The sequence below is a fragment of the Sebastes umbrosus genome, chromosome 8 (genome assembly GCF_015220745.1).
Source record: "Sebastes umbrosus isolate fSebUmb1 chromosome 8, fSebUmb1.pri, whole genome shotgun sequence".
Lineage (NCBI taxonomy): Eukaryota > Metazoa > Chordata > Actinopteri > Perciformes > Sebastidae > Sebastes > Sebastes umbrosus.
In genome coordinates, this window is record NC_051276.1 from 20,301,082 (window position 1) to 20,373,170 (window position 72,089).

General features: G+C 39.8%; 4 protein-coding genes across 6 annotated transcripts; 2 read left to right on the forward strand and 2 right to left on the reverse strand.

Annotated features, from left to right (window-relative positions):
* Positions 1–12,141: 12,141 nt before the first annotated feature.
* On the forward strand, positions 12,142–17,290 carry tmem127 (transmembrane protein 127). The gene is made up of 3 exons (XM_037778605.1): positions 12,142–12,733; positions 15,336–15,500; positions 15,783–17,290. Exons 1-3 carry the CDS (start codon positions 12,490–12,492, stop codon positions 16,091–16,093), a joined length of 720 nt encoding a protein of 239 aa, XP_037634533.1. The 5' UTR covers positions 12,142–12,489; the 3' UTR covers positions 16,094–17,290.
* A 645-nt stretch (positions 17,291–17,935) lies between these two features.
* On the forward strand, positions 17,936–22,977 carry es1 (ES1 protein, mitochondrial). Its single transcript, XM_037777004.1, has 7 exons — positions 17,936–18,160; positions 18,261–18,313; positions 18,392–18,505; positions 18,654–18,785; positions 18,901–18,993; positions 21,894–22,059; positions 22,189–22,977. Exons 1-7 carry the CDS (start codon positions 18,044–18,046, stop codon positions 22,321–22,323), a joined length of 810 nt encoding a protein of 269 aa, XP_037632932.1. The 5' UTR covers positions 17,936–18,043; the 3' UTR covers positions 22,324–22,977.
* Positions 22,978–24,271: 1,294 nt separating this feature from the next.
* Positions 24,272–55,850, reverse strand: igsf9b (immunoglobulin superfamily, member 9b). 3 transcript variants are annotated; one of them, XM_037778607.1, is made up of 22 exons: positions 55,745–55,850; positions 45,338–45,433; positions 43,397–43,603; positions 36,439–36,585; positions 35,045–35,196; positions 34,725–34,842; positions 34,196–34,337; positions 33,621–33,766; positions 33,326–33,468; positions 33,071–33,211; positions 32,850–32,966; positions 32,606–32,756; positions 32,386–32,497; positions 32,102–32,277; positions 31,759–31,997; positions 31,442–31,526; positions 31,117–31,287; positions 30,976–31,012; positions 26,891–30,241; positions 26,560–26,729; positions 26,166–26,377; positions 24,272–25,953 (listed from the first exon to the last, which is right to left on the reverse strand). In XM_037778607.1, the coding sequence occupies exons 2-21, from the start codon at positions 45,396–45,398 to the stop codon at positions 26,178–26,180; spliced, it is 6,066 nt and encodes a 2,021-aa protein (XP_037634535.1). In that variant the 5' UTR covers positions 45,399–45,433; positions 55,745–55,850; the 3' UTR covers positions 24,272–25,953; positions 26,166–26,177. The 3 variants fall into 3 exon arrangements, with proteins under 3 accessions (XP_037634535.1, XP_037634534.1, XP_037634536.1); XM_037778606.1 differs by lacking the exon at positions 55,745–55,850 and adding an exon at positions 51,300–51,853; XM_037778608.1 differs by lacking the exons at positions 26,166–26,377; positions 55,745–55,850 and adding an exon at positions 51,300–51,853.
* A 1,692-nt stretch (positions 55,851–57,542) lies between these two features.
* Positions 57,543–60,577, reverse strand: tmem230b (transmembrane protein 230b). Its single transcript, XM_037779108.1, has 3 exons — positions 60,222–60,577; positions 58,061–58,183; positions 57,543–57,973 (listed from the first exon to the last, which is right to left on the reverse strand). Exons 1-3 carry the CDS (start codon positions 60,315–60,317, stop codon positions 57,833–57,835), a joined length of 360 nt encoding a protein of 119 aa, XP_037635036.1. The 5' UTR covers positions 60,318–60,577; the 3' UTR covers positions 57,543–57,832.
* Positions 60,578–72,089: the final 11,512 nt, after the last annotated feature.

Consider the following 72,089-nt stretch of genomic DNA (forward strand, 5'->3'; position numbering starts at 1 on the left):
TTGTTACCTCCGGCTTTAAGTGTGTGGTGTATAAAAAATAAAATAAAAAAATATTTATATATATTTAACCAGAATGTCTGGTTATTCTGGTCCTGTAAATTTACATGTCAATTGTGGAAAGATGTCAATAATTTTATACTTGTTAAGATTTTCTCAGATTTTGCACTGTACTATAGAAATATTATATTTGGCTGCTATGATTACAGTGACAAAGATAGTAATGCATTTTTTCTTATTACTTTAATTTTTAATTTAATTTAAAAAGTGTGAATTTACAAAAAAAAGCCTAATTTCTTTGTATTTATGAAAGAAATGGAAATATATCTGTCAACAATTTCTTCCTCACATAACAAAAGAGCAATGAAAACAATGAATGTATGCAATATCTTTAAAGTTTTTAGGTGAAATTATTGTCATACTCTCGCATATTCTTTTTTATTATTATTATCTACTTATTTATTTATTTTTATTTTTATTGTGTTTTTTTATGTGTTGAATGTTTGTTTTGTTTCATTTCTGTTGTCCTTTTATGTTTGACACCGCTCTTTGTTTATGTTTTCGCTATGCTTCTTTTGTATGTAAATGTGTTTAATGTTTTCTGCTGTTACTATGTATACTGTAATTTTGAAATAAAAAAAATAAAAAATTCTTATGTTCCTTGATGTCATGTACGACGTCACAGAGGAGGTTGGCAGTACTACAAGTTATTGGGCGGGGCTTATGTTTCGCGTCATGTGTGACGTCATATGTGACGTCATGTGTGAGCAAAACGTCATATGTGACGTCGTGGCCACCCAAAACCGAGTTTACTTATAGGACCCGTTTCTCTCATTCCTCTAAGCTCCAGGTCTCCCATTGTGGAGACCTGGAGAGCTCTGAACATCTCTGTCAGACGCCAGAGACAAGGCTGTGAGTCTCGGCAGAGGAGGCTGTACCTCGCCACGGGCTAAATCGTCTGATCGCAACCCGAGGTTGAACAGAGGATCCGTGGCGGAAGTGCCAGGCATGGGCGTGCTGCGGTGCACGAAGTGTCCTGAGAGCAGGGTGGTAGTGGAGCAGCATGCACACGCATGCTGCTCCACTGGCACGTAGGCGCCAGGCCTCAGCCTTGTTTCAGAGTCTAGCTGCCAGGCATGGACGTGCGTGTGCACGGAGGATATGCTCCACTGGCAGGTAGACTCCAGGTGAGATTCAGGGTTCAGAGCATTTTTTTTTTTTTTGGGGGGGGGGGTTCTGTCTCAAATCAAATAATCTGACACACAGATTATATCTGAACAGTCTACTGTGTGTCACAGCTTCATAACTGTCACCAGTGGTGGAATGTAACTAAGTACATTTACTCAAGTACTAATCAATTCTGAGATGTTAAATATACTTTAATTTAAGCACCAAAAGTACAAATATACTTGTAATAGCTTTAATATACTTAAACTATATTTACAGTATACTACCTTTTGACCTGGGTAAGCCATTCACAAACCTTACTCCTCTTTCTGCCAGAGGGACTTTTCACACCATCAGATAGTTACTCAGTATCAGTAATATGCCTGTATTGAATGAATGGTGTCAATACAAAAAAAGATCACAAATAATATATATTTGAGATCCTAATGAATTTGTGCAACTTTGAATGCTGTTTTCCTCATCACACTTTTCTATTTCTTTTAAAAATCTTTTTTATTTCAGCTTGCCAGCAGATCTTTACTAGTTTCATTCATTCATTCATTCTCACTGTGCAATATCATTTTCCACTTGTGCAATTTTGTTAATATACTGTTTATTGTCAATACTGTATATACTGCTCCTATTTTTATACTTCCTTCTATTTAAATGGTTCATATTTTGTTACACTTTGTTTAGCTCTTTTTTTACTGTGTTAGCTGATGCATCTTGTTTTTTGCACTATCCCCTTTGGTGCTTTACACTGCAAATTTTATATTTCAGGAGTTAACAGCCAAATTATATAAAAGGCTTTATAAATGGCCACATAGTGGTGCTATCCCATCAAAAAATAATTGTTCCATCCACATTTAAGTGTGTGGCTTATAAAAAAAAAAGTATAATCGCAATACAAATCATGTAGAATAAGGTGGAATAGCATATTTACTGCGGTTGTTTAGCTGTGTCACCAGTAGACGCCAGCAGTGATCGCCAATTGTGAAAATCTCACTTTTTTATAATATGGGATCATTGAAGCAGCCCTGATTGTTGCAAGGCCAATGCTGACTATAGAGTCGACTGGTTGGGACTTATATATGTCTTGTTAACACCCTCTAATCAGAGGCCAGGGGATGTCACTGATCAACTCCTGCCTCACACATCCACAACCTGGCATCTCATTAAAAAAAGACCTCATATTTCAGTAGTTAACAGCCAAAATATAAGGGGCTTTATAAATGGCCACATGGTGATGCTATCCAATCAAAAATCACTTGTTACCTCTCCATTTAAGTGTGTGGTGTATAAAAAATAAAATTAAAAAATATTTATATATATATAACCAGAATGTCTGGTTATTCTGGTCCTGTAAATTTACATGTGAATTGTGGAAAGATGTCAATAATTTTTTCTACTTGTTAAAATTTTCTCAGATTTTGCACTGTACTATAGAAATATTATATTTGGCGGCTATGATTACAGTGACAAAGATAGTAATGCATTTTTTCTTATTAATTTAATTTTTAATTTAATTTAAAAAGTGTGAATTTACAAAAAAAATGCCTAATTTCTTTGTATTTATGAAAGAAATGGAAATATATATGTCAACAATTTCTTCCTCACATAACAAAAAAGCAATGAAAACAATGAATGTATGCAATATCTTTAAAGTTTTTAGGTGAAATTATTGTCATACTCTCGCATAGTCTTTTTTTATTATTATTATCTACTTATTTATTTATTTTTATTGTGTGTTTTTTTTATGTGTTGAATGTTTGTTTTGTTTCATTTCTGTTGTCCTTTTATGTTTGACACCGCTCTTTGTTTATGTTTTCGCTATGCTTCTTTTGTATGTAAATGTGTTTAATGTTTTCTGCTGTTACTACGTATACTGTAATTTTGAAATAAAAAAAATAAAAAATTCTTATCTTCCTTGATGTCATGTACGACGTCACAGAGGAGGTTAGCAGTACTACAAGTTATTGGGCGGGGCTTATGTTTCGCGTCATGTGTGACGTCATATGTGACGTCATGTGTGAGCAAAACGTCATATGTGATGTCATGTGTGAGCAAAACGTCATATGTGACGTCATGTGCGCCCAAAACCGAGTTTACCTATAGGACCCGTTTCTCTCGTTCCTCTAAGCTCCAGGTCTCCCATTGTGGAGACCTGGAGAGCTCTGAACATCTCTGTCAGACGCCAGAGACAAGGCTGTGAGTCTCGGCAGAGGCGGGTCTACCTCGCCACGGGCTAAATCGTCTGATCGCAACCCGAGGTTGAACAGAGGATCCGTGGCGGAACTGCCAGGCATGGGCGTGCTGCGGTGCACGAAGTGTCCTGAGAGCAGGGTGGTAGTGGAGCAGCATGCACACGCATGGTGCTCCACTGGCACGTAGGCGCCAGGCCTCAGCCTTGTTTCAGAGTCTAGCTGCCAGGCATGGACGTGCGTGTGCACGGAGGATATGCTCCACTGGCAGGTAGACTCCAGGTGAGATTCAGGGTTCAGAGCATTTTTTTTTTTTTGGGGGGGGGGGTTCTGTCTCAAATCAAATAATCTGACACACAGATTATATCTGAACAGTCTACTGTGTGTCACAGCTTCATAACTGTCACCAGTGGTGGAATGTAACTAAGTACATTTACTCAAGTACTAATCAATTCTGAGATGTTAAATATACTTTAATTTAAGCACCAAAAGTACAAATATACTTGTAATAGCTTTAATCTACTTTAACTATATTTACAGTATACTACCTTTTGACCTGGGTAAGCCATTCACAAAGCCTTACTCCTCTTTCTGCCAGAGGGACTTTTCACACCATCAGATAGTTACTCAGTATCAGTAATATGCCTGTATTGAATGAATGGTGTCAATACAAAAAAAGATCACAAATAATATATATTTGAGATCCTAAGGAATTTGTGCAACTTTAAATGCTGTTTTCCTCATCACACTCTTCTATTTCTTTTAAAAATCTTTTTTATTTCAGCTTGCCAGCAGATCTTTACTAGTTTCATTCATTCATTCATTCTCACTGTGCAATATCATTTCCCACTTGTGCAATTTTGTTAATATACTGTTTATTGTCAATACTGTATATACTGCTCCTATTTTTATACTTCCATATATTTAAATGGTTCATATTTTGTTACACTTTGTTTAGCTCTTTTTTTACTGTGTTAGCTGATGCATCTTGTTTTTTGCACTATCCCCTTTGGTGCTTTACGCTGCAAATTTTATATTTAAGGAGTTAACAGCCAAAATATATAAAGGGCTTTATAAATGGCCACATGGTGATGCTATCCAATCAAAAATCACTTGTTACCTCTGCATTTAAGTGTGTGGTTTATAAAAAATAAAATAAAAAAATATTTATATATATATAACCAGAATGTCTGGTTATTCTGGTCCTGTAAATTTACATGTCAATTGTGGAAAGATGTCAATAATTTTATACTTGTTAACATTTTCTCAGATTTTGCACTGTACTATAGAAATATTATATTTGGCTGCTATGATTACAGTGACAAAGATAGTAATGCATTTTTTCTTATTAATTTAATTTTTAATTTAATTTAAAAAGTGTGAATTTACAAAAAAAAGCCTAATTTCTTTGTATTTATGAAAGAAATGGAAATATATCTGTCAACAATTTCTTCCTCACATAACAAAAGAGCAATGAAAACAATGAATGTATGCAATATCTTTAAAGATTTTAGGTGAAACTATTGTCATACTCTTGCATATTCTTTTTTATTATTATTATCTACTTATTTATTTATTTTTATTGTGTGTTTTTTTATGTGTTGAATGTTTGTTTTGTTTCATTTCTGTTGTCCTTTTATGTTTGACACCGCTCTTTGTTTATGTTTTCGCTATGCTTCTTTTGTATGTAAATGTGTTTAATGTTTTCTGCTGTTACTACGTATACTGTAATTTTGAAATAAAAAAAATAAACAATTCTTATCTTCCTTGATGTCATGTACGACGTCACAGAGGAGGTTAGCAGTACTACAAGTTATTGGGCGGGGCTTATGTTTCGCGTCATGTGTGACGTCATATGTGACGTCATGTGTGACCAAAACGTCATATGTGATGTCATGTGTGAGCAAAACGTCATATGTGACGTCATGTGCGCCCAAAACCGAGTTTACCTATAGGACCCGTTTCTCTCCTTCCTCTAAGCTCCAGGTCTCCCTTTGTGGAGACCTGGAGAGCTCTGAACATCTCTGTCAGACGCCAGAGACAAGGCTGTGAGTCTCGGCAGAGGAGGCTGTACCTCGCCACGGGCTAAATCGTCTGATCGCAACCCGAGGTTGAACAGAGGATCCGTGGCGGAACTGCCAGGCATGGGCGTGCTGCGGTGCACGAAGTGTCCTGAGAGCAGGGTGGTAGTGGAGCAGCATGCACACGCATGGTGCTCCACTGGCACGTAGGCGCCAGGCCTCAGCCTTGTTTCAGAGTCTAGCTGCCAGGCATGGACGTGCGTGTGCACGGAGGATATGCTCCACTGGCAGGTAGACTCCAGGTGAGATTCAGGGTTCAGAGCATTTTTTTTTTTTTTTGGGGGGGGGGGTTCTGTCTCAAATCAAATAATCTGACACACAGATTATATCTGAACAGTCTACTGTGTGTCACAGCTTCATAACTGTCACCGGTGGTGGAATGTAACTAAGTACATTTACTCAAGTACTAATCAATTCTGAGATGTTAAATATACTTTAATTAAGCACAAAAAGTACAAGTATACTTGTAATAGCTTTAATATACTTAAACTATATTTACAGTACACTACCTTTTGACCTGGGTAAAGCCATTCACAAACCTTACTCCTCTTTCTGCCAGAGGGACTTTTCACACCATCAGATAGTTACTCAGTATCAGTAATATGCCTGTATTGAATGAATGCTGTCAATAAAAAAAAAATGATCACAAATAATATATTTTGGAGGTCTTAATGAATTTGTGCAACTTTGAATGCTGTTTTTCTCATCACACTTTTCTATTTCTTTTAAAAATCTTTTTTATTTCAGCTTGCCAGCAGATCTTTACTAGTTTCATTCATTCATTCATTCTCACTGTGCAATATCATTTCCCACTTGTGCAATTTTGTTAATATACTGTTTATTGTCAATACTGTATATACTGCTCCTATTTTTATACTTCCTTCTATTTAAATGGTTCATATTTTGTTACACTTTGTTTAGCTCTTTTTTTACTGTGTTAGCTGATGCATCTTGTTTTTTGCACTATCCCCTTTGGTGCTTTACACTGCAAATTTTATATTTCAGGAGTTAACAGCCAAAATATATAAAGGGCTTTATAAATGGCCACATAGTGGTGCTATCCCATCAAAAAATACTTGTTCCATCCACATGTGTGTGGCTTATAAAAAAAAAGTATAATCGCAATACAAATCATGTAGAATAAGGTGCAATAGCATATTTACTGCGGTTGTTTAGTTGTGTCACCAGTAGGCACCAGCAGTGATCTCCAATTGTGAAAAAATCACTTTTTTATAATATGGGATCATTGAAGCAGCCCTGATTGTTGCAAGGCCAATGCTGACTATAGAGTCGACTGGTTGGGACTTATATATGTCTTGTTAACACCCTCTAATCAGAGGCCAGGGGATGTCACTGATCAACTCCTGCCTCACACATCCACAACCTGGCATCTCATTAAAAAAAGACCTCATATTTCAGGAGTTAACAGCCAAAATATAAGGGGCTTTATAAATGGCCACATGGTGATGCTATCCAATCAAAAATCACTTGTTACCTCCGCCTTTAAGTGTGTGGTGTATAAAAAATAAAATAAAAAAATATTTATATAATATATATATATATATATATATATATATATATATATATTATAATAATAATCGCAATACAAATCATGTAGTATAAGGTGGAATAGCATATTTACTGCGGTTGTTACCAGCAGCTGTCACCGATAGGTGGCAGCACTGACCTCCACTCCTCACATCTAGACTGCAGTTTATTGAAGCCACGAAGAAGAATGTCTGGTTATTCTGGTCCTGTAAATTTACATGTGAATTGTGGAAAGATGTCAATAATTTTATACTTGTTAACATTTTCTCAGATTTTGCACTGTGCTATAGAAATATTATATTTGGCTGCTATGATTACAGTGACAAAGATAATAATGCATTTTTTCTTATTAATTTAATTTTTAATTTAATTTAAAAAGTGTGAATTTACAAAAAAAAAGCCTAATTTCTTTGTATTTATGAAAGAAATGGAAATATATCTGTCAACAATTTCTTCCTCACATAACAAAAGAGCAATGAAAACAATGAATGTATGCAATATCTTTAAAGTTTTTAGGTGAAATTATTGTCATACTCTCGCATATTCTTTTTTATCATTATTATCTACTTATTTATTTATTTTTATTTTTATTGTGTGTTTTTTTATGTGTTGAATGTTTGTTTTGTTTCATTTCTGTTGTCCTTTTATGTTTGATACCACTCTTTGTTTATGTTTTCGCTATGCTTCTTTTGTATGTAAATGTGTTTAATGTTTTCTGCTGTTACTATGTATACTGTAATTTTGAAATAAAAAAAATAAAAAAATCTTATGTTCCTTGATGTCATGTACGACGTCACAGAGGAGGTTAGCAGTACTACAAGTTATTGGGCGGGGCTTATGTTTCGCGTCATGTGTGACGTCATATGTGACGTCATGTGTGAGCAAAACGTCATATGTGACGTCCTGGCCACCCAAAACCGAGTTTACTTATAGGACCCGTTTCTCTCCTTCCTCTAAGCTCCAGGTCTCCCATTGTGGAGACCTGGAGAGCTCTGAACATCTCTGTCAGACGCCGGAGACAAGGCTGTGAGTCTCGGCAGAGGCGGGTCTACCTCGCCACGGGCTAAATCGTCTGATCGCAACCCGAGGTTGAACAGAGGATCCGTGGCGGAACTGCCAGGCATGGGCGTGCTGCGGTGCACGAAGTGTCCTGAGAGCAGGGTGGTAGTGGAGCAGCATGCACACGCATGCTGCTCCACTGGCACGTAGGCGCCAGGCCTCAGCCTTGTTTCAGAGTCTAGCTGCCAGGCATGGACGTGCGTGTGCACGGAGGATATGCTCCACTGGCAGGTAGACTCCAGGTGAGATTCAGGGTTCAGAGCATTTTTTTTTTTTTTGGGGGGGGGGGGTTCTGTCTCAAATCAAATAATCTGACACACAGATTATATCTGAACAGTCTACTGTGTGTCACAGCTTCATAACTGTCACCAGTGGTGGAATGTAACTAAGTACATTTACTCAAGTACTAATCAATTCTGAGATGTTAAATATACTTTAATTTAAGCACCAAAAGTACAAATATACTTGTAATAGCTTTAATCTACTTAAACTATATTTACAGTATACTACCTTTTGACCTGGGTAAGCCATTCACAAAGCCTTACTCCTCTTTCTGCCAGAGGGACTTTTCACACCATCAGATAGTTACTCAGTATCAGTAATATGCCTGTATTGAATGAATGATGTTAATACAAAAAAAGATCACAAATAATATATATTTGAGATCCTAAGGAATTTGTGCAACTTTGAATGCTGTTTTCCTCATCACACTCTTCTATTTCTTTTAAAAATCTTTTTTATTTCAGCTTGCCAGCAGATCTTTACTAGTTTCATTCATTCATTCATTCTCACTGTGCAATATCATTTCCCACTTGTGCAATTTTGTTAATATACTGTTTAATGTCAATACTGTATATACTGCTCCTATTTTTATACTTCCATATATTTAAATGGTTCATATTTTGTTACACTTTGTTTAGCTCTTTTTTTACTGTGTTAGCTGATGCATCTTGTTTTTTGCACTATCCCCTTTGGTGCTTTACGCTGCAAATTTTATATTTAAGGAGTTAACAGCCAAAATATATAAAGGGCTTTATAAATGGCCACATAGTGATGCTATCCAATCAAAAATCACTTGTTACCTCTGCATTTAAGTGTGTGGTTTATAAAAAATAAAATAAAAAAATATTTATATATATATAACCAGAATGTCTGGTTATTCTGGTCCTGTAAATTTACATGTCAATTGTGGAAAGATGTCAATAATTTTATACTTGTTAACATTTTCTCCGATTTTGCACTGTACTATAGAAATATTATATTTGGCTGCTATGATTACAGTGACAAAGATAGTAATGCATTTTTTCTTATTAATTTAATTTTTAATTTAATTTAAAAAGTGTGAATTTACAAAAAAAAGCCTAATTTCTTTGTATTTATGAAAGAAATGGAAATATATCTGTCAACAATTTCTTCCTCACATAACAAAAGAGCAATGAAAACAATGAATGTATGCAATATCTTTAAAGTTTTTAGGTGAAATTATTGTCATACTCTCGCATATTCTTTTTTATTATTATTATCTACTTATTTATTTATTTTTATTGTGTGTTTTTTTTATGTGTTGAATGTTTGTTTTGTTTCATTTCTGTTGTCCTTTTATGTTTGACACCGCTCTTTGTTTATGTTTTCGCTATGCTTCTTTTGTATGTAAATGTGTTTAATGTTTTCTGCTGTTACTATGTATACTGTAATTTTGAAATAAAAAAAAAATAAAAAAATCTTATGTTCCTTGATGTCATGTACGACGTCACAGAGGAGGTTAGCAGTACTACAAGTTATTGGGCGGGGCTTATGTTTCGCGTCATGTGTGACGTCATATGTGACGTCATGTGTGACCAAAACGTCATATGTGATGTCATGTGTGAGCAAAACGTCATATGTGACGTCATGTGCGCCCAAAACCGAGTTTACCTATAGGACCCGTTTCTCTCCTTCCTCTAAGCTCCAGGTCTCCCTTTGTGGAGACCTGGAGAGCTCTGAACATCTCTGTCAGACGCCAGAGACAAGGCTGTGAGTCTCGGCAGAGGAGGCTGTACCTCGCCACGGGCTAAATCGTCTGATCGCAACCCGAGGTTGAACAGAGGATCCGTGGCGGAACTGCCAGGCATGGGCGTGCTGCGGTGCACGAAGTGTCCTGAGAGCAGGGTGGTAGTGGAGCAGCATGCACACGCATGCTGCTCCACTGGCACGTAGGCGCCAGGCCTCAGCCTTGTTTCAGAGTCTAGCTGCCAGGCATGGACGTGCGTGTGCACGGAGGATATGCTCCACTGGCAGGTAGACTCCAGGTGAGATTCAGGGTTCAGAGCATTTTTTTTTTTTTTGGGGGGGGGGGTTCTGTCTCAAATCAAATAATCTGACACACAGATTATATCTGAACAGTCTACTGTGTGTCACAGCTTCATAACTGTCATCAGTGGTGGAATGTAACTAAGTACATTTACTCAAGTACTAATCAATTCTGAGATGTTAAATATACTTTAATTTAAGCACCAAAAGTACAAATATACTTGTAATAGCTTTAATATACTTAAACTATATTTACAGTATACTACCTTTTGACCTGGGTAAGCCATTCACAAACCTTACTCCTCTTTCTGCCAGAGGGACTTTTCACACCATCAGATAGTTACTCAGTATCAGTAATATGCCTGTATTGAATGAATGCTGTCAATAAAAAAAAGATCACAAATAATATATATTTGAGATCCTAATGAATTTGTGCAACTTTGAATGCTGTTTTCCTCATCACACTTTTCTATTTCTTTAAAAATCTTTTTTATTTCAGCTTGCCAGCAGATCTTTACTAGTTTCATTCATTCATTCATTCTCACTGTGCAATATCATTTTCCACTTGTGCAATTTTGTTAATATACTGTTTATTGTCAATACTGTATATACTGCTCCTATTTTTATACTTCCTTCTATTTAAATGGTTCATATTTTGTTACACTTTGTTTAGCTCTTTTTTTACTGTGTTAGCTGATGCATCTTGTTTTTTGCACTATCCCCTTTGGTGCTTTACGCTGCAAATTTTATATTTCAGGAGTTAACAGCCAAAATATATAAAGGGCTTTATAAATGGCCACATAGTGGTGCTATCCCATCAAAAAATACTTGTTCCATCCACATTTAAGTGTGTGGCTTATAAAACAAAAAGTATAATCGCAATACAAATCATGTAGAACAAGGTGGAATAGCATATTTACTGCGGTTGTTTAGTTGTGTCACCAGTAGGCGCCAGCAGTGATCTCCAATTGTGAAAATCTCACTTTTTTATAATATGGGATCATTGAAGCAGCCCTGATTGTTGCAAGGCCAATGCTGACTATAGAGTCGACTGGTTGGGACTTATATATGTCTTGTTAACACCCTCTAATCAGAGGCCAGGGGATGTCACTGATCAACTCCTGCCTCACACATCCACAACCTGGCATCTCATTAAAAAAGACCTCATATTTCAGGAGTTAACAGCCAAAATATAAGGGGCTTTATAAATGGCCACATGGTGATGCTATCCAATCAAAAATCACTTGTTACCTCCACCTTTAAGTGTGTGGTTTATAAAAAAAATGTATAATCGTGTAACGTGAGAGTTCGTTGTGTGGTTGAGGATCACTCTTTAGGAGAATAAACATGCAGGAGATGGATAACTTTTTAAACAGCCACTTTACTGTTCTTCCCACTTAATCAGTTTCACAACAACAACAACACTTCCTTGTTCCTAACTCACCTGTCGTAGAACTTACCAATCAGAGGCTAGAAAGACCTGGACTAAGGTAAATGTCAGGAAGATACTTACAGGCAGATTCAAGATATTATTATAACTAGTTCCAATATGTGAACATGTAAATATGTAAATAATAATCCTGTTAACATAAATATGTAAATAACTGTGTAAACATTGTAAATATATTTTTAGTAACTTAACTCAAATATATGAATTAACTTCTAAACCTTACAATCGCAAAACAAATCATGTAGAATAAAGTGGAATAGCATGTTTACTGCAGTTGTCACCAGCAGCTGTCACCAGTAGGTGGCAGCACTGACCTCCACTCCTCACATCTAGACTGCAGCTTATTGAAGCCACGAAGAAGTGTTGTGAACAAGGAAGTGAGTATCTTACAGGAAGCCAGCGTTAAGCTGCCTTTTGTTTTGTTTTCTCTATCGACTTAATACGAGTCATTTCTCACCAGACTAGTTCGCTAGATTAGTTAACAGGTTATCTATTCATCTTCTTTGTTTCTGTTAAGTTAATGTCTGTATGACAGTTTGGTGACATTAGTTAGCAGTGAGCTAACAGCGGAGCTAACAGGCCGCATTAGATAGACACCACAGAACAAAGCTCCAGGCTGCTGTCACCTGTTCGTCGCCCAGGTAACGCTACCTGTACCCGGCTAACAGACACCACAACAAGTCGGTAGTGAGATTGGATGAGCATGTACGCCCCGCCGGGTTCAGCTGTACCGGGAGGCCGGAGGAGGAGAGGAGGGACCTCTCTGCCGAAGCAGCCGGAGCGGAGCCTGGTGTCGGCTCTGCCCGGAGCTCTGTCCATCACGGCGCTGTGCACAGCGCTGGCCGAACCGGCCTGGCTCCGGGTCCACGGAGGGACCTGTCCGAGACAAGAGCTCGGGGTGGCGGATGTGCTGGGCTACATCGACCCCAAGCTACTGGATGGTGAGGAAACAGCAGCACAGTGTGCATTTAAACCCTACAATACACAACATAATATATATCCTTAAAACTATTAGAGATGGTTTACATTAAGAATGTTATAACAACAAAGACTACATCTATTTTCTATTTATTTATTTATTTATTTGCACATATATAAAACTGCACAAAATCCAGCCAATGAAAAAAACAAACAAGAAATGTGCCAGGAGAGGTCAAGAAGCCACAGGCTTATACAAAGGACCTGAAAAAAAAACAATAACAAAAAAAGAAAGAAAGATCTAAACTAACATAATTATAAAAATAAAACAAAAGTTAAACAACAACAAGAAGTACACAAAATGTGCAGAAAAACCTAACCAAACAGTGGAAAACAATCCAATAAAAACAATGAAATACATACAAAATAACAATACAAACATAATATATATCCTTAAAAATGTTAGAGGAAACATTTGATGGTTTTCATTAAGAATGTTATAACAACAAAGACTCCAAATATTTTTATTTATTTATTTATTTGCACATATATAAAACTGTACAAAATCCGGTCAATGAAAAAAACAAACAAGAAATGTGTCAGGAGAGGTCAAAAAGCCACAGACTTATACAAAGGGCCTCTCCCCAACCCCAGGAGAAAAAAAACAATAACAAAAAAGGGAGAAAGATCTAAACTAACATAATTTAAAAAATAAAAAGTTAAACAACAACAAGAAGTACACAAAATGTGCAGAAAAACTAACCAAACAGTGGAAAACAATCCAATAAAAACAATTAAATACATACAAAATAAAAATACAAACATAATATATATCCTTAAAAATGTTAGAGGAAACATTTGATGGTTTTAGAATAGAAAGCTTTATTGTCATTGTATTAAATACAACGAGATTCACAGTTGCCACTTCTGGTCATTGCTTTAAAACAAATACTTGACAAGACTAAACGAGGCAGATAAAACATATAACAGGTAAAACACACACAGTTATAAAGTAATATAAAACAGGTAAAGCAGATGTAATAAATAAATATAAACGGAAGTGTTACACTAGAAGTATAAAATATAAAAATAGATGTAATGTAAACAGAGGTAATTGCACTTGTAAAATATGTAGGGTAGATGTAATAAATAAAATGTAAACAAAGTTGCACTTTTCATCAAGAATGCTATAACAACAAAGACTCCATCTATTTTTTATTTATTTATTTATTTACACATATATATTTGCACATATATAAAACTGCACAAAATCCAGTCAATGAAAAAAAAACAAGAAATGTGACAGAAGAGGTCAAGAAGCCTTTAGGCTTATACAAAGGACTTCCCACCTTTCCCAGGAGAGAAAACAACAATAACAAAAAATGAAGAAAGATTTAATTATCATCATTTTAAAAATACAACAAAAGTTAAACAACAACAAGAAGTACACAAAATGTGCAGAAAAACCTAACCAAACAGTGGAAAACAATCCAATAAAAACAATTAAATACATACAAAATAACAGTACAGAAGAAAAAAACCCATATCTAAACATATCAAAAGATAATTAGACATGATGAATTAAATGTGATGATAATTTCCTTTTAAAATGCTCTAAGGATAATGAGCTCTTGATAACAGGTATTTTGGTGTTCCGTATTTGTACACCACGATATCTGAGGGAGTACTGGCCATGTCCAGGTGAAGATGATTAACCTGTCTATTATTATGTGAATGAATTTGAGAATTAGATTTAAAGAAGTTGCTAAACGATGATGGTAAAGAAGAAGGCAAGAACATATATTTATATATAAACACACATATCTGATGAATATTTATGTCATAAACTGAAAGAATGATCAGTTTCCTGAACAGTAAAGCAGAGGCCTCCTTAGAGTTTGACAAAGTTGCCAATCTTACAAATCGTTTTTGCAAAAAATAAAGTTTATGAAGATTGGAGGGGTATGTTTTTGCCCAAACAACATTACCATAAATCAGATAGGGATAAATCATGGAATAATATAAGGTTAATAAACAAGAAACATTTATGAAAAAACTATCCTTTAGTACAAATACACACAATTATTCCACAAGGCATGCTGCTGCAGGTTGTTTTACTTTACCAAGATCCAAAACCAAATCAGGTCAAAGTACAGCAATATACAGAGAAATGCAAGGATGGCATTCACTCTCAAATCATATTACACAACAAAATACTATATATGGTTTTAAAACACACACTAAAAGAGCATTACTTAAGAAGAAACTTTAGTAATTAATAAGTATTGTTGGGTGTGTCAGGGTATTATGGGCATTTCATGTTAAATGATGATATTTATCTGTTAGATCTTGATAGATTCAGTCGGAGCCTTTCTATTTTCTTTGTGTTTTTTTTTTTTAATGTGTATTACGATGTGTTATGTTAGTGTATGATGAGCAGTGTGAATGTGTAATTTTGTATTGTCACCATGTAAACTATGTAGACCCCAGGAAGAATAGCTGCTGCTATGCAAAAGCTAATGGGGATCTTAATAAACAAACAAACAAACAAACAAACAGCAGAGATGAATCTGGTAGCTCACCACCTGTAATTGCTTTGTGATTGTCTCTGTCTGTGTCCTCCAGATTACTGTGTGAACCCGCAGACCATCTTGCTGATGAGAGTGATCGCTGCCTTCTGTTTCCTGGGAATCCTGTGCAGTCTGATTGCTTTCCTCTTGGATGTGTTCGGACCAAAGCACCCTGCACTAAAGATCACACGCAGATATGCATTTGCACATATTCTCACAGGTATTTGTCATACTGGGGTTCTTTTCAGCACCGTGTTCATTGTTTATCACTATTATGTAGTCATATTATTTCTTTATATTAATCTTGTCTCTAGGTGGAGGCTTCAGATAAGCCCAGTGGGTTTTTTTGCCTCTTCCTGCACTTTATATTATTCATTTATTTTTTTTGTTATGTTGTATAGTCATAAACTGTGCGAAATAAATAAACAATAAACCTTTCTTTTTTTGAAAAGGAACTATGTCATTTTTGTCTACTTAATTTGTTTTCTTTCTCTCTCATCAGTGTTGCAGTGTGCCACAGTCATAGGCTTCTGCTACTGGGCCTCGGAGCTCATCTTGTCACTACAGCAGCAACACAAAAAGTACCACGGCTCCCTCATATACGTCACTTTTGCCATCAGCTTCTACCTGGTGGCAGGGGCAGGCGGAGCCTCTATCCTCGCCACAGCCGCGAACCTGCTGCGCCACTACCCCACCGAGGAGGAGGAGCAGGCTTTAGTGCTGCTCTCAGAGATGGAGGACAGCAGTGAAACTTTTCCTGCCGATTATGACATTGCCAATCAGTTTCAGCCGCCGCCTGCCTACACGCCCTAATGCCGCCAGACTGGCCTTGTTAACACTCGCTTCTCTCTCTCTCTCTCAGCACGGCTATTGGCTCGATGAGCAAACCCCACTCTTTATCAAATGGATATCTTCGCAAATACTATCTCCATAATGAACACGGCGTGCACAGTTAGTGCACAAACTCCTTGACTGACTGACAGTGCTTGGGTGCATGAAAAGCTTTCTTTTGTGGTGGCAGACATTTAGGAGATGATTCTTACTTTCACCACTGAAGTGGTTAGGGATTTGCATGTAAATGGCTTTTAGGATTTGGTTCTTACATGTAAAGCAAACTAAACTGCGAGGAGTGCTCAACATGGTTCATCATAAGTAATTGATGAAATAGCCGCAGCCCGATCAGTGCCAATTTATTGAGGCTGGGCTGTCGGCAGATTGTCAGCGGCTGTATTGCTCTGGGTCGGATCAAGGATGAAGCTTTGTTAAGCATCATTTTGATTTAGATTTTGACATGCTTGCGGTGTGTATGATGTTATTTTACTGATGCATCAAAAATGCAGAAATACACTGAGAAGATTGTATAAGACATTTTTCATATAAAGTATCAAATGGACCTGATTATTTATTATTTAGTTGTCTGTGCTGCATCTTATTTTCCTTTTCTTTTGCTTTGTAGACACCCGTCACAGGTTTAGTCTTATTAATTAATCACATCTTTTATTTGAAATAGTACTTAAAAATTGTCAAAAAAAAAATGTGAGACCCATCTTTGTGGTGTTTTAAAAAGGATTATGGCATCGAGAACCATCAGCCACGGAGAAATTGAGAAACATGTTTCACAATAAGAGACATTTAGTAACAGGAACCTCACCGCATAAGTTTGTCACGACACGTTTCTTGTATTTGATTTTTTAAAAACAGAAACTATTTGTGCTTTGTGATTTACCATACCTGACCGTTTCAGTATGTGTTTTTTTTAAATGCATGAGTTTCGTTCGTGTGCAAATTTTAAACCATCAGGCAGAATTGTTTGAGAACATCTCACATCAAGGTGCCAGCTGAGGCTTAAAATTGTGATTGATGTGGTGACTCTAGTTGGGTGTATATTGTTCTGTTTTACTCCATTTCTGCATTTTGTTCCTCAAATTGTCATAATATACTTTCAACACCAGTATGTAAATATTGATTGTTTCTACATAAAAAGTGGTCATAATAAAAATTAATGCCATATTTTGCTTCCTGCTTGTCATCTGTACTGAATCTTGGCTTCCTCACCAAAATGCAGCCTTCAGATAGGAGCTGTAGTTTTGATTTGACTGTATATTGACTTTGACGTTTCCGTCTGACCGGGGTACTTTGGGGTTTATAGTCTAGACGTTGTAGACGCAACATGGCATTACAGCGAGTAAGAGCCTTACAACCTAATGAGACTTTAAAGGGCATAGAGTATGTCTTGTACTGTATGAAGGTGTTGCATCCACTGCTACCTTTGTACAAATACAATAAGAAGCATTTCCAAAAACTGCACATGGATGCAGAGTGTTTTGTAAAAAAGTGCCCTGACATATAAAACTATATAAAAAAACAACATTTAGCATTATATCTGCAGGTTTCTCCATCTACATACCATGCTAAGAGTTACATTGTAAATGGGTCAAGATATTTCATGGGTTAATGGACAACATGTTTAGCATACCCTCCAGAGCTCAAGTATCACTCGGTAGCCAAATGACTTAAGTTAATCAGGTGAATAAACAAGGTATTAATAGGGAAGGGTGTTTATCGGGGGAATAGGCCATTCAAGGCAGTGGAGCGACGGCTATTCTCAGGAAATAGAGCTTACGTGGTAACGTCACTTGGCCACACTCTGACGGTATATATACAGGCACAGCGATATTTCTACCACTCAAAGTCTACAGGCTCTTCGCTACAGAACTTTAAAGTTACATTCTCCTCCTGAAACAGTGAGATTGAAGCTTAATCATGCAGGCATCCAGGACTTTGCTGTCAAAACAGACACTGACTGTTCTCTCTCGCCAGCCTGCCTGCTTTGTTCACCAGGGTGACTATGGCAACTGGGGAAATACCAACATTGCAGTGGTAAGTGAAACATATCAATATGGGACAATATGGCATTAAGTGTGGGCATTATTGTGATTTGTGAATCACATTTTGGTTTGTGAATCACAATGTGATCCAGGTTTTCTCAGGATGTGGCTGGTGGGATGGGACTGATGTCCATGAGGGAGTGTAGTGAGTATCAGAAATATCATCATCATCGCATGAACACATCACCAAGCAGAGATAGTAACTTACAACTCTTGTCTTCAGCACCATGTACCACCTGAGCCGTAACGGTGCTCGCTTCCAGATGTTCGCTCCAAATCAGCAGCAGATGCATGTGATGGACCACATGAAGAAGCAGCCCGGCTCTGGGGAGAACCGGTAGGCTTGTTAGGAAACACAATGATTCACTCTCAGATGGATCATAGACAGGTCTTAGTGGCTTGTTGTTTCAAGTTGTATAGTTTACACACCTGACTTGATTAATTTCATGAGGCAGTATTTATGATTATTTCTGGCCATCACATAGGAACATGATGATGGAGTCAGCTCGCTTCAGTCACGGTCAAGGAAATATGCAAATGCAAGACCTGTCCAAGCTGGACGTCAACAGCTTTGATGCTGTCATCTTTCCAGGAGGCCACGGCGTCACAAAGAATCTGTGAGGAATAATGAAATATGAAGTAATCACTTTGAGACTGAGTAGTGTAAAATGATATACAAAGTTGGCATGGTGAAGATGGAGAACTAATATACTGTATAAATCAACTCTTTAGGTCCTCTTTTGTGAAGGATGGCAAAGACTGCAAGCTGCACAACGATGTGGAAAGGGTGCTTAAAGAGTTCCACCGCTCACGCAAGCCTATTGGGTATGTATCATTTGCTCACTATTCAATCTGTCAGTACTGAAGGCACAATACTGTGTAACTCTACTTATGTAAAATCAATAGGTTTATGTATTAAGACAGTAGTGTGTGACATTGTGGCTTTGGGTGGCTTTTTTTTAAACTTAAAATTCATATTTTAAATCCAAGCATGAGGTTAAATTGCAGACGGTCATTGGTTCATATAGCACTTTAAATCAGATTACCTCAAACTAGATAAACACACAAGATTTAAACAATCCCCGTAATGGAATTGGGGCATTGGAGCAACTGTAGAAAAGGAAAAAAGTCAGACAATGACTACTGAGCTGTTTCTAGATGTAGATAAATAAATAAATAAATAAATGTAGCTTGTTGCAGTTATTAAGTTTGGATAAATATATCCTATTACTGATAAATGTGTTATTATTATCATTATTATTATCATCAATAGTGACATTACAAGACCTGCTAGTAGGCTAATAGTATCATCTATTGTCAATTGTATTTGCTTTCACAAAGTAAGTACAGTGTTTCCTAGAAAATAAATTGTACTTTTACCACATATACTACCACTAAAAGTCATTATGGCAATAGTCATGTCATATTTCTGTGAAGATACATCTGTTAAAACATTCGCAAAATGTGCAAAATAAAATTTTCACAAAAATCTGAACATGTAATAAAAATCTTTATAGCTAAAGTAAAGCCAGGAAAGAATTAAAGGGCAAGTTGATGCACCGTTTAAGGGGCCACCTGCTGAGAGTCTCCGCACATTAGTTAGAGCAAGTGTGAGAAAATCAGAGGAGAGCTCACATTAGGCATCATGAAGGCAGTCAAATCCTAAAAGGGTTAAAGCGAGCAGGACAGCATGAAGGCTCCGACACTGAGGCATCATACAGTAGACTGTGACGTGATAGAGAGTGACTGATCCTTTGGCCACTACGTTGGCGCACATGGAGTGATGAGGTGATGAGGTGACAGCTGTGCAGACAGGTGAGGACAGGTGAGGTCAGGTGAGGTCAGGTGAGGTGACACCTGGTGGCCATGTGCGGAGATGACAGAAGATGCAGGATTACAGGAAGTGGGGTTGGCAGCAGAGGAGGAGGAAGAGGATGAAACAAATGTTCAGTTTTGACCTGAACCCAACTGTCATTTAAAGGATAATACCAGCATAATCCTTTCCTATTGCCATTAATGCTTATAGAGAGTTTGAGCCATTAGAGATAACTTTATCGAGAAATCAATATACTGTACAGTGAAAAGAGGATTGAGAACAATGCCAATTCTTTTTTTTTACCCCACAAGTGATAATAAAGGGCATTGTTGTGTAATGTAGGAGTCAGTATCACTGTGATTCACAGATAAACACAGCCTCCATTGTTCTGTTCTGTCAACAAAACAAGCGGTGTATAAATTTAGAATCAGACAACGTTTCTAAAAGCAATAATTAAGCCCCCGGTGGTAAACTCTTAACGCTTCTCTGCAGCTCCTCCGCAGTACAAACCCTCCAGCTGCAGCTCCTCCCCTCATGTGTTTCTTCTGATTTCATCAGTGTTTCACTCCTCTTTGATTTAAGAGTATAAAAGACACAATTTAAATCTATATAGGCCTTTTTCACGGACGACATTTTGACTTGTCGCAGTAGGAAAAAGCACAGGTGTAAATAATGAAATGAATGATGTCTAAACTCCATTTAGCTGCTTTGATTTCAGGGTCCTGGTATCGTGCATGCTGGCTCACTGTCACTCTCAAGGTTCATCTGAAATAAGCAAGTTTGCACTTTGAACCAGCTCACACCAGCTTTGTTTAGAATATTTATGTTGGAAGTTGGAAGGGTCAAACTTCAGATTTGGCTTTGTTGAGATGTAAATCACTTTGCAGCATCCGGAGATGAGACACATTGGTTTACAGGATTAAAGGAAGATAACACTCTAGTCCAGTGGGGCGAGATGTTCAGTGCCTGGCAGACAACTAAAACAGCTCGCCGTTATTACATTATTTCTTAAAAATGCTCAGTGCATCAGAAATTGCTTGCTTTGTTAAAAAAAAAAGCACCATACTTATATGCAGACTTCAAGTTGTGATGGACTGTGCTGTTGGATATCTTCAATAAATAGTATACGCATAAATACGCATGTATTTCTTTAAAGGCACAGCACTCCCACACAGATGTTTTTGCTTTATAAGGACGATAAAGGTTCAATTTGGAGCCTTTGTTGCATGTCGTTGCCCTCGATCTGTCCCCATGTTTCATGTCGGTTTCTACTGTCAGTCATCAAATAAAAACAACAGAAGGATGAGATAGATATCATCGACACCCACTCCAGTCATGTACAACAAGTGAAATCACCTGTGTAGGCGGTCCATACTGTAGGTGTGTGGGGGTTTTAAATAACACTTTGTTACATCATAAAGTTATTGAAGTTCCTGTTAGCATCAACTCCAGGTCCGTGTTGTATTCTTGGTCAGTGAAACAGTAGTCATGTCCAGTGGCAGTTAGTTACAATTATTGGGATCGTACTGATTTAAACTACTCAGTTAAATCTGTAGGATCTCACTAAAACCTCACAAATTGCCTTGTACAAGTGTGTGTATGTGTGTGTGTGTGTGTGTGTGTGATTCAAGCTTACCGTTCAGAGTATGTTTTTGTTCAAATAGGGGGATGTTGTCCGCCCACAAATATGGTTTAACTTATAGGCAAATGGTGATAATAAACAGCAGACAATCTGTAATCTTGCCTCATACTTTTTGGTCAGTAATAGTAGTTTTATAAACTGCGGTCCCAGGCTTTGAATCTCTCCTGTCGGATACTGGTAAGGCAATTATTCCCAGCCCCTGATCAGTCTGGTCTCTTAATCTCTACTTAATAAAAACCTCAACTGACTGTGTGCACCTGTTTTCAGACTGGCCAGCATGGCTCCCGTGCTGGCCTGCCGCGTGCTGCCCAGCATCGAGGTGACCATGGGCTACGAGAAAGACGACAACACTCGCTGGGGGAACTGGCCTCACACAAGCATGGTGCAGGCTGTGAAGAGCATGGGCGCTCGCCACCAAGTCCGCGAGCCATATATATCCTTTCAGAGCTCTCTTTATTTGCTATCAGTGTCAGCTAACTAAATCTACACAGATTCATGTTCATCCTGTCATTGCTTATGTTGTGAAATAACTCTTGCTTTGACCTTAACCCCTTTCTTTTACGAAGCCTATGTGGATGAGAAGAACAAAGTGGTCAGCACTCCTTCCTTCTTGTGGGAAACAGATTATCACTATCACTACATCTTTGATGGCATCGGGACCATGGTCAAACACGTCATGCGTATGTCAACCAAGTGATGTGACATTTCCAGCCTGGGAAAGAAATAGAGGAAGTTGGTGTTGACGTACGACGTGCACCTCTGTATCGTGATGAATTCCTACTTGAAACAATATATATGCTTTAGTTAAAGAGCAAATGGCTTGTCGTGTGTAATTGATGGTTTCGGTTAATATGTCTACATGTACAGAGAGGAGATCTACACATCTGAGGGGCTCATGAGTCACTATCCATTTACCTTAACCCATGTTTTTAACTTTAGAGACATTATTTCTTACTCATACCAGGCAGGGAGGAGTTCATCGTCCTCACAGTGACACATCTGTGTAACACAGCAGAAAGCACCACCTCTGCATGTAATCACAGCTAACACTGACCTTGTAAATATGAGGTCAGCAGTTAAATGACAATTGATTGTGATCTTTTGTCACAGTGTTGCTGTTACACTACTGCTTCTGGATCATAAAAAACCCCACTAAAACAGTACACTACAGCAACAAATTTAGGATGTACAACATTTTTTTTCTTTGGTCTCATTTCGGCTGAATGAATGAGGAGCTACACCTTGTATGTACTGTTGACATAAACTACTGTTATTATTCTCTCAATATCACTGATTAAGATGTTAAATCTCTTCCCCAAATCCTTGAAATAAACAGTAATAGTATGATTAATTACTGGCAATGTTGTGCAATGTTTGTCACGCCTGCTGAGGGACCCGGTAAGACCTGTGACTCACCCGTCTCCACACTTACAGTGTGTTGAAATACAGCTGGAGATTTAAGGGTGGGGTGAAATAGAGCCGACTTAAGCTGACTTAGTGTTTTGTAGACTTTAAAAATATTTTTAATATCATTTACTTTTTCTTTATAGATCATTTATAAGCCATTTATGATACGTTTTGGGATGCCAGGTTGTGGATGTGTGAGGGTGTTAACATGATAAGTCCCAACCGGTCGACTCTATAGTCAGCATTGGCCTTGCAACATACAGGACTGATTTAAAACAGTAGGTGGCGTTTTCAGACATTTTCAACTCATGGAATTCTGATTTCTATGAATTTCTAATCAATATTAACATTAGCATTGATGTATTTCATCACAGTACAGTCATATCATTTAGTTTACACTTAAAAAAACACGTTAAAGTGTGCAGTACCTGTTTAAATGATTCCTATAAACTCTTCATAATGGGTGACTTATCAGAAAGTAACCCATAGACACTAGTGGACCGTCATAACATTTTAGGGCAGAGTGTTAACGTAGATAAGAGAAAAAGGCAGTCTTTGGGACGTCAAAACGAGCTCTTAGGTACCTAGTTTAATATACCTTTTGATTTGAATATGTGAGGAGTATAAATACCTTTCTCACTCTATCGCTTACAAACAAAGGGCTTATTTCCAGATAGTATGTGCATGTTGTGCCAAATTGGGGTCTGAAAATGACAACTTACTGGTATAATGCTTCTCCACTCTGTCTAAGGTTGGCCATTGTATTGATGATGATAAGACCAAAGGTTGTTTTATATATATATGAACATACACTTCTGTAAAAATATGCGATCATGGAGCAAAGTGGACATTCAGCCCAAGTCTTATTAGTATTAATGACACGTCAGTCATTAAGAAAGGTCACTTACCCTTTAACAGTTATGCCCCGTTTGGAGAAGCTGTCCTGGGTACTCTATCAGGATGTCATCCACCACCCGAGGGTGCAGCAGAACAAAATATGTCAGGGAGAGAATCACCATTTGGGAGTAGGGTATGGAAAAGAAGAGTAAAACCTGGAGGTAGTCATGGACCTCCATGAGAGCAGATGCATACCCCAACTTTTGTGGAAGAACCCTTTATTAAGCTTACTTGTTAATGCTCTGGAAATTAAGTTAACTAGCTGACTTCTCTAAGTTAAAGAGAAACTGTATTCTTCATTGTCACATGATTTTCCTCAAAACACAAAAACAGAGACACATTCAGTCTGGTGCATTCGGAATAAAACAATTTATTCATTACAAACATATAAAAATGACAAAAACAACCAGGTGGCAAGTTATAAAAATTTCCAGTTTGTACAAAACATCCAAAACCATCATCAAGAAATGCATACTCACTCCATATGAGGACTTTCATCTTGGTTATATTAGTAAATATAGTACAACTCTCTTGAATCTTAGCTACAAAGGTATTCTTAAAAACTGTTTGTCAGGTGACGTAATAAAAACAGCTTTTGTCATTTTTCAGTAAAAAAAAAAAGAGTAAAAAAAAAGTAGGCTAATGGGCACAAAATTCATTACAGACTTCACAGCAATTCAAATACAGAATCAGAAGTCCATGAAGTATTCACAGTGTTGCCTTCACGTCAATGAAGTGAATTGTAAACATTGTTGCATATCATATCTCACCTTCATAAATATACAGAAATACTCATCATGTGAGCACAACTTGTGTAAAAAAGGTACAACTTTTCAATCTTTTTGAATCCTCCGATCATCCGATTTGATTTTAGCTCGTCAGCTTCGTGTTCCATCAACTAGTGCGTGTTTGTGACATTAACAAAAATAAGGCAGAAATCATTTTCCCTGTGTTTCTTATAAAGTTTTTACAATATCTGTCATTTAATCACAGAGACGAGGTTTGATCGATTCAGGTGGAGTAAAAGTAGCATTTTCTAATCTGATGAAATGATGAAGTGGAATATACAATACAGCAGGGTTCATTCACATTAAGGTACATATAAACATTTGTACATTTTGAACAAATACTGGGAGGCTATTTGAAGGGATGTGATTAATAAAGTCTCAACAGTCGAACGTTATTGTGAACGATAATATAAAAAAGGAAATGAGTTCAGGTAACCAACAGGAAAACCACGGTGGAAAATAACAAACAAACTCTTATTTTAAATACAGTAAATTATTGTTGTGGAGTAACACAGTTGGACATCGGGAACTGATCCAAGATTTTGTACCAAAGTACAAAAAATCAGAGCTGCCTAATCATGTGATCTTTGAGTACTATTAAGTACTTTTGTCGTATTCAAAGGGAGATGGGGGTGAAAATGCTTTGAGCATTGTTTGATTGGCAACATTACAGATACAGACATTTCCACAAACAGATGTTATCTTGGACACAGACCTACTTAATTGTCATTAGCATCCCTTTATATTATTAAAGGGAAGTCTTTGATGCGATAACTTGAAATTATGTAGCATGCTGCTGCTTTTATAAAGCAGGTTGTTCTCAACAGTAAACCTGTCTTAGTCGAGGGTGAGCATTTCATTTCTCAAAGGGGCCCTGTGTGCCTGATTGTCATGGTCTAAAAGAAAAATCCCAAAATACAGTTGCACGAGCTTCTTAGAAAAATAAATAATCCCTTCTCAGTTTCATCATGCAAAGCACAATGGAACAAAAAAAAAGAAAATGTCATCTGATAACAACTGAGGGGTTGCAGTCTGTCACATTTGATGGCGTACAACATATGGTGCTGTCTCTTTAAATTGCTTTACTTTAGTTTTCTGTAACAGAGGATAAAAAACTTTTTTAAACAATGAGTTCTTTCACTTGAGAAAGCTCCAGTGAGATGTGACGGCGTCCAGGACCACAGTGCTGTCGTCTGTTCATTAAAACTGCTTTTTGGTATCTGTCTTGGATGTACCTGTGAAAGACAGAGATAGAGATCAGTATGGCATTAGAGAAACAGTTCCTAAAAGGACAAGGTTAAAACATTTTAACTAGCTGCACAGGTTTTTTAGCATGCACAATTTCACTGCACATGGATGATACAGTAAGCAGGCAAGAAAAGGATGCAGGCAGGCGAGCAGTGAGAGGTGGGAAAAAAGAGGTGAGAGGGTAGGCAGAATAACGGACCGAGTTAAGCTGCTAGAGCAGTGCTGAGCCGGAGTCAGAGTCTGAATCGTGGCCAGGGCTGAGGCAGGGCTCACGGGAACAGATGGATTCCTGAGCCTGCCTGTACTCTTGGTACTCCTGGCGGAGAGCGTTGAAACGCGCCTCGCTTAGGGAGCGGCTGAGCTGGCAGCGAGGCGGGTTGGAAACTGGCGGGCTGACTGAGGGACACGGGCCTGGGGAGGGCATCAGGGAGAGGAAATGCATGGATGGGCACGTCATGGGACAAGCTCACAATCATCACAACACAAGGGCAACAGGGTGAACACATGCGGCACCATCACATCAAAGCGTTACACTCACAATGACACATGCAACATCAAAAACAACAATGAGAAAGTGGAAAAGTAATGATCACCTTTCTGTCGCTGGTCCTGGAGGCCAGCAGCTTGATCATATCTGAGCTCCCCCCTGCCTTTCCGGAAACCCGTTTGTGACTGATCAAACCTCATGGCCTCCAGGACCTCCGAGTCCACACACGCATCAGCAGAGTCCCACTCATAACTCTCATCTACTGATGTGTTCCTTCTAATGAGATAACACAAAACAAGTGGTTAAGATAACATCACAAACGAGAAACAAAAACGACAAAAATGAATGTTATTTTGGCAACATAAATAAATCCCTCTGCCAAGAAGACACTCCAGTGAGTTTGTTGTTATTTTTTTCCAGGTGTGGCGGTGTTTCACCTTTTCGCTCTCCTCTCAGGCAGCTCCGTCTCGGCTCTGTGCCGCTCGCTTTCCTCTGTGGTTTCGGGGGAGCTGAGCAGCGTGGGAGTGATGGACAGGGATTGTCGGAAGAGGCCGGCGCTACCTCTACCGCTGCTCTGACTGGCGTAACTGGTCCTCCCTCCCTCCCTGGTCTCTGTCTCCCCTCCCCTCCTCATCATCATCCTGTCTGGCTGTCTGTAACTCTCTGCCTCTCTGGGTGGGAAGGGGGCGTAGTAAGGTGAGGGCCAGCTGATGCCCCTGGGCAGGTAGGACCTCGGAGGGCCTCTGCTGGGCTCCATGGGTCTCATGCTTTCCCCTCTGGATCCTGGCCAGTGTTGGTACTGGGGGACAGGGATGGAAGAGGGCATGGGGACATATTTATGCTGGGCAGACCTCATGGTATCTTGATATGAGGGAGACCACCTGGAGGACTCTGGGAAAACAGTGGCTTGCCGTCGTGGATCGGAGGGTTCCAGCATCGGGGACATTGAGGTTTGTCTGGGTGGGTACATGGAAGGAGTGAGGTAGGAAGGACTAGCTAAAGGTCTCTGTGCGTGGTGAGGCATCTCTAAGCTGCCCATGCTAGGGCGTCTGAATGGGACATACTCCCTCCAGGAGGGGCCTGGTCTGGGAAAGGAAGGCGGGCTGCGACCCAAACTGTACGACTTCACCCTGACATCTGGGTTTGGGAACTCGTCCCAGTAACACCTCTCAGAAATATACGTCCTCGGGCTCTCGAAGTGCTCCCACCTCTGTGAGCCTAAACTGATGGATTTCTTTAGGAAAGGACGAGGGTGTCCCATACCTGAGAGCGTCCTACAAGGGCCCATGCTTAAGGACTTCTTTAGAAATGGCACAGGGGCTTGACATATTCGTGATGCAATGTTATTAGTCCTGCTGCCCTGAGAAGCTCTTTGGGATTGCTCTGATAAAGACTCACTACTGTCTCCAAAACTCTGTGAGTGTTTCGACACTATGTCTGCCATTCCTCTAGCTGCACTGAACAAGGTTTGAGCTGACCTGGATCCCAGTCTGGATTCAGGTCTGTCTGTGCTTTTGTTCCCAACTCGAATTTGTGTTTTCTCATTATAGAGCTGCTTGCTAGTTTTTTCTGGACCGGATGACGATGGCGTTGTCTCGTCTGGAAATCTTACTCTATGTGTAGAATCTCTAGCTTCCACATGGAGGGAGCGTTTATGGCCTTGTTTTTTACCAGCATAAAAGCTGGCTTCTGCAGCACCAGCAGAATGGTGGCTTGAGTGTGTTTCCTGTATATGAACCTCCCAGTTTCTAGGAACTACATCAGGCTTAACCCCGGGGGATTTTTCTTGTTTTAATTCTGAACTTTGTCCAGCAGTGTCTGTGACCGCAGCGTCTTCCACAGGCTCATCCACGCTCATTTCAATGAAACCCGGAAGGCTCAGGTATTCAAGAATTGCACTTGTCTGCAGTGGGGACATTTGGGGCGATGGAGCTGCAGGTTTGGCCTTGAAAGACGCTGACATGCCGGGGACAGAAAATTGGGACTGGTCACTCTCGACCTCTTCTACAAGTGTTAATGTTGAAACAGGGCTCGGACTATGAGAGAAGAGACATTTGTCACTTCTCCTGGAGCGTGTTCGCACACCCTCTCTCTCTAACTCAGAGTAAAAACCCGAACTCTGTCGGTCATTCCTGGCCTGAGTGTCTTTCTCTTTGGCCTTTGCCCCTACTTCGTGATGTTCATAGGGTAAGGTAGAATAACTTGATGGACTGGGATCCCTTGTGGCTGTGTAGTATTTTTCAGGCTGATTATATGATGCAGAGGCTGAACTTTCAGGCCTCTCATCATCAACTGAAGGACCTCTGGCAGCTGAATCCCAGGGCTGAGTTGCATAAGCATACGAATGTCTGGACCTTGAAGCAACACCTCCGTTCTCTGGCTTTGCCCTTAAACCCTGCTCAGTCATGGACTTCCTGCATCTATCTGCCTCTCTTGGAGGACTCAATGACCTGGCTCTCTCCGGTGTTTCTAGACACAGGACAGGGGGACTTTCTGAGGTGACGTTAGGAGAGAGCATGGGGAGGGAGGTGTTCTGGGTGACCGGAGAGCGTGATGAATCAACAACAAGAGAGTCCTCTGTGGTTTCCCTACATGTGCGAGTCTGCTGTGACCTGGGCGATGTGGTCTCCCGGGGGCTCCGTACAGGAATGAGGCTGGTGACTGATGTAACAGGGCTAATGTCCCACTGTATGCGAGACGCAGGGAGCCGGTCCATGGGGCTGCTGGTGTTCCCAAAATAGCACGCCCTCCGATAGTCAGATACCCGAGTCGTCTGACCCGAGGGCCTGTCTTTCTGTCTGATGGTAACATCTTGTGGCTTCCATACAGGCTCGTCCCCCGACTTGGGTGTGTCCCTTTGAGGGCTTTTTGTCTTATTAGACTGTCGCTCGTCTCTCCCACGCCGTCTTTGATCGGCTGTATAGCTCTCCAGCTCCCTCTCCATTTCTTCCCTCTCCTTTGCCAATTGGGCACACTTGTTAATACTATCCCTCTCCAGCTCACTGTCAAGTTGTGAGACCATAGTACTGTTATTAGTCAGCTGACTCTCCATAGGCTGGTAGCCTGAATGGTGTGGTCTGTCTCCATCTCTATCCAGCAGCTTTGTTCTCCTCCCCAAACTCGGGAACAGATCTTCACCATGGCCCGGCATGCGATACCTCCTGAGAGCATCGCTGGGTTTTTTCTCACTGTTGTCAGAGTAGAAGCTGGCTCTTTCCAAAAGAGCCTCTGTGCTTTGTTCGTCGTCAGAGTAAAAGCAGCCGTGACGGGAGAAGTTTCTGGCCATGGCCCGTACTCTTCCAGGAGAGGAAGGAGGTCTGCTCAGCTCTGGGACGTCCACAGTGAGAGGAGAATCCTTCCTCTCGTCCCTCTCGGAGCTCAAGATGCTTGACTTTGGAGAGTCCCTGAATGACGTCCTGTTGCTCCCAGAGCCACTTGCCCCACCATTACTTTGCAGGACCTCCTTCCTCAAGTTTTTTTTATTGGAGGGAATGGAACCCTCTGGCACAGTTTGGACAATGAAGCGTCCATCTGGGCCTCTGGAGATAGACTCCAGAGCAGTTGGCGAGGTGTCCTGAGAGCCCAGGTGACTCTCAAAGAGTGTGTAATGTGGTGGTGGAGACGAGTTGGACAGGAGTTGTTTCCGCTGGTCGTGGTATTCCCCACGGCTGCCTTTATCATAGGATGACCGATCGGTCTGTGAGGAGGAGTTGTTGGGGAAGAAGGGAAGCGGCGGACACAGCTTCAGCTTTAGGACACTGTCTGGGCTGCGAGGAGGTGAGCGAGCTCTGAAAAAGACATGGACAAGAAACATTTGTTTTGCTTAAAACAACCTTACAGTACCACAGATTCTAAAAAGAAATGATTGAAGGTGCAATTTGTAACTTTCTGCAGATACATACTACATCAAAGATGAGATTGCAATGATGGCTTTGTAAAGAAGTTTCATTTCATTGTTGGTTTTCTAGACAAAATGTCATCAGGTAATATAATATTTATTACACAGCTTTGTTGAATACTCGATTCTGATTGGTAAATCATGGCCTTCTACGGTCTGTTATTTCATTATAGCAGACCGTTGTTATTTATAACAGACCGTTACTATGGACAAAGTTCTGATTTCGGACTCAGGAGGATCGTTTTAGTGTCAAATTATTGATTTCTTATGTAAGCAAGCGTGCAATAAACGGGATAATGTCGCCCCCTTCCGGGCGATGCAAGACCACCGACGCAAACCGCTTCGTGTCGAGGTGCCGCACCGCTCTGTCGGGGTTTATTTCACAACAATGACCGACTCGTTGTACATTATCCCTTACATATATAATTTAGTCAAGTTACAGAGTTAGATGGCTGGTAGCAGAGTATGAAGAACGTTAAGTGTTTCACCACAGTCTACCGATGACGCACGATACATTAATTAAAAAATATTCAAGCTTTACCAAAATAGAGGCAGAAATAAGCAATAGATACATTACAGAAATGTTTAATGAAAATATACAGCTGTACTGGTGAGGACACTTACGCTGGAGATGAGCCCTTCTGGAGGGCAGATGGGAGATCTAAGAAATGGTGAAGGAAGGATTAAAATGTCAAACAGCACAGTTGAAATTGTCCAATCATATAATAAATAAATATAATAAAATCTTTAAATCTGATGTTCTACCTTGTCTTCTCTTTCTGCGTCGACGCCGTCTCCTCTGACTCATGTAACATGCTGTCACCAGCGAGAGGATGATGGCTACGAACAGGAAGCACACCCCTCCTAACACACCAGCCAACAGGGGCTCAGGGATGAACTCCAAGAAACCTGGCCGCAGGGGGTAAATCTCCATCCCTGTAATCGGACCGGAGACAATTAAGCAAATGCACTCCTAAAAACCAATGCTAATTTTGTCAATAAACTAATATATATATATATATACTGTATATGCCGGATCTCGACTCAATATGCATGTAATGCTCACAGTAATCTATACGAAGCCACTTACCTGTGGTGGATACACTGACAGACTCACTCGGTTCACTGAGAACTTTGTTGCTACAAGACATCAGCCTCAGGTCATAACTGGAGTCCTGAGAGAAAGACAGATCAGGCGTTCGACTCAATATAAACTAGTATGCTTGTGATGAAAGTTCAAAAATGTTCATTATAAATCACAACATTAGTTTGATATAACACAATTCCTGCACAATAGCTATGAGATCTACATGCAACCAGGCTGTGAAAGCAAGAAACCCAGAGGCCACATTGATGAATCTTTTGAAAGTACAGATGCTAAGAGAGAAGAAATGAACTGATCATTACCCTCAGCAGTCCTTGTACAAGTAGTTCACTCTGATTGGCACTGATGTCACTGCTGAGGATGACCCAGTGGGCCTGATCCCTGCGGGCCTGCAGCACATAGCCCGTCAGTGGAGAAGATGGAGCATCAGGAGGTGACCATTGGAGGAGAACACCTTGGTCAGTCCGGTTGGCTGACAGGAGCATTGGAGGATCCAAAGTTGGGAGAGTGGAGACGACTGTAGGAGCTTCTGTTGGCACAGCTGATAAGAAGATCCAATATAAGTTCAAACTGATACTTATAGCAACACAGCATTAGAGAGAGTGAGGGAAACTCCAAACAGAACATAAGAGCACATGCACAAACCTAGTGTTCGCACAGAAACAATTTCACTGAAAGGTCCAGAGCCGAGTTTATTCTGAGGTAGGACGCTGAACTGATAGCCGGTGCCGACAAGTAGCCCGGTCACCAACAGGTAGTTTTTGGATGTCGGCACAGGCAAAGACGCCCATTCATGTTTCCCTCTTGATGCCTGCTTGACCCTGGAACAAAATTAAAAACAGCCAAAATAAAGACAGAGCATAAAACAGTCAAGATTGTTGTTGACAGCTGAGAACTGCATCATACAGTATGTATTGTATGTTACTGACCAAACAGTGAACTTCTGGGTGTATCCGCCATCAAAACCAGGCACCCAGGACACGTTGGCCTGGTTCATCTCCGTGATGACAAATACGGAGGACACAACATGAGGACTGGTGCCTGCGGAACAGAAAAACACTTTGTTAAGTTTGAATACGCTTGAATACGCTCAGGTCAAGTGTCACATATCAACATATAAGTTTGTAGAAATAATGTCGGCCCACTCACCCAGCACCATGATCACAGTGCCAGCACCGACAGTTGCTACACGATTAGTGGCCAAGCACTCCCAGCCCCCCTGGTGATCTTTACTGAGCGGCCGCAGCAGGAGGGAGCCGTTAGCCATCACAGTGTACAGGGAGCGAGGAGTAGTGCCAATCTGTGAGGAAGGGCAGCAACAGGTTAAAATAAGGCATGAATAAGACATGTTTGTGCAGCACCTCTACCTATCAGAGTGGAAAATCGCCTGTACCTTGCTCCACGTTATGTTTGGAGCGGGGTCTCCAGTGGCTTCACAGGGGATGATTAAGTCTCTGCCCACCTCCTGGAGATACTCGGGCCGAGGAGGCACTCGAAATAACGGCGGGTCCTAGAGAAGAGAGAGAGCCTTTTTACTTCTGCCCATGTATATATCTGTGTACACTCATAGGAAAGGGTTTTCTCTGTAACTGAAGTTGAGAACACCAGCCTCACCTGTAAAATGACGTTGGTGGGTTCAGACTGTCCCATGGTGCCATAACTGTTATAGGGCGTACATGTGTACATGCCTACAGCGTTGTCATTGGCTGTTGCTATAAAAACGGAGCCCTCGGAGTTCACTATCCAACCTGGGAGCTGGACAGGTCACAAGGAGAGAAAAAATTATGCACAGTGATTTACGAGGCATGTGTGCAGTTTGAGACGATTTCCTCTGCGTGACACATTGTGTTTCTATGCTGCGTTGCTTACCCTGTCAAGATTCAAATTGTTCCCATCTTTGGTCCAGTTGACATACAGCACCGGGGGGTCAGCCTGGACTGGGCAGATAATGACCCCCTCCATGCCAGCAGGCAAGTACGTTTCCCGAGACATTCGGACCACACGTGCAGGGTCTGAGATGGAGGAAGAGGAATTGATCACAAAAAGTAAAGATGTTCTTGCCCAGGACATGCAGAGAAAGCTCAAGCCACGTGCAATGGTTATAGTTATAAACAAATAATGGGTGTATGGAACCATACACTCTCATAGCAGGCTAAACCCTTACGTTTCACTTTCAGGTGTGCAGAGGCTGAGGGAGGGGTGAGTAACCCATTAGTTGGGATACAGGTGTAGTTGCCAGCATCTTCTGGGATGAGATTAGGGATAAGAAGTGTTCCATCCACCAAAATCTTCACTCTGGACTTCAGGGACCTAAAGCCAAAACATGGTGCAATTTAAGAAGTGATCAAATTGAAAACAAATTTGACTGTAATGGGAATAGAAACTGATCGTTTGAGAAGGTTATTTATCAGAGCATGGAAATTATCACAATAATCTGAACCGTAATCGCCTTTGTTTTGAGTTCATAGCGTGCTCATGACCACACGATACAATAGTCTTATAAATAATCTAATTAGAACTGATTGTATTAGCAGCACGCTTTGGAAAAATGCCAGATTGATTTTCCATTGTGTTTATTTAAAAGGCTTCCTTTAAATATTCTTCCCAGTATTCCACCAAAGTAAATTAGGATACTGTCTGTGATTGATTACGTCATATTAACTATATTTTGTATTCAACAGATAAAAAAGTATGTTAAGTATCTTGGGTTCATGAATACATTACACTTTAAATACTCACTCAATGTGGTAAACATTCTGTCCTTGTTTCACCCACTCGTAGGTGAGGTTAGAAGGGTAGGCGTCAGCTTGACACTGCAGAACTGCATCCTGGGACATGTTGAGAGTGGTGTCTTCTGGGGAGATGATGATGATTGGAGGCCCTTTTGACAAGAAAACATAACATACCCTAATGTTAAGATGTTGTTTATATAGTGATGCAGTCTGATGACCTGGATTAAAGAGATCAGTGGTGAGTACTGGTAGGCCTTGAATCAATGCTACAGCAAAGGATGGACTGTAGGTGGCAGTATAGACTCTGTAAGAATGACAGTCAACCTGTTCACTGGGTTTGTGATAGCACAGACAAAACCATGAAGCTTATGAAGAGAACAGGGATCAGAGGTTGTCCCAGAAAAACATATGTGGTAGATGTTATTTTCAAAAGCACTAATTCTGTGTCTCGTTCACCTGAACACAACGTCAAAGTGCTGAACACAAGATAAGCAGTCATTCTGCCCTTCCCTGATGATAGACAGTTCAACACTGACCTTTGACCTGCAGCTGCGTAAAGTGGGTGAGGTTCCCTTCTGAGTTGGACACGTGACATTTGTACACTCCTGAAATATTTCTTGTGACGGAGGCCATAGACAAGGTACCATTGAGTACCTGAAAGGGGGGCAAAGGTAAAGAGTAAGAGGATCAGAGACAAAAGAGAAAAGTTGGAGGACGATCATGAGGCTGTCATGGAGAGGACAACAAAGCAGTTTACTTCAAAAGGAACATCAAAGCTACAACTCATACACAAGACGCTAATCATAATTATAAAGTATATAATTAAAATACTGCAAATGCCATCTGTTAATCTCACTTTTATTTTTTCATGTTTCTCAATTCGGCTCTCATCTTTATGCCAGACAACAGTTGGTCGAGGGTTGCCATGGGCTCCACAGCTGAGAGTCAGCGAGTCTCCGAGCAGAACCTCCACGAAAGTTGGTGGTGTCTTGATGAACACAGGTGGAGCTAGAACAAAGACAGCACAGATTAAATATGGATTTCTATTTACATATTCAAATGGGACATAGAAGACAGTCAGAGCAGTAACTTGAATTTGCAAAATGTGGACGGCAACAGTCAACTATGGCATCTTCAAGGTGGACAACATCCCCAATAAATGCTTAAAAAGGAAAACTTAAATAGTTTTGGTGCGATTTGCTGTGAGAGGTACGACCTGTAGTTCTTGGTTTAATGCTTTTGAGATCTGCTTTATCTGGATGATCCCTAGACCTTGTGAGCAGTTTAATGCCCTCTGTGTGGACATGGACAGTTGGTGGGTATACTACTTGGAGGTAACGTTCTCATTTAAACTGTTCACAACGCGCTTTAGAGATTTTGTACTCCACTGTATCAACATATTTGTAAAGAGACCCTGTTTATGCTTCCAAATGTGTTGTTTTGAGTACCACAAATGTAAATGGAGCACAATAACTGGGATACCACCAAACCTGTACTAACAGAACTGTATGTTTTGTTGTACATTTAATTTTGTCTGTGTTATTGGGGGGAGAATATGGACCTCACACTGTCACGTTCTTTTCTCCAATAGGACCATCCATGCTAAAAAATATATGCACTCAATTGGAAACAAAGGGATTTGGATAAAATATGCCATCATCCATGTACAGGCCTCTGTATCAAGTTTGTTTTTGGGACTGCTAAACATATTCTTAGGTAACATGTATTAATTTGATACTCAGTACGTGCACTGATGTAATTCTATTATTATGTACAAAGGTGTCCAGTGTTCATCTGCAACCTGATGCAGCACATGTAGGTCTTTCATTCACTGTAGTACAATCATATCAAATCCCTACTTCACACTCTCAATGGAACTGTATTGTGGCATTACTAGAGTATGTGTGTGTGACAGAGAGTGGGAAGTAGGTGGGTTAAAATGACTCTGATTTTAGCATTTAACTTTAATCTTTAGCCCACACAAGCCACACATAACACTGTCCTGCTCCTGTTATTCTTAAGACCAACTCCTACGCTGACATCAGCTCAGACTAGGCAGAGACAAAAACAAGATGTGATCACCCTGCGCACATAACGTCACACAGATCGCCCTGATACACTGCTATAACACCTCAGCATGCCAGAGTCCCAGCCAGGCTCCATGCTGTGGCTGGTCTAAACAAGGACAGTGCCAGTGATGAGCAGTGAAGGAAGCTGCTCCCGAGTCCCCAAAACCCTGCAGCGCTGCACCTGTGATGGAGAGGAAGGTCCATGTGCCGTTTCTAAAGTCGTCTTTTTCGCTGTCCAGAAGCAGGATGCGACATTCGAACCAGCCCTCGTCCTCCAGGGTCAGCCGATCCACCAGCAGAGAGGCACCCCGGGTCAGAGACACGCGGCCTGTAGGGGGGAGGGTGGGAGGGCGAAGAGGAAGGGGTGAGAGAGAGAGAGCGAGAGAGGGTCAGCACACACACATAGCCAGACAGGCAGAGTCAGCACATGCAGGAAGAGGGCTTACCATGCAGAGGACACAGGCATCCAGTGTCACAAAGGCCACAGTCAAAGTCATAGACTTTATACTATAGCAGACAAATCCATGTACAGTGTGAACATCAACTGTTGCTGTAAAGTTTGTTGCAAATAACCAACCACGTAATTATGATTTATGAAAATACGGGAGGGTGGCAGACAAATTATGCAGCTCAGAGGAGGAGAAGTCAGTGGCCCCAAGTTGAAGTGCAAACACATGAATCACTCAAGTGATGATTGTAATGATTTGCAAGATTACAGATGACGCTGGTGTCCTGTCATTTAGGGTTGAGAGTTAGGATGAGTATGCCAGGAATACTTGAAGGCAGCTTCATTAAATCACTAAAATAGTTTTCAGTGAGTCGTCTGTTTTTGTTTATCAATGAGGGACACTGGGAAGAGATAAACAACTTGGAGCACGGCAGATGCCCGCTCTGAAACACACAGACAGATCTATGCACGAGCACACACACATCTCCCTATCACAGACACACACATACCGCACTCCCTCTCCTCCTCTCTGTACTTCTTACAACTCCTTGTCAGGCTTTGAAACTTGATCTGCTGGTTGCCTGGTGACTGCAGCCTGTTTTCAGGGTACTGAAGTTACCCTTCCCCACCCACCCCCCTTCCTTTTATTCTGTCTCTCAATGAACTCTTTTTTCCCCCCTTCAATCTCAGGGCTTTAAACGACAGGAGGATGCGTGCAGGGGGGAAACACACACGTTGCTCATACCAGGCCCTGGCCAAAACCGTTTGAAAGTAAACAGGGGGCGATGTGAAGAAGTTTCCGGCATCTCATCATACCCCGTTAACGGCTAACAGTTTGCTCCGTGCAAAGAAATGAACTAAAAAAAACATCTCTTCATTTGATTCCAGAAGACATAGTGTATATAAGAGCAGAGAATTCTTGAATGTACTGCGACCCTGAAACAACAATATCACGAGAAACACAATATCCTCGCCATTCACACCACTTTCCCTCCAGACAGCAGTGTCTGGAGCAGAGCCTAAAAGCTATGAAATTCATTCAACTCTCTACGTGGCCTTAAGACAGGGTGAAACACACACACTGAGAGTAAAGGCAGACAACAATGGCTAACAATTAACCCTGCATTCCTGACTGGGGCTGTTGCTGTGCTTAATAGTTAGGTTTAATGTTTGACTGACCTCCTAAAAGGCTAGCCAGTGTTTGATGGGCGGGGGCTCACTTGAGAGACACCATAAAATGAATGCCTCTCATTTCGGTCAGCATCTTTCAAACAACTGGGCAGGGCCAGGAGAGAGGAAATGTGCAGGCAGATGATAACAGGTGTGGGGATAACTTTAGGCATTCTCCTCTTATCTCTCCACGAGGGATCCTCCCCGAGCTGCCCATTTCCTGCGCAACCTTTTTCCCAGTCGGACATGGAATTAACTGCCACGCTGCAGGCCAAGAGGAAAAACACTTTCACGTGCATAAGCGCACAAACCCTCTTTAACACACACCTAATCCTTGTGTGTGTATATATATTATGGGATACTTAGAGATCACTGTGACTAATAGCACCTCTCGTTATATTCTGACTGAAACGCAGCCTATATGGAAATCCCTCGGACTGACCATGTGCACTGGTCTTGTGGGTTCAGAAGCACGTGGGTGGGTGTATTCATGTTGATTTTCAAAATTTGGCGAGCGCCCTGCCCCCTGAGTCTCCACGGGGGAATTCTGGTTTCGCTGTCGAACACTTAACCCTTTCCCGTAGCCTCCCTCTTGTCCATCACTACAAAGAGACGGCAGCCCCCCAACCACCCACTCCTCATTCTCTCAGGTTACCATAGCGATGAGACCAAGAAAAGCCCGGGCTGTAGGTTTAGATTTGAATTCAGTTGCTGTAGAAACACGACGGGGCCAAACATGGGAAGGGGAGGGTTGATCACGCAGGGGGGGTGGGTTTCTTCTGTCAGAGATTTGAGAAATTACATGTGGGGGAAAAACATGTTTAGATTTGGAAGAAAACAGTCTTGTGTCACATCCAGCGGCACAAGAGGCAGAAAAGGAAGAGTGGGAGAAATAAATGAGAGGCAGAAAAAAGAGGAGTGTTTTCTTTTCAGCCTGTGGGCAGACAAAAGGCTGACGCTGTGTGACAAATGTTGCTTTATTTAAATTTGAATGTTGCATCTTTGGACTTGAACTGAAATCTCAAAAGGCACTCGGCAGGTGCTCTGCCCTGAAGGGGAGTTCACAAAAAAGGGTTGCTTTTCTCTCCGATGGCCCGATGCACACAAACAATGCAAAATATGCTTCAATAACAACAACACAAGAGATGAAAAACGATCAACCATATCAGTAAAATCACACCCTGTTTTTCAATCCAAGAGGAAATTGAGCGAGAGGTTACGGAGAGGTTACCCGAGTTGTGTGCATCGATAATCCACTGACAGCCTATGAGAGGTTGACCTTTCTGACCTATGTGCTCCGTAACTCCCCGGCAGACACATTCATCACTCCCCCTGGCTCTACATTAGCACAATGTCCACAAGTCCTCCTCAGGAGACAAACATCATTACACTCTATGGTGGACGGAGAGAAAGGCTGAAACAATAGCTGCAGCTCCTTTCTTGTGTCCACCCCCCTCTTCCTCCTCCTCCTCACTGTTTTTCCTCCAGCAGCTATCACATGACAGCTCCAGTCTACCTTAAAATGAGCCCTTGTTTCCAACAGGTTGAGCTGCAGTGAAGCCAAGGGTAGAAAATGGAAACGCTAATCCACCAGTGCTGTGTGAACCTCTTAAGACGCACCCTCTTTATATCAGCCAGAGTCAGGTTCTTGCCCAGTGGGTGGCAGGTTAGGAATAACTCAGCTTTCAGAGCCGTGCCGCTGGCCAGGAGCTGGCCTTATGTCACGGTTTCTGATCTCCTATTGTTTCTTCTCTTTTTTTTAAGACAAGATTTATGAGGCTTTTGCTGCAAGTGAAGCCACTGCAATGCAGCCGAGATGAGGACACTTTACACTGCATACATTTTTACCCACATAATTATTTTCCAAGTTCAGTCACATTTAAGATTTACAACACTTTCATTGCATGTATATTTTCTTAATTTTGTGGCGACTAAAGCTCCAGGACAAGAATTTTATTGTTCCAAAGGAATGTGATTTTTGTATTAGGGGCTCCCACTGGTGCTTACTGACGTAGTAATGCATGGGGTATTGTGAATTACATGCGATACAATCTCGGGAGTAACTATGGAGGAAGACCAATTTCCGTATATTCTGTTTGGAGAAGCATCGGCGCTGCTTTTCTTTGTCCATCCGTATGTGCATAAGGGAGCCGAGCGGCGGTGCATTGTGGGATGTGTTTTGATTTGAATACAATCATAAGTCTGGGACCGGCCCCCTGCCTCTGACAGCTCACCCCTCCCACTCCCCCAAATTTCTCTCTTCAATCCTCCTGTCTCCCTAATCAGTTTAACCCTCTTATGAATAGCTCTTTGTCGTGAGATAGATTACAGTTAACTCTGTCCCTCTCGCTCTGTCCAGCTCTGTTAACCCCCTGCACAAGCAAGCACACACACAGCTCACGTGCCAAATTTCACTACAGTGGCCACTTGCCACGGACATTAGCCCCCTCGTACATGATCAGGGAGCAAAGTACTTTAAAATATGGAATTCGGTTCAGTGAGACTACGAGAGGTGTTTGAACTGTTTTCCAGTAAAGAACTTGAGCTTCGTTTTCTGGTCAGGAAGAGATAACACTGATGTTAATAATTAATAGTTCCCTAAAATTTGCTTTAGTTAGTCAGTTGACCATCAGGAAAATGCTGTGTCTGAGAACAATCGTCATCATTAGTGAACATCAAGCTTGTTATACTGTTCAAAATATTGTAGACCATGTTGATAAATTAAATCCAACTTCATTTATTTTTAAGTAATCTAACAGCAGTAGATATATTCATCGACAGAAGAGACACTTGGACAACACCGATATGAATGCCCAGCACAGCACTGTGACTCTGATCTCATGTTCCTCATAGGAATCTGGCCAGTGACACACCTAAGGCATGAGGTAACAGAGCTTTTGTAAAAGGAAAATCCCCAAGTTGCAGTCCTATTCTTCTCTTATTGTGTCATTGTTTGCCATACATCATCCTGGTCTAGTTATAGCTGAAAAACTGGTTGGTGTTGGATAAAGGTGATCAGTTTCACCTTTCAACTGGGCTATTTTCTGCAGGTAGATGCATGTTTGCAAAAGCTTAGGCTAGTTGTTCAAAGGTTATAGAGTTCAGGGTTTGTGTGTGTGTGTGCATCGGTACATTTGAGTGTGTGTGAGTGTACGTGACTTGTGCATGTGTGTGTGACAAATGCATGCCTTAACTTCTCCAGTGTTCAGAGGTCACACTGAGAGCGTGATGGAGGCCTGCTGAGATCTGGGGGTTCGCCCATTGTCGTTCTAACCTCAGGTCAGACTCCCCTGCTCACAGTCTCTACTGATTTACTTCAGCACACGGGAGATATTTGATCTATCCCTGCAACGGTAAACCATCCTGACACCGCAAGACTTGAACATATTGTCTCAACAAATACAATTCAAACAGACTATAATAGTGTGTCAGTCAGAGTTTATCCGGCTGTTTCCTCTTTGTTGTGAGTTGACTAATGTTCAGCCCTGCAGGGCATGCTGGGTGTGAAACAGGGAGGAAGTGGGATGAGGGGTACTAATACCTTCCTAACTCACAGACAGGAGAAGCTCTCTGAGACCTAGACAGTCTGGTGTCTAAGGGGGTCGCCGGAAGAACGCCGCTTAATAGCCGTGACACTCCTAAAATACAGAGTGCAATCTCAAATACACCTGATATCGTATCAAAAACTGTTGGTTTAATGGACGACTGAAATAGTCATCCAAGATATCGTTTGCTTTGATACCTTCATCTCAGTTTCTAAAAATGGCCAATAGCATCAGTGAGCTTGAGACAAAGCAGCAGACCAAGGACAGACAGCCTTTGGGAATGCTTTTTATGTTTTAATTTAGTCTGCTTTAATGTGCGGCATTTGCAATGCAATGAGTCCACCAAAGGAAGGACACCAAAGCACTTAGATATAGTAATACATATTGAAGTCTGACATCGAGCTTAGCTTTATTGGAAGCAGCCATTATGTTGTAAATCCAACCCAGCTCTGAACAACCGTACAGGTCTCATCCCTGCTCTCTTATTCCTGATCTCAGACAAGCCGAGACAAAGATGAGGAAACGGTCGCCTACTCGACTGTCTTGCGGTTAAATCTGAAATCCCCCAACATTTTAATTTGAGGGTAGAATACATCAGACCCACAGCGCTGACACGCTTCACATGCTGCCATCTGCCTCCAGTGGGAGGGGAGATATGAGGATCTGAGGCAGACAGGGCAGGGGTAAAGCCCACGCAAGACAAGTACACACAAGTACACACCAGGGATAGATATATGTGGCAAAATATTAGGACATCCCAAACAGTCTTCTACTCTGAGCCACATCTCTGCAATGTTGTTTACTTCATTATGGCTGCGTGTGCATCAGATGACTGCCCCTAAACAATGACATAGTTAACGGTCTACAAGAGGGTTAACATGCCAAACACATGTAGCCCAATTGTCCGGCAGCCGGTTTGTGGTTTCCTGAACTGTCACGATGCTGCAAACTTGTGTCCGAATCAGAGGCTTTCCTTCTCCGTGGGAGATTCTGTTAAAATAAATTCTGATACGACAAACGCGGAGGGCTTTTAAGAGAGGTTCACTGTATATTTCAGTGACCTAGTTGGGACAGTATGGGATTTTGGGTGTCCTAGTAGTCCTGTTGGCTTTGGCAAAGCAAGGGGAGGTTGTGATACCCCTCTTTGTCTTTTGTCCTCTGGCAGACAATGACAGGATTATAGGGCTCCAGTAAGAAAACTCCCATTATTCCCAATGCTTCATCCATCCTCCTTCCAGCACAACAATCTCCCCTTACTGGGTCACCCCTCAGCATACTAATAAAACACTGTCATCAGACCACCAAGCCCCCACCTACACTCCTAATCCCCCCATGCACGGCGTTACTGGTACCCCCCTTCTTCTTGCTCAGCTACCCCACCCCCCTTTAACTGCATCTATTAAAACACATCCATTCTCGCCCTTCCCCTTCTCCTTGCACTGCAATTGCAGTCTGGACACACACAGACTGAACACCAGCAATAATTACAGGGATTGTGGTTTGGATGGATTACCTATTTGGGATTTTGTTTCATCCAAACTTCCCCTCCCCAATTCTTCATAAATACCAGTGTAACCTAAACCTCCTTATGCCTACCTTTGCCTACACAGGACAGATGCATGTTACTTGAGGTAAAAGAGAAATGTTGCCACATGGACACCTCCCCGCCCCTCCCTAAAATCTACTGAACCATAATTAGAGAAATCTGTCAATTGGTGGTCAGTCTCAGGAATCTTTTCAGAAACTACCAGAGTCAACTCTTCTTTGTCCTACTGAGAAATGTTTTCAAAGCCCCACTTAGGGTCTTGTGTGCAGTCAAATCACTAAAGCACTGGAAAAAAGAAAGGTCTTACAGGTCTACTTCATGGGAAAGGACTTCCAGTCAAGTAACACGTGTTGTTACAGATACAACATGTGTTTTTCATGTGTGTTTTCTGAAAGGAGTGTGTAATTGAACACATCTGAATAACTCTTACCCTTGTAGTTTGGGTGAACCCGAGGAGCATACACTCCAAATTTGATGAGGATGGGAACGTTGTAACCGAGGCGCACCCACTCCACCACATGCAGAGGAAAGAGGTTTGAGGAGGTGGCTTCTTTGGATGTTGGAGTGAGATTGCAGCTCAGTTCTGCAGAGCCTCCCTCTCTGGCATGAACCAGTGATGCAACGCCTTGAGACACACCTGTAAAAGCAACAGCATAACACCAAGATAAAGCATGAGGTTCGCTGTGAACATTAGCTGATAGCACAGAAGGCAATAAACCAAACAAATTAGAATAAACACATAAATCATGCTCTACAGGAGCCTGAGAAATATGGGCTTTTTAACGAGATTTATGGCTGCCATAGAGGCCGGATTAACCTCACTGGAATTTTTTTGGTCATTGAAAATTGTTTGCTATGCTGAGTTCATAAAACATTTGCAGCAATATCTTTGGATAGAGAGGAGAGAGCAAAACAACACAGGCAAAAATAAGTCAGGAGGACACAAAAAAGTTGGTGGCAAACACACTGAAAGAAGTAACAACAATCCATGAATGCTTATGTTGAACTGGATCAGTCAGTGACTACGACATCCCCGGAGTGTTCCCTGATAAAACCTGGGCCATCATAGGGCATGTAAGACAACCGTGTGCCATTTGGTGACAAGATCATATAGCTGTAAAGCTTGCAAACACACAGCAATCCCATTAGTGACACCTGGAGCAGTCTCTCCTCTCCCTTGCTGCCATGTGCTCGCGTGGGTGTGTGCGCAACTGGGTGCCAGTGTTTGCTCTGCTACTCATCTGGCCTGGTGATTACTTTAATCTCAGAAGGGGGGGGGGGTGGTGATACTCTGATGCAGGGCAGCAGGGCCTTCTGTACTCTCTCCAGCCGACCTCCCACCACCCCCTGGGGTCCACACATGGTGTGCGGACCAGCACAATCAATCCCACCACCCCCCCCTTACAAACACATGCACGCACACAGGAAAGCGTGCCCAGGGATGAGGGTAGCATAAATCCCAGATTGATCTAAATCCACACCCAGAGATATTATTTAACTTGGATTTTGGCCCCATTTTCTCTCGTCCAGTCTATGTTGTAACCCCTCCTCTTTACTTTCTCCAATGTAAGGCAATGGGAGCTGTGCCAGATTCATCATGGTGTCACTCAAACTGTATGTAGGCAGCTAAACGGCAACATATGCCAACAGTTTTGCGATGCTTTTACCATAATAAGGGACATACCGCAGGTCTTGTTGAAGTTGGTAAACAATGAACTTTTGGTGAAGCTATGCAAACAAATGGCTGACAAATGCAGGAAAACAACTGGCGACTTATTTTCAATATCACTTCATGCGGTTAGTAAAACAGCCTGCTTTGTGGACTGTGAAGGATTATTTGACTGAATTCAATCTAGATCCATTTTCAGTCATACTCATCCAAAACTAAAACAGTTTACAGCACAAACTCATAATCCAAACCTAAAATGCAAAGTTAAAAGTGCATTTATAAATATTGTAATACCTAATGCGGTGAAAGTGCTTCGAAATAAGACTGAAGACAAACAGTGACATACTGTAAAGCATTACCATCATCATGCTCATAAAGCAGACTTTCATCACAGCTAGTCTGTGCTGTACGTGTCCAAGTCATGTTTACATGTCAGTGTTACATAATTGTGTCTGTGACTTACTCAATTTTGAGAAATGTCTTTAATGTTTTGATAGTAAGAATGCATTGTGTGAATTAACATTTTTTTGAAAAAGCATTTTACCATTAAGCGTAGTTATTTAGAGCTTTGACGAAGACAACAGCTGAGATATGTCTCTAATCATTTGAGGAAAAACTCTGAAAGTTCAAGAAGGAGAAATGAATTATGGAAATTTATTGTAAGTTTATGCGATGGATCCATATTTGCATTAGCATACTTACTTAGCAGACAGATGGCTACAGCAGTGGTGACAGCCTGAAGCCACCGTCTCTCCAGTCCCATGGCCGTCCGTCACACTCCTCCACACATCTCCCGACCTGGAAGAGAAGACCACACATCCCGTTCACTCTTCAACACAACAACACTGTACCATTCACTGATTCACCGCTGCACAAGGACATCCCTCACGTCCCCCCTCAGGCACATGTAATCCCTCAAGTTAACATCAACTCATAATCCAACAACTACACTGAATTCCAGATGCTTCTTGGTTAATAAATAACTGTATTCTTTGAAACACTTAATCCTCTGGAGAATTGCATGTCTGAGCTGTGGTTGGATTAAGGCAAATGAGATATTCCAACAAGTGCCCGATTACGCCAAACTGTTTGTGTATGTGTGTGTCCACATAGAAGACAAGGTTGTACTGTAAGTGTATGTACAGATTAACCTCATGCTTGTGATTGGTTCAGCTCATCCAGAAGGTCTCGTCTCACGCTAAATAGGCCAACAGCAATTGACAGGTGACACCAGCAATATTGAAAGGTGCGTCTCCCTGACGTCCAGATGTTACCTTATTACCACTGCTTAAAAAAGCAACTTAAGTGGCATAAATAGACTGTCATTTCACAACGTTTTTAAATTAAACTGTATTCAAGACTCCATCGAGTAAAGTACATGTCTAGCAGCAGACGGCAGCAAGTGCGATTCACCTGACTATTAAATGCACAAACAGCGCATGCAAACACACCAGCGCAATCCCCACAAACAAAACTCCACTTACACAAATTGTGGGCCTACTTTATAGTCTGAACGATGAGAGCAGCTGTAGCAACCCATGAGGCCCTCCACCTTAAATTGGATTTAAGGCACAAATTTAAGTTGCTGCCCTTCAAACATAATGGAAGACCTCGCCCCCTCCCCTTAAATCACTCCATTCAGTACCCCTAATACCAGCTTATTACTTCAAGTTCATTTAAGTAATATAAGAAGGAGGCTATTCTTAGAGAGCAAGTAGGTGTTGGATATTAGCTGCTGCTATAACCACGGATGCACTGTAGAAACACAGGATAACTGAATCAAATGAGGGACATGTTTAGTCTCTTAGCAGTTTGCACTTGAGTAAACAAACATCCCAGAATAGAGCAGCAGAAAGATGCATTTAAGTCCTTGCACTTGACCGACGCAGGGTTGAGACGGTTGCTGCTGGAGCTGGCCGTGAAGCACTGTAATAACTTTTGCTTAGCACCTTTCCAAAAGAAGCAGAAAGACAAAACCAATGTTACACATGCACTGAAGAAGAGGAGAGGGACAATTAGAGTGGGGTTGGCTTTACAGTAAAAGCTGATGAAGAAGGGAGGGTGGTAGAGCATGAATAAAGGCTGAGGTTTGGAAGCTTTTTGCATGACAGAATGTTTGTTAATGAGGAAAGGATTACTCCTACTGAGCAAACATTATTCGCTCATTGGGGGTGTCGGAATAAACAGGACTCTTATAATGGATTAGAAAAAAAAGAAATCTTTTCCGTCTAATAAATTCTGTGTCACCTCCAGCAGTCAAAAAAATGATGGAAGTGATTGCACATCACTGCATCATCTTGCCTGTCATCTTCACAGTCATTTTAATGACATGACAGCTAAAGTAATGAGCAAATCCTATCATATATCTATGATTCTAGCTCACATCCAGACCTCAAGTAACTTTTGACAACCTCAAGATATAACAAATCTTGTCTTTGCTCCTGCCTGCTCTGCTCTGCCTCCACACCAGAATATATGACTGGCTTGTGGCAACAGACAGACGCCCACACTGAGCCGCCATATTACAGAGGAAGCCTGGAGGGCGGCTTTTTTCTGCAGGTGCAGGAGTAGGTGCAAGACAACCAGGTTATTTCCTCAGGCAGCAGAGCAGAGCAGAGCAAGGGGCCAATTAATTGACATGAACACAGAGAAGGCCTCAGAGAAGAGCTCAGATGTTTAAAACAGAACATGGATTCTGTGACAAGACAAAAACAGCCAAGCAGCAGAGCTTTTGCTATTTACCTGACAGCAATGTGATAATAGACACTTGCAGACCGTGTAGGCAATTATGGTTTTCATCTTTCAAGTAACTTACAAAGAAAGAATAACTGTGGACAGCTCCTACTTGAGCATGTGAGAGGTGCACATTAATCTCCCCACAAGGATATCTGAGGGAAAGTTGACATATTATTAATTAGCAACTGCTCGCAAGTCGCACATAACCATGCAGAGAGAGAAGACCGACTGCATCACAAAACTTCTTCACTTGACATTAAGTTGTGCAAATGGGACGGACATCAGCAGTGTAATAGAGAGGACCTGAGTGATCTTTGGCACTTTAATAATGAGATTTAAAGGTAAAAAAGTGACGATACAAACAAGCTCATCACCACTCAGTTTAGCTCAGTAACACACACGTGTGGACGCAGTTCACTGGTCCGATGTTTCGCTGGATTTCAATGACACAAATTGCTTTAGATCTAGTCATGACTTAGCCTTCTGGACTGGACATTTGTAACACCCAGGTTAATCCTGCCCTGCTGGTCTGAGTGTTAATAGTGTAATTGAATTAGAGATCAAATTGGTGAGGCAAATCAAGGACACTCTTGTCATCTGGCTGTGTAGTGATCAATCAACTGGTAAATCAAGTCACTGAAACACTCCAGATTATTCTGATTGCTGGGAGTCCACAAACGTTGGTGGCGATAACACGGACGGTGTAGAGCAAGCCGGTTGTGTTGTCCACATTTTATGGGGACCACAGGTAACAGAAAGCAACCTTGACTCAGTAAAATGAACCTAATGTATCAGTGATCAGGTTCAGGTGACTTTATTTGTACCCGTAGGCATCCTCTATAACAGATCACTGATAGACCTCTGTTGTAGAAGCTACTTTTCTCATCTCCACTGCCAAGTAATAACTTTATAAATGCAGACTCAAACCATCAATTGCGCAATGTGGAAATCTGTAAAAACCCTCTTAATTTCATTAAATAATTAGCAAAAAAGTGTTTCATTCAAATGAGTATTTAGATGGATAGATGTGTTGTGTTGAATGCAAGTAAACAGCTGATTCTAAACTGTCAGCTACAACAGCCGGTAAGCCTGATTTCTCCATATGCATCTCCTCTGAATCACAGTAGAATTAACTGATCAGGAGGCATAAACTGAATAATGCAAAGGTTAAGGATGCACTTTGTAAAGGGTTACACTGCGCGGGAGTAAACTCGAGCAGTGCAGTGGTCTTTTCTGCCGTCTTGTTCACTTGATAAATGACAATTAAATCATTAGTTGCTCTTTTCAGTCTTCTCTGACACTCACAGAAAAACCCAACACACAAATATTCAACTGTTGACGTAATGTGTGTGAGAGTGTGTGTGTGTTTTATCCCTCAGCACCTAAGCAGAACTATCAGTGATGTTAGCGAGAGATACAGGCCTGATAAGAAGTAGCATTACTCTCTTAGTAATCCTTGTTAATCCTGACAGAGGCCGTAGCCTTAGTGCAAAAAAAAAAAGCCTGTAGCAATTTAGCAAGAACTACAAATGTTACTTGAGCAGAAACCTTTACAGGTGAACAGAACAATCTCATACAGAGGCAGAAATATCACACGACTGACCACAGAAAAAGACAACAGACCTGCACAAATAGTACATGCGACAGTTATTTACAATGGGACTAGGTTGTAAACCATCAATCCAAACGTGACTGGTTGGACCAGCCAACACAACACAGCAATCAATTCATGGATTGTGTCCCTGGCACTGCAACCCAATTTAGCATCTGTATTGACATGTATTTTAACTAAAGGAAATGAACTGGGCACACAGTGGGCACGCGAGAGAAGCTTTATGGTCTCGAGGGGGGGAAAGCCTACTGTATATGGATTAACATACTGATCCCTCGTAACCTAACACATGGTGCTACAGGGTATACTGTAACAATATTGACAGATGAGCAATGAATGTTTTTAATTTACTCACACAGAGAAACTTGAATAGTGCTACCTTTACTGTGCAATTTTGCAGCAATTGAACAATACTGCAAATTACATAAATAAATCACCTACATTATGCTCCAATCACAAGTGCACTGATTTCATATATTTTTTTCCCCCCCAGGAAGATTTCATATAGCTTATTGGTCTCATGGGAGTGGGAAAATGACATGAGTCTAGTGAAAGCAAAGCATCTAATATCCTTCTTCTAAGTCCCGAGTCTTTGTCCTTCCCTGCCCCCGACTCCCGGGAACAGGTCAGTCCCATAAAGCTACTTTCAAGTCACGACAGTGGGAGGAACTGAGGGTCAAAAGCCAAAGGTACCGACCTCAAGAGCTGGAATCTACTGTTGAAGCATGGCACGGGATTTTATTTTAAAAACCTGAAGATCAGCAAGAGACGTTATCCCGGATCCTAAACAAATCCTAAATATTTAACCTCACTGATATGGTTCTCATTTCTTCTCTTAGCGGCCATCGGTTACTGCCCAGATGTAAAAGGCTCTTTCAGACAGGTCAACATTAATGAGACGTAAAGCATACAATGGTGACCATTTATGGTACACTGCATGGCCCTTAAACTTTATAAGGCACTTTCTCCAATCTCCCTTAGCTTTGGTTTACCACATTTCTTCACTTATTTGTGTTTTTTTTTTTGCATTTTTGTATGTTCTTTGGTGCTCCATGAGCTTCAACATGGTGTTAATTACATGTTTTTATGGTAAAGGCAAACAGACTCTATCTTTACCACCAATAACGCAGCAATTTGGAGTAACCACCTTCAAGTCATGAATAATTTGTTTCTCAATACAATGAATTTCCTCCAGCAAGACAATCTTCCTAAAGGGTGCAGTTGGCCACAGTGTTTTGAATATACTGGTGAAATGTCAAGACATGCTAAATGTTGAATTATGTGGGTTATAACTGTGTAAAATTATACCTGAGTTGGTATCTAACATGCACAGACTTTGTTAAGCTGGAGGGCCTGGATGATATGCTCAACATTTACTTCTGGCTTCTTGAACAAAGCTGTCACCCTGTAAATAATGCAAAGGCAATCACAAAAACAGACTTACAATTTAGTGTTTGCCATGAGGGCTAGACTGGAAGTCTATATTTTTCTCTGGTGTATTCTTTGAGGAAATAACACATTACAATTTATGTTTTTTTAAAGTCAACTAAAACCTTTGGCAACCTACAAGCTGATTAACAACGAAGGAAGCTTATATTTCTTAAAGTAAACATTGTCCCTATACAGTCTTATGGCTCAATACAAGGGATTACAGGCATCCAGAGTGATGTGTGCCTCTGTGCACCTCACGTCTCACAAACCAGAATTAACAAGCACAACAAAAACAAAGGAAGGGGAAACACTAGCAGGGAGTATGATGATGTAAAATGCACAAGACGGCTGCACTCCTCTGTACAAAAACAGCTAAAATTAGGTTCTGCCCAGCACAAGGCACCATGTGGAGCAGCAGGCAAATGGCCTGGGCCATACACAACAGACAACAAGCCTCAAGCTCTTTAATTCTGCACCCCTACAGTGAATTGTGATGTTCAGTCCTCAGCACCCCTCCTGTAAGACAAAACAGGTGCATCTTTTGTCTGACTCACTGAGTCTGGTACCAGCTGAGAGGAGGGAACATGAATAAAAAAAAATAAAAAACACTATTCTGACTGACTATTGTTCTCATAATTTTAATCCTGGGAGTGGGAACAGAGTGCACTTTTGGGTCATTACAGTTAAACCTATTCACTAAGGTATTAGAATAAAAAATACTCATTCCCAGATTACAAGTGGTGCATGTGATACACTAAACATAAACAAAGGGGTGATATCTCAGTGTATCTCAGCATTACTACAGTAGGTTTTGCAGGGACACTAATATCCTATCAAAATACAGACCCTAGAGGATGCTTTAGCTCTGCCTGCACAGCTTCTTACCTTGCTTGAGGCACTTTTTCACTTGAAAGCTGAAAGTATAATATTTCAATCCATTGATGCTCTTCTTTTAGACTCGTCTTGCAGACTAAATTTAACCTTTCATTCCTCTCTCTCTCTTCAGGGAGAAGAAGAAGTCAGATTTAAAAAAAAAAAAAACACAGCTTGTAAAATAAAAAGAAGCAAGTGTTGGGTAAAACGCAGGTGGTTACATTTTGTTCTCAGTCTGAAATTAAATTATAAATCCTCGGCATCCATCAGACTTCCTTAAAAAAAAAAACACTTTGAGGTTTCAATAAAATCCATAAACCCAGTCCACCTTCACGAGTCCAACATCAGCCCAGTTAAAGTCCATTTAAAGTTTCCACGCCTTGGCTTTCATGTCGTCTTTGTCCAAACTTGCTGGAAGTTCCTTTAATCATAAGTCAGAGTTTATAATTAACTCCATAAATGTGTAGAAATGGCCCCTCGGTCGACGCAGTGCACATTTATCATCAAGTTTCATCAGAAAGAGAGCAACACACTGCACGTTTAGTTAGAGCCCTGCTGTTGATACTCACTCCGTGTCTCTCCTCCCATTATTACCATTCACTCCTCCTCCTACTACAGCCGCTGTTTGACCCACCATCAAGTCACACAGAATACAACCACTACACTTCCTCTTATACCTTTCAAAATAAAGTCACACTGATGAACAAAATTGGTAAAAGAAACAGATCCATTGTTAAATGTGTAAATAGTGCTACAACCATTAATCAATTAAGCGCTTTATTGAGCAATTTCAGTAAAGGAGGACGGTCTGCAGGACAGATAATAATGCACACAGTGCACTTTCATAGACTAAGCTACTGGAGTTACCCTGCACTATACTCATTTTTAACAGTCTCTTCTGCACTATATTCACCTTTTTAATAGTCGTGTATCACAGCTGTTACCCTGCACTATGTTCACCTTTAACAGTTTTCTTCATCTCCTTGTATTTATATATCTGGCATACTTTTTTGTGCTTTGTACTTTGCACTACTAATGTTTTTACTGCCTGTTTACTAACATGTTTTGCACTATGGAACTGTTTTTATGTTTTTATAACTGTTTTAATTATGTCTTAATGTTCTTTTGCACTTTGTCGCAATGTTCTTGAATGTTTATGTAAAGCACTTTGAATTGCCCTGTTGCTGAAATGTGCTATACAAATAAAGCTGCCTTGCCTTGCCTTGTGATGCTGGAAACTTGAATTTCCCTCGGGATCAATAAAGTTACTTACTATCTATCTATCTATCTATCTATCTATCTATCTATCTAACCCATAAATAGTTTCAGTCATTTATTAAGGATAAATATTAATATTTTGTGTCTCTTGCTTCTAAATTGCAATAATTTATTTATTTTTTAATTGAATATCTTTACATACACTGATGTCAAATATGTCACCTTGGGCTGAGGGAAATTGTGATGGACATGTTCAACAATTTTAAGGACAACTTGAATTATTGATAATTCCAAAAATAATCAACAGATTAATCAAAAAAGGCCCTTTTTTTTTTTTTTTTTTATACAGAAGACATTTAGAAATGTTACAGGTGTAAATACTAAAATAAATGATGACTGAATTCCAGTTAGCTGCTTCAGTTTCAGGGTCCTGATATTGTTCATGCTGGCTCACTGTCGTGGCTTTCTGGGACGCTTGAACAGAACGGAGCCATCATTAATGTTATTAGTAACACCTTTGCTTTTCCTGCTATGACAATTCAAAATGAATGTCATGAAAAGGACTTATTGAAAATAATTGTTAGTGCAGCCCTGGTTTAAAATGAATGAAAATTGCTGCATGTTTCCCATACCTAGGCCTATACTCTTCACATTTAGAGCCACGTAGGCAGGGTCTGAAATTAGTACCTGCCACCCGCCAAATGCGGGTAAATTGTTGGCAGTGGCAGGTAAAATTGGCAGGCTATCCGCCACTTTGGCAAACAGGGAAAACGCCAGTGATGGGAATAGAGAACTGGTCAGATTCCTTGGTATCTCATGCCTCTGTGACAATCGATTCCTCTGTATTGAAGCTATCCCACAGTTACACATGCACAATGATGCATAAGCATGCTGTATCATGTTTGTTTTGGACCGGAGACACGGCGGAGAGAAAAAAAAGTGCTCAACAGCATGGCGCTACTAAACCCGAGGGACGCACCGCACCCTATTTTAAATAATCATAATCATTTGAATTGTGTGTTTTTATGAAAACAACCACTATATATGACAATAACAAAGTACAGTACAGTACTGTGTACAGTACCCTCCCTGCCCCGAATAAAAAGGGCTCCCCGGAAGCCACGGTGTAATTACAACACTGTAATTTACCATGTATGTAATGTTTTATTGTGTAAAATATATTGAACTAATCACATCTAGCATGTTATTCCTTCATTTAGCGCAGAGATTTCAAAAGTGGCAGATACAATTTCTGAGTGGCAGACAAAAAAAATACTTGTCTGTCACTGTGGCAGGAAGCGAAAAAAATTCATTTCAGACCCTGCACGTAGGCTATTTCAATATCAGACGTAATTTGTAGTGGTGCTATAAATAAGGACTTCAGACAAACAAGATTATGTTTTGTAAAGGCTGTGAGATAGTGTATAGAGTAAACACAGTCTGTGGGTCAAAGTCTGTGAATCCTTCATCCAAAAAAACAAACGCTTTTATGTTGAAGTTAAAATAACCCACTTCCGTTTATGTGCCAGCTGTCTCTGTGCGACTTGATGCCATGCTGGATGCTGCTGGTACTTAAGCGCCTCAGACAAAAGCGCCTTTTCGTGGGAAGAGACTTGGGATCGTAACAAAAGGCAAACACACACCTTAAGGACACATTTGACTCTCAGAGTCGTTTTGGTGCGGCATCCAGCATATGTAACAAAAACACATGTTATTAGGAGATACCTCCAAATGTCCAGTTAAAACAACAATTCTCCAGTATGTGAAATTTATATGATATATTCAAAATGAAAATCCAAGTAGAGGGCTTTAAAATTGTAAACACTGAGTCAGTGGTACCAGACTGTAGAATTATGTAATATATCATGTAACCTTAATGCATGACTTTAATTGGTAACACTTAATTTTACAGGTCTGCAAATTTCATGGTATTTAGGTGATAATTAGCAAGTAACACATTTGAAATTTCTTTGGAATTTCTGCCAAATTACCCCAAAATTTACCTCAACATTTATCAAAAATTACTTTATTATAAACAATATCTAATAATTATATACTAACATAGCATATAATGGTTAAAATAGGGCCCTGAGGCTTGAGAAGAGGCTGCTCTTCAAACTAATAGAAGACTCTTCTGATCAGCATTGTGTGACTGATTGTCTACACAGATGTAACCTGGTAGCTGATGTCATTAATGCCATGATTCAGGGAGTTTATTAAGACATTTTAAAGAAGTTATTTGCTAATTATTATCTATTTACGGGCAGACAAGGAAATAAAGTAGATCAATTAACTTTGTATTCTTTTTTCCTGGAAATGTGTTGAATTAATTACCAGCTAGTGGGAAATAGTGGAATATAATTATTAAATAATGTTTATAACAAAGTCATTTTCAATACATTTTGAGGTAAATATTGGGGTAATTTGGCAGAAATTTCAAATGTGTTACTTGCTAATTATCAGCTAATTACCATGAAATTTGCAGACCTGTAAAATGAAGTGTTACCATATATTTAATTTAGGAATTGCCACAACCAACATTTACCCTGTTATTTATTTGGCAGGTGGCAGCTGCTAATTTCATTTTCTGGTAATAACCATAATAATACCACACGGGAACAACAACTTTTTGATCAAATGGGAAACTAAGACGCCTTATTAATAATAATAAAGTCTGTTTTCTCTTATAACAAACCTGAATGTCATTAAATGTAACCTAACCTTACCCGCCATAACAAACATTCAAATGAAGCTAAGCTAGCTAATGCTAGTTAGCTTTCCGTTAGCTAACTGCTCAAGCTAACAAGAGATTATTCTTTTCATAAACCTTACATTAGCTAACTGTTATTATAATTATACATATATTACCAAAGACGTAAACCAGCTAGTGTTAGTAACTCAGCTGTTATTTTGTTAACTGAGATGTTATTGTACCTAATATTGAGTTTGGCTAGCATTATGCTATTGCTAATATTGCTATATGCTAATTAGAAGACTCATTCATAATTTACTGATTGATTGTTCACTTCTTTGTTCTTTGGGGGGCACTTCTGTCAAAACTATTTATTTTTAGCTGTCAGAGATAAAAGTATATATAAAATATATATATAAAAGTAACTTTATTTGTCATCTTTTTGTTGTTTGTTTGCAATCTAATTTGGTTTACCCTTCATATAATTATAATGAACCTTGTTAAAAGAGAGTTTGTAACTTTTCTATCAAGATTTTCATTATCTTACCTCAAAACCACGTCTTTTCCTCCTAAAATGAACTGGAAATCTACTAGTGTTTCACATAATGAGCTGATGGGATGTTGCTCTTTCTTGTTTACCCTTCAGTTTGAAATAGCCAATCCAGTGCCAGACAGTCTGGATCACCACAAGAGGGTGATACTGTCAACCAGGGAAAAATGGTTCATGGCAGCTGCTTGTATATTGATGCAGAGCATGATGCAGAGTGACACAGAAAATAAATAAAATATAGCTTGGACATGATTTAGCACTGGAGACTTGTATTACTAGCAGGGAATGAAATTAGCACATGCCACCTGCCAAATACAGGCTAAATGTTGGCTGTGGCAGGTAAGAAGTTCAGGTCACCTGCCACTAGGGCTGACACAATATCACATTTTCACAATTATTGTGGCCAATATAATTCATGATAATATTATTGAGATATCTATAGAAAAATTTAAAAAAAAAAGCTATCAGTCAAGTTCTTCTTTAACTTTGTTTTGTTGAGTTTTGTCTCTTTTTTTAGGCAAATTAATTACACTCAAAATACAAGTAGGGAGGTAGATTGAGTCTGTAACCATAACTGTACATAATGATTTAAGAGGCGCTGAATTGTTTATACAATATTTTCATAGTGTATTATTAACATGATATCAATATTTCATTTGTTATTGTCAATGCCTACTGTATATATCGCGTCACCCTTTCTAACACCATGGCAGATAGGATTTCCTTATATTAAGAAATATTATTTTTAAAAGGCAATTCCTGAGTTAAAAATAGTCAGGGATTAAGGTTACATAATATATTCCATATTTCTACTAAAAAAGAATTTCAGACCCTGATTACTAGTTTACAATGATTTTGCCTTAATGACTTGTGACATGACAATGTTATTAATTAATATAATCTCAACTGTGGAGACTGTTAAATTACTATAATACTGCACTACTTGTACAGGAGTGTTTATGAATGCTTATGTCATTGTATTGTCTGCCTGTATAGTAATAATTCATATAATTAGAATCAAGGATTAGACAGCACACATTACATTATCCTGCAAAGGAAATGGAGGTGGTAGCCTCGCCTTTCCGTTGAAATTGATGAGTTAATGGCGCAGATTAGTGGAGGAAAGGTTTTTCACGAAGGTTAACAGAGTGTAAGGTCTTAATAGCTTGTGTACTTCCTGTTTGACAGTGTTTACTCTCACAGGCCAGGTGCACCATATGGAGATCAAAGGATTGGCATTAATGAGATGAAGTCCTCCAAGCAAGAACCACTCTGAAGAGTAAGGAAGAATTAACTCGAGGGTAAGGCAAACTGTGTTATGTAGTATATTGATCATATTGTGGACACAACAATAATAGCCTTTTATTAAATATCGGTTATCTGCCAGGCAAGATATACAATGATGTATGATGCAAATCATTTAGTGTGTGTATTGCCTGAAATCTTTGAACATATTCATCTAAATTGTACTATAAATTAATTAATTGCAAACCCGTTTTTATTAGTTTTCCCTACCATTAAACAGGCGGGTGGATCACCTCAAATTAAAGTACCCACTGAATATAATTTCAGTTTTATTTGGCATGAAAATGATTTGATTTTGAGAATTGGCTCGACAAGTGTGTACAATTATCAGTCCTGTTTCGGTACGTAAGTAGCCACATTGGTTGAATTCCTCTACATATTGAACTATAAGCTCAAATGTGTTTTATTTCAGACCAACTCAGTGTAAAGTTGTTGTCTCACTGAGTATAGATGATCTCAATGATACAGATAACATTATACAAATAAAAGATACTGATCAAATTACAGTTTTATTAATTTATCAAGCTAGCAAAAGAAATATACAAATCAAACAATGTCTGATATTGATTTGGCTTCATAACAGGCAGGCTGCCATCAACTACCTCGGCATATAACCCTTTGACAATAACATCAAAATCATTCAGATTTAAATGAAAGTAATTTACAGTATCTATTTAAGCTTATTTCCTCTCAAAATATCAGTGCATTTAAATAGGAACAAGCAGAGTACAAGGAGTACATGTGTGTACAGGAAGACTGCGGCTGAAGCTGTGGTGTTTATTAGTCATCAAAGTCCGGGATGTCGTCATAGGAGTAGCCTCGGTAGCCTCTTGATGCATAGTAAGCTATTCGTAGGTGGTAAATTCCAGGCAGGAAGACGAGGATCCCAATGATAAGGACAGGCACGGTTCGGTCTGAGTGCTGAAAGAGAGAAAACATTCATTTTGATAGAGGAATATACTGTATACTGTTCATACTGTACAAATTGTGCCTTATACAAGTACTCACAGTGACTCCAAAGTATCCAGCCAGGAGAAGGGAGCCAATGATGATTAGCAGAGAGCCGATTAAGAAGAGTACTGTGGCTAGTGCTATGGCTTTGTATGGGACTTTGGGTGGGCTCCTTTTGAACTGCAGAGGAGGAGAAATATTTAATTAAAAACACTTTTCAATGACACAGCAGGCTTTCTATGGCAATGCCAGTTTCCCACTTATGTACTGAACTGGACAAGCAAAATGAGCCTGGCTCATAATGTACTTCTTGGAAAAGTGAACGTCTGTGACGGGTTGACAGATCAAAGGAAGCTGACTGACTGTGTGAGCCATGAAACTGTCATGTTACATTATGTGTTTGAAGATGTAAATGCGTTGGTTACGCATTGCATTCCTTGTGACTGAATAGTGTACTGAACATTCACTGAACCGTCTTGGCAATGTAATTTGTGTTAATTTATGAGCGCATGAAAATAATATGCAAGATAAGCATATTGTTTGTTATCATGAACGGCCGAATGGTGCGTCGCTTTAAATGCTGCGGCCGCAAGGAATTGTGGGATGTAATTCTCTCTTTTCCTTTGGTAAAGGATGGTCGAGTGTATCCTATGCTAAAGGAGATAATAAAGGAAGCATTGAAGCTCCTTTCCTTAGCATTTGGTGAATTCGAACAGCTCTTGTCATGGCTGCTACTTAGGTACTTCCGGGTCATTTCACTCCATTAGGAACATTCCTAAGCAAAAAGGACTATTCGAACGCAACCCTGGTCCACCTAAATGGAATAGAGCCATAACTAATGTTATTAATTACACCCTGCAACAACATGTCAATATAGCTGCTGTGGAAAGGGCCTTTTTTTCAGCCTGTGAAAACACTTATATCATTACTCCTGTGACTCTGAAGGAACTTTTTCCTAGTACGAGAAAAATAACGTTGATGATGTCATTAGGGTTATCTCAGTTTGGGCTGGGGACTACAAAATCATAACAAAAAGGAAATGTGGTAGAAAGTGAGGGCATGGAGTTTGAAAGAAGTGGGCATTTACCAACACGCAAGACATATATGGAGTTGCAATGTGGGAAATGTAGGATCAAGTGGTTTCGGAGCTTGACTCTACTACATTCAAACTGCAAAACAAAAGGTGATCGGGCCTTTTCTGTCTTAGCCCCAACTCTCTGGAATCACCTCCTCCTTAATCTATTAGAGCTGCTGAATCTCTGGACTGTTTTAAGCGGCTTCTAAAAACCCATCTCTATAGGCACGCCTCTCTATAGGCCTCATCCACATGTGTGTTTGTCTGTTTTTGTTTGATCTGTTTCTCACTGTTCTGTGTTTCATATTGTAATTTTTCCTGGTTTACATCATTGTTTGATGTTTCATTTGAATCAGAATCAGAATCAGAATCAGAATGGTGTTTATTGCCAGGTGTAAGAGGTATACACTAGGAATTTTCTTTGGCATTATTGGTGCGAGACAAACTGTATAATAACAAAAGAATAGATAAAAACGTTAGAATAAAATAATAAAAATGTACAATTTACAAATTACAAATAAGCTATAAACATGATATAAAGATAGTGCAAATATTGAGAGAGGGGGGAGAGTCAGTGTCGGCAGCGGGGGAGGGGGGCAGTAGTGTGTGTGTGAGGGAGAGACAGTCACAGGGGGGCGGATGGGCTGTTGGAGAGCCCCACTGCCATGGGGAAGAAACTGTTTTTGTGACGTGAGGTTTTGGTCCTGATGGACCTTAACCTCCTGCCAGATGGCAGAGTCTGAAAAAGATGGTGTCCAGGATGGGAGGGGTCGGCCACAATCTTCCATTTGTGTGTGAAGCACTTTGTAACGGTGTGTTTTAAAAGGTGCTATATAAATAAAGCTTTACTTACTTACTTACTTAAAAGTTCATTATACTGTACTCTAATGCAGTGAAGTCCAGATTTGCTGTCATGAACTTGTAGAAGTTGGTGACCTATGACCTTCAGTCTATAATCACAATAGGGCAACCACCACTGATTAAAAAAAATGTAATTATATAAAATAGATTATATTATAATGCCTGAGAAGCACTGATTGAGTTTGCTCCTAGAAATTAAGACCCTCTTCTCATCCAACATAGGTCATTTGTGTATTGGTAAACTGAGCTCACAGTGGGTTAACACTAACATTAAACTCTTACCTGTAAATCAATGTAGCCGTCATCATCAGAGGCCAACCTGGAGTACTTAACCTTGCTGTTATTGATCCCGTTGGACACGAGGTTCCGAGCTGGCATCTTTCTTCAGCTGCTCAGTAGCTTTACTAACAGGTTTGTTTTCAGTGTTTCAATGAGGCTACAGAAGCTTTATCCACACCATCATCACTCACACGCTGTCAGAGCCAGAGTCAGGTAAAATATGACACCCGATCTGATGTATGGACCCTTCTTATAACCTAAAGATAGTTTAAAGAAGAGATTACAGCGCGGTGTTGTGGGTGTTGTCTGTTTAGTATCTTCTAACATGGGACTTCCGTGTATTCGCCTCACGCTGTAATGCGCATGCGCAAACCCGAAGCGTCATTACCAGATACTGATGAAAGCTCAAACCAAAACATGTAATTTCAAAATAAGATAAGATAAGATAAAATAAGATATTCCTTTATTAGTCCCGCAGTGGGGAAATTTGCAGTGTACAGCAGCAAAGGGGATAGTGCAAAAAACAAGATGCATCAGCTAACACAGTAAAAAAAGAGCTAAACAAAGTGTAACAAAATATGAACCATTTAAATAGAAGGAAGTATAAAAATAGGAGCAGTATATACAGTATTGACATTAAACAGACTATTAACAAAATTGCACAAGGTTAACAGAGTAGAAAAATGATATTGCACAGTGAGAATGAATGAATGAATGAATGAATGAATGAATGAATGAATGAATGAATGAAATTCCACCTGAAAATATCAGGTTATTGTCAGTTTTCTGGTGTGTAAGTGGTCTACTGGGAGCAGTGCTGGTTGTGGAGTCTGACAGCTGCACGAAGGAAGAAGCTTAAAGTGTCATGAGTGCGATGCAAGATTAAAATCGTTTTAAAGGTCCCATATCATGCTCATTTTCAGGTTCATATTTGTATTTTGTGTTTCTACTAGAACATGTTTACATGCTGTAATGTTCAAAAAAAACTTTATTTTCCTCATACTGTCGGCCTGAATATGCCTGTATTTACCCTCTGACTGAAACACTCCGTTTTAGCGCATTTCGACGTAATTGCGACGTAATGCAGCAGGATTGCATTGCTAGGCAACAGCTTGGGTCCATGTGTACTTCCTGTCAGTTGATGACATTCACATACACTGCAACCAGGAATAAACTGGGACACATTTAGAACGTCTATGTTTAAAACTGCGTAAAGGGTCTAAATATTGTATATTCGTGACATCACAAATGGACAGAAATCCTGACAGCTTGTTTCAAATACAGAGTTTCTGAATACGGGCTGTGTGTATTTCCCTGTGGATTGAGTGTTTCGATACTTTCACAGTATTTATATTTATAATAAAAAAAACATGAGAATCTCACTTTTTTATAATATGTCCCCTTTAAGGGAATTACATAATTGAAAAATTCTCAAATCTACTATATTCTGATGAATTGTTTTCCTAATGGTGATTTTGCACCGCTCCAAATCCACCACAAGAGAGCAATATTGAGTCTTCTTCCAGTATAAATGACCAGGGTCACACAGTGTGCAGCAGATTGACACCCTGGTGTCAAGATTCATCTCTTTTTGTGGCTGTTCATATCCTGAGGTGTTCTTCCAGGCCAGCTTTATAATCACGCTGTGTTCCCTGAAGATTGGATTTCTGTCTGGGCTGCAGATTTTTGATAGCTACACATACAGTCCTGGCTGTTTTTAGCCAGGAATGCAATCTTGCATAATCAAACAATATCTATTTCACATTTGCATGGACATTTTTTTACAAAACAGAAAATATAAGCATAGGCAAAGTCCACTAGATTAAAATCACATTTATTTCAAAAAACAATGTACTAAATCTGCTGCTTTTCTCCAAAAATGACACATTAATAAATCTCAATATCCAAAACTATTAATTGCAAAATCTAGTTGTTGTATATTTTTAATTTGTTTTCTGAGTGTCAACTTTGGGAGGAGCACCTTCATTCGTTAGTGTATGCCATGTTATCTCTGCCAGATGTTGTCATGTCTCTAGTCATGCAAGGCAATAACCAGCCTGTGGATGACTGACCGTGAAATAGACAAAACACAAAAAAATGACATTTGCTGACAATTCCCCTGAAATGAATAATTAAAGCTGCTGTATTTTTTCCCTTTTTTTCACATCCCCCTGCTGGTCTGTGGAAAATTGGACTGTCACATAGACAAATATAGACTCTCCTGTAGGCAGAATTCAGATATAGCTTCCTGGCCCTGAAGCTGCTACAACAGTGGATCATAGTGATTGTAGACTTCTGCCAGAGCCTTGCGCGGTATACAGTCAAGGATAAATGCCCACAGTAAGTCAATAATCGAGAAATACGCCGCTCTGTTGAAGAGCAGTAATCATAAAGTAAATGCATATTCTTATGAGATGTGCAGGCAGCATCAATAATACGCTCATGTTGCCTTTAATGTTGGCAGAGAATGAGTCTCAAGTGATCATTTGTACGCTCAGTGACCTTGACTTCAAGTCGCATTGCTGTAGTTTAAGGCCATACTGTTGATCTCTGGAGGGATTTAAACCTGTGTTTCATATTCTTGTTGTTTTTCCACTGCATTTAAGATGAATCACTGTACATTATGTGCTCTCTATGTTCTCTCTTCTTGTTCAATGTTCTGATGCATATACAGCATTTACAAATAGCCTCTGCAAGACTTAATCTCTATAAATCTATCCTGGATACAACTGGGTTTCATCTTTGTTTAAGGGAGATTAAACAAATGTGTTTTTTCTTTTATTGGCCACTTTAAAATGCATCAGTGTTACGAATTACAGTGCACAAATATGGTCCCTCCCACAAACCATCATATAAGCCACTTAAATGCCTTCAGAAATAACTGATTGTGCAGACATGTGCATGCTGCCATCTTCTTTGTATCTGTTACTGACAATAACAGAGGTCAACTTTGCCCTTTTCTTCATTAACAGTACCAATTTCCTCACTCATATCTCACTGTGCTGTGTGATCGCTTGTTGGCTGCACTCATTAGCCGACACCAACACTGCGTCACCGGTGCATATTCCTTTGCACGCCCAAATACTTCCCCCCTTATCTGTCCCGTCTCCTCAATACCTACAATGAAGGTCACTGCGCAAGCCGCTTACCCTTCCTCGGTCTGAATTTAGAAACATGGCATTTTAATTTACTCGCTCCTCATCGACAATAACACAAGTGCGGATAAAAATGCAATATTATTTTACATTCATAAATTCAAAATGAATGGGCTCAGAATGGGACTGGAGCAATCCATCTGTTGGTAACCCTGTTGCCCTTTTTGTTCTTTTTCAGACATTACTTCATGTATTATCTAGTTTGTCTCTTTTTTTTTGCTGACATACATGTGGGTTTTAGGATTTCAGTAGGATTTTCCTGTAAAATATTGGTGCAAAGTACCTCACAATACAAATTGAAAGTGACATCTGGAGTTGTGATTTATTAATCAGATTATAGACTGTCACTGGTCAGAGGGGGGCAGAGTGTGCAGGTTGCCATACTAGATAATCCCTGCCACTATAGGCCATACTGCCTGCACAGAAGAGCATCAGCTAGGCACATTGAGTCCTCAGGGTGTGTGTGTGTTTGTGTGTGTGTGTGTGTGTGTGTGTGTGTGTGTGTAAGGCATGGTGAGAAAAGACCGCAGCAGTCGCCCCGCTATAACCCCCGGGTATGACACTGAACAGTGAGAGAGCAGCATTTAGGTCATAATTAGAGTCCTGTTCAGAGTGGAGTTCTGTCTGCTGAGATAATTAGGTCTGTCTTCATTACAGCAATTGCAGATAGCACCACGACTGGAGCTCAATAAAAGGCTGAACCATTATACCACTTGAACATCATGCAATCTCCCCGCGGCACAGCCCTTTTTTTACTTTTAAACCCACCGTTTTTCAGAAATAATAAAATCTGGCATGTGGGCGGTGCACAGGTGCTGCTGTGCAAGAAGCTTTTCCAAATTTGAAATAAGCTCGCACTGACTAATATAATAACTCCTTTATTTTTAGGCTTGTCGAGCCACACGGGGTGGAGGAAATAAAGGATTGAGCTGATTTGTACTTTGCCTGTATTTGTTTTCATATATTGAACATACAACGAACAGTAATATTTATGTAGGTGGAATTATGTGTATGGATAAGGTCTGTTTTTATCATTAGCCACTCTTGCGGCATGGCTCGGTGGATGGCAATGTCAGTCAGTCAGTCCATCGCTTTGGTCCATACTGAAATATCACAACAACTATTGGACGGATTGACATTTTAAGGATTTTAAGGATGAATCCCACTGGTTTTCCTCTATGCCTCCAGTTGGTCACAGTTTTCTCTCATCCAGTGAATTATCTCAGTATCTTCTAAATGGATTGGCACAGACAACCATGGATCCCAGATGATGGATACTAATGACTTTGTTGATCCCTCGACTTTTCCTCTAGCACCACCATGACGTTGATATTTGTGGCTTCCAGTAAAATGTCACAACAACTATTGGATGGATTGCCATAAAATTTGGTACAGACATTCATGTTCCCCTCAGGATAAATTATAATAACTTCGGTGATCCCCTGACCTTTCATCTAGTGCCCTACTAATCTGTACTGTATGTCGTACAGGATGGTTGCAGCAAGTTACAGTAATGTCTTGTAACTCTGTCTTTTGCAAATGATCAGTCAAGTGTTCTTTTCTCTTTAATCTGAATTTCAGGTTGGCTGTGTTTGTGTGTGGGTGGAGAGCTGACTGCTGAAGGACGCTCTACAGGAGGAGCTTCATCAGCGATGACGGAGTCGGTCACCTTTACTTCACAATGTCATCTCAGTTTGTTCCTTCAGTCTATGAAAAAAAAAAAGCGCAACGGTTCAGTGGCTTCAAGAATATGATTACAACATGACACATGAAGTAGCTGTTTCCATATTTCACTTGTCTTTGAAATGGAAAGCATTTCATATCAGTTTATTCTAAAGCTATGTACCATTTCACGGTTAGTCAAACAAATCAGTGTCCTGCAGCATAGTGTTAGCTGTTTGCATTTACCTGCTCCGCTGACTGAAATCTTTGCCTCTTTTCTGTTTTAATTTTGTCAAAGTCAGAACCATAGGAGAGGAAATCTCTTGATATGCAATTAAGGTGAATGTCACTGTAAATGTCAACATTAGTTGCAAATGCTCAGCTCAGGCTTGTTGCCTCCATGACAGGAAATGTTTCTCCCATTGCAGAGATATTGATTTCGGTATCTTTCAAACTCAGCATCCCGCCTCACTGCATGGGCGGCTCAGACAGGTAATTGCTTTTCCAGCAGGTTAGATAGCACGATAGACCCTAACAAGATGCAAATACACAGCAAACAACAAGGACAGGAGAAACGCATCATCTCACTGTTTCATTATGTTTGTAATCTCTTTTCAGTATGGCTTGTTTTCTAATGCAAATATAATTACACAATAATGGATCTGTTGTTGCAGTATTCAGAAAGTGGTCTGTCTGTGTCAGTGCAAGACAGTCATGCACAATAATGACACTAAATCTCCCTAAATGTTATGATAATTTTAACCTAAATTGCTTTTCAATTTTAAAAAACACTCCATTTGTGAGATTCGCTGTTATAAAATAATCCATTTATGGTGCACACAAAATAGAAATGTCTATGCTGATGTGATTGTACTTTCAGAGAGTTCAGAGGTGTGCTTGTGATTTTGCTTTCGACATGACAAAGTAGATTTGTCCACAGGGTATAACAGCAGGCACAAAGACACAGAGCATTGTGCGATCAAAGTACGCTCATTGATTGAGCAGAGGAGCTGTACTTGAAACGGTCAAACGTTTACTTCACAGACGGGCTTATCATCTCTGACTGTGAGCCGGCAGCAGCCCCAGGTGATGCCTTCATATCTGGACCCATCTGGAAAACAAATACTGCACCGACTGGCTAAACCGAGGATTTGTCCACTGTGGGAAGAAACAAATCAGCCCAAAAAAGAAAATAAATCAATGTACCGTGCGCTGTGAAAAATGTCTGATGCAACAACAAATGAAAGCACTAAATTGCCACAGGATTTCTTTTTTAAGAATGTATGTTTATTTTACCTAAAACTGCAAGGGCAGCTCCTTCTTCCAGCTTCAACAATACAGACTATTGTCAAAGAGATGCAAAATGTGCATGAGTTGGGACAGGGTTACACTTTAAGTAAACTACGTTCATTTTTAAAAAATGACATTTGTCTGACAGATGATGCTATATTGCCAAAAATCTGTGATTGTGTGAAGGATTCAGATCCGTTCTCTGTCTACCATCAGGGACCACTGAGAACAACACATTCAAGATCTTAGACCTTCAAAAGGATGTTCAAATACATAGAAGGTCACATGAAATTCAGGAAATGATGAAAATGTGACACAAAGGTTTGCTTACTACATACCTGTGAAACAAACAGTAAATAGCTTATTGGAATTCAGTGTCACAACAGTCTTGTGAAACAGACTCTGATGTTTTGGGTGACACAAGTGATGGACAAAACTTTAAATCCAACCAGTTCCTCATTGAAAATCCAGGATGCCTGAAGCTAATTCTGCACCCGAATGCATTTGAAATTGTCAATCCAATCAAATCCAATCCAAAACATTTTTTTGTTACTGTAAGCTCTTAAGGTCAGTCAAAGGTCATGCAATTCTGTCCCCTAAACCTGCACATACACAGATTTTTGTATTTGATGGTAAGCAATTTAACAATTCTTGAAAAATGAAAACATATATGCTCAAATTGTTTTGTGAAATGTTTCAGAAAGACAATTTTTTTAGGACGATCCAGCTACTCTTCAATACTGTTCATGCCGTGTGTATCAAAACATTGTACATGACTACATTCCCTCCTTCGTTTCTGCCCTGTGCATGATGTTTGGTAGCTATTATTGCTTTAACATCCATTACCCATCAGAGCTGGCATCAACCCTGGAGTTTCTGCAGAGGTGTGTCTTTTTGGATTTGCTTTATCTAATATTTTATTCAACTGAAACAAATACAAAAGTAGCTGCTGCAAGGACTTTGGGGTTAAGGGACTTGTCATTATACCTTTATAGCTTTTATAAGTGGCCTTGAAAAAATAAAAAAGAATATGATGTTTAGTTTTTTGTTGCTAATAAAGCTATTTTACTGTTTTTCTTCTGTTTCCGAAGGTGATTTTTTCTCCATCAGCCCAGAGAAGGACACTAAAGTGGTGACGACCCACACGTGAACCCGAGAGTCCTTAACCTGATTCAGGAACTTTCAGATCATGAGTGGCGTGATGTCTGAATATGGATTAAAGATGTATGGCATGTGACGATGTGTCTCATTCACAGTTTGAAGGTTAGTTTCAGCTCATCTGCTCAGCTCTTCAAGCTTGTGAAGCAAGTATTAGTTTCAGATGAAATTGTTAGTTTTATTGCATATCATCATCACTAATCTCCTATGCCTGTACCCTTTAAATAGCTTGATTGAATATAATGGTACATTTGAAATGCTGTAAGCTTTAAAGGATGTTAACAATTTATCATTTACTCATCAGAAAATAACCCCTTATGAGACATTTTTGAATGATTACTTATCGGTCACATGCTTTCTATTCTTATGTTTTGTAATGTACATATTACGAATATATATGTTGAGAAATGACAGATGTTATTGTTGCTGTTTTGAGGTAAATAAATTCTTGGAAAGGCAAGTTATTATTGGATCTTTTTTTTTATCTTTCAGTACAGTAACTCTTAAGATATATCTGGCTTTGCATTTCAAATTTTAAGTGTCTTATCTGTGTACACTGGGTTACATTTTTCACATTTCTGGTAAAAGTAACATCTTTAAGTATAAGTTTAAAATAATATTGTCTAAGACACTGAGCAATAATCCTAACAGGCAATGAAAAATAAAAACTATATATTTGAGATTGATAGGAGTTGCGGGAACAGGATTTTATGTAAACTTGTAATGATTACATTTTTACAGAAATTTAAGTTGCAGTATTTAGATGTTGCTTTTACTGTAAAAGTTGTCAGTAATGCTGAAAAAGACTCTACATTATAAACAAATTTTGATTTTGCAGACAAATTCAGTTAAATGACAGTCTTATAATGAGGCTTTCACAGTTTTACTGTGTCTTTGTTTGCTATTTTTCAGTTAAACTGAAAAGAATGTACAATAAGCAACAACAGCTGCCACTTTTTTTCCCATATAAACAACAGGATTTATTTTACAGTGTATGGAAATGCATCCTCAAATCCTCTTAAACCTACTGCACTTTGAACTTAAACTTAAAACTGTCAGTCAGCTTTTTGATATCTCTTACAGTTTCTGAATGATCACAGTTTACGTTTTATGCTTTTTTCAGATGCGCACACACACACACTCAGGACTAGGAGTGCTTTTTTGTTTTGCTGTGAAAACTTGGCTACTTATCCATGTCAGATCAGACTTTAAATTGTAAAAGGACACGCCCCTTCCTACCTGCCTGATCTCCTTAAAAAATAATATAATTTTAAAAAGAGTCCCAACTCTCTCTGTATGTTAACAGGAAACTAGGGATGGACCTAATGTTTCAAAATAAAACTTAATTCTATCCAAATACTACTTTGTAACAACTTAAAGGTTTATTCTGTGCAAATGATATAGAAATAAATCACACTAAGTACTATTTAATTGAATTGAATTACAGTTACAGTACATTGTTACTAAACTATAGAAAGGGGGTAACACTAACACACAACATAAGAAATATAGTTTATAGATATAGAAAACATATTACTACTGTAGCCTATACATTATTGTTCCTGCTGGGGAACATCCTGGGAAGAAGGGTGTAGCTTGATAACTATAAAAAAAAATATCTGTACGATTTTAAAATGATGATTAAATGCTGATGGGGAACAGTAGATAAGAGCTTTTATGTCCTTTTATATCATATCGTCAGATCATAAAGAATTAAAAAGCCAAATACATTTTACAAACTTTATTCGACAACACACAGTATAAAGAAAAGTGTAGCGAACTTATTCATTAATTCGACAAATGACAGGTTCTTTGACATTTATGAGTTCTTTACAGCATGCATTAGTAGTTCTAGCTGAGGTAATGGCCATTATCTTTAAGTGATTAGTGCACTAGCATCAGAGTAAATGTGAGCGTGAGCTCCATTATTATAGAGTCAATCACTTGTTTAGCCCTTTCACATTGTTGGCTAAGTACAGTGTAGTTTTCAGTTAGTAATGTATTGGTAGCATAACCTGTAGGGTGAATTAGCCTAACATGGGACATATTTTGCATTTCAGATTTATATCACTCATAAAAGAAATGATAGACATATCAGCACTCTAATGCCAAGTTTTCTCAGACAAATCTTGATTTTCTAATGTGGGACAGTTATGTCCGAAATGTGGGAAACGGAAAAGTCTGTTAAAAGGCCTAAAAATCACCTAAATTAATGTAGAAAACACTCAAGGCTAATTGTGCAATCCCATGTTCAGTAATTTTACAATTTACAGTGTTATTGCTGTTACAAAACCTAGGTTTATGTGTGGATACTACATGGAGAATCGAACATCAAAAACAAACAAGACTATAAATAATAATAGATAGATAAAGATATTGTCCATCAGTCCATCTTGTTGTTAAATAATAATGAATGTGCTGCTAAAGACATGTAAATCCAGAGGACAGATGGTCATTTTGTAATGGGTTATGTATGAATAATGGTGGTGTTTTGTTGTCTGATGAGTCTTACTTGTCTGTCTGTCTATGGTAACAGTATGTCTATTGTATGTGTACTTTTTCTCAAACTGAGCTGCCTATGGATGCAAAATGAATTTCAGTGCAAACTGACAATAAAGTTGTATCGTATCGTATCGTATATAAATAAATGAATAGAGACTAGAATCGTTTTGAAGCATTTAAGCATGTTAGATCTTAAATATCAATAGTTTTATAGACTTTTATTTGTTTGAGGAAGACCTACACCCACCAGAGCTTATAGATGTCCCACATTAGGCAATGTCCCACTTTACCACACTTATGTACAAAATATTAAATGGACACTACAATGACCAAACTTTTTTCTTCAGCTGGCAACGGTGAATATGTGTGGATATGTGTGGATGTTACATGGAGAATCGAACATCGAAAACAAACAAGACTATAAATAATAATAGATAAATAGAGATATAAATAAATGAATAAAGACTATAATAGTTTTGAAGCATTTAAGCATGTTAGAAAGACATTAAATATCAATACTTTTATTGACTTTTATCTGTTTGAGGAAGATCCACCAGATCTTATAGGTGTCCCACATTAGGCAGTGTCCCACTTTACTGCAACTCACCCTTATGTACAACAGTGTTATTGCTGTTACAAAACCTAGGTTTATGTGTGGATGTTACATGGAGAATTGAACATCGAAGAAACAAGACTATAAATAATAGATAAATAAAAGATATAAATAAATATCAATAGTTTTATTGACTATTTTATCTGTTTGAGGAAGACCTATACACCCACCAGAGCTTATAGGTGTCCCACATTAGGCAGTGTCCCACTTTATGACAACTCACCCAAATATTTAATGGACACTAAAATGACCAAACTTTTTTTCTTCAGCTGGCAACGTGACGGTCGTTGATGAAACATTTGTGAATGAAATTCATGTAGGGTAGACAGTGACTGGTTGTGATGACGCATAGGGAGTGATGCTGAAGGGGGGTGAGGAAGAGGATGAGGATGGTTGGGTGGTGGTGGTGCAGTTGGTGGTGGTAGTAGGGGGGGTAGTCTATAGTGGTTCGAGGAGAAAGCAGTGAGTCATTAAGCAACACATCATCCTCATCATCATCATCATGTGAAGAGACTTGGGGCACCTGAAGGTCGATCGGCCGTCTCTCTGCCGGCAGATGTGAGGAGGACTCTCTCTCTCTCTCTCCACGATGAGCGCACTTTCTCTTCCACCGTCTCCGCGTGCGACTCAGCAGTCACAACCGAGTCGTCTGGATGTGAAAATCAAACTCAAAGTTGAGGTGAGTACCAGAAACATTTCATTTTATAGCATTTAATTGTGGCACTTTGAGTGGATAGTTGATTTTTTTCTCTCTCTTGATTAAAAAAAATATATATATATATAGCTCATTTAATTGATTTCTTAATTTGCTGTATACGTGTAATGCAGATGTTCATTGTTTCTGACCACATGGGCGGACTTTTTGTTTAAAAAAGAGAAAATGTCTTGGTTATCATCTAGATTGCGCAGAAGTATAGGCAGAAATAATGCTTATTTAATTTATATTTCAATTTCACTGTATAGGCTGTAATTTGTAAATCAGAAACAGAATCGTGTTTATTGCCAGGTGTAAGAGGTTTATACTAGGAATTTGCTTTGGTTTTGTTGGTGCAAGTAAACAGTATAATAGATAAAAACGTTAGAATAAAAACAAATAATAATAATAATAATAATAATAATAATAATAATAATAAAACAGCTAAGCATATGATTTATCTCGAATATATATATATATATATTTCTAGTCGGGAGTTGCCTGTCTAAAAATATTAAGGCTGGGATGCACTGATCTATAAATAGTGCATTTTATATGAGGCTGCTTCTGTTGCATTAAAATCTGTCTTAATCCATCTGTTGGACTTCATTCCTAAAGATGATGAAGTACCATCCTTCTAGTCTCTAATGTCTGCTGACAATCACAAGTCCCTGTCTCTACCATTTCATTAAAGGTGGATTTCACTGTCTGTCAGGTATCACCTACAGTCCTTCTTCATCTTACAGAGCTGGGAATTACCCAGCAGCACACACACACACACACACACACACACACAC

Coding starts and splice junctions, on each gene's coding strand:
- tmem127 (XM_037778605.1), top strand. CDS start 12,490: ATGAGCATGTACGCCCCGCCGGGTTCAGCTGTACCGGGAGGCCGGAGG. Junction 12,734..15,335: donor CGACCCCAAGCTACTGGATG/GTGAGGAAACAG, acceptor TGTGTCCTCCAG/ATTACTGTGTGAACCCGCAG. Junction 15,501..15,782: donor ATTTGCACATATTCTCACAG/GTATTTGTCATA, acceptor CTCTCTCATCAG/TGTTGCAGTGTGCCACAGTC.
- es1 (XM_037777004.1), top strand. CDS start 18,044: ATGCAGGCATCCAGGACTTTGCTGTCAAAACAGACACTGACTGTTCTC. Junction 18,994..21,893: donor CGCTCACGCAAGCCTATTGG/GTATGTATCATT, acceptor ACCTGTTTTCAG/ACTGGCCAGCATGGCTCCCG. Junction 22,060..22,188: donor ACCAAGTCCGCGAGCCATAT/ATATCCTTTCAG, acceptor CCTTTCTTTTAC/GAAGCCTATGTGGATGAGAA.
- igsf9b (XM_037778607.1), bottom strand. CDS start 45,398: ATGGGACTGGAGAGACGGTGGCTTCAGGCTGTCACCACTGCTGTAGCC. Junction 33,767..34,195: donor CAGAATGTTTACCACATTGA/GTGAGTATTTAA, acceptor TTTTGGCTTTAG/GTCCCTGAAGTCCAGAGTGA. Junction 32,498..32,605: donor CACTGTGATCATGGTGCTGG/GTGAGTGGGCCG, acceptor TCTGTTCCGCAG/GCACCAGTCCTCATGTTGTG.
- tmem230b (XM_037779108.1), bottom strand. CDS start 60,317: ATGCCAGCTCGGAACCTCGTGTCCAACGGGATCAATAACAGCAAGGTT. Junction 58,184..60,221: donor ACGGCTACATTGATTTACAG/GTAAGAGTTTAA, acceptor CCTCCTCTGCAG/TTCAAAAGGAGCCCACCCAA. Junction 57,974..58,060: donor CTGGATACTTTGGAGTCACT/GTGAGTACTTGT, acceptor TCTCTCTTTCAG/CACTCAGACCGAACCGTGCC.